General features: G+C 47.8%; 1 long non-coding RNA gene across 2 annotated transcripts; it reads left to right on the forward strand.

The window, feature by feature from the left end:
* The first annotated feature begins 2,600 nt into the window (after positions 1-2,600).
* Positions 2,601-6,357, forward strand: LOC113609629 (uncharacterized). Of its 2 annotated transcripts, none has more exons than XR_003428739.1 (3): positions 2,601-4,201; positions 5,068-5,245; positions 5,423-6,357. It is a non-coding gene; the product is annotated as an uncharacterized LOC113609629 (long non-coding RNA). The 2 variants fall into 2 exon arrangements; XR_003428740.1 differs by having other exon boundaries at positions 2,605-4,201; positions 5,852-6,357.
* Positions 6,358-71,749: the final 65,392 nt, after the last annotated feature.

Below are 71,749 nucleotides of genomic sequence, written 5' to 3' on the forward strand. Positions count from 1 at the left end.
AGTGGATGTGGATTCCAGGGACAGGCCACCTACGGAGCCACCAAACAGAAGTCAGTTCCTGTCGGGCACGGTGCTTCCCAAGCTTGTGTCACTCAAGGGCACCTTCACAGTCATTGCTCATTGTGGCATCCACGCTGTTATCTTATTTAATATTCACCTTTAAGCCAGACCAACTCCTAGTTTTCTTAAATAAATCCATTCTTATGGTGCGACCTACTTCAACCTCTTGACCAATTTTAATGGAATTACAGGTTTGATGAACAAGCTGGAATATTTTCTGCCCCTTCTGTGGTCTCCTAAGATCATCTCCTCTACCACCAGGGGCGTGAAAACCAGCCTTTTAGGAGAGCGCCCTTTCTGACACTGCTATGGGGGTGGGGATCTGCAGTCCTGTGAATCGTGGCTACAGGACCTCACTCAGCATGGGGAGCAGAGGCTGCCCACGATTCCACCAGCACCGATGGAACCCACACACATTTCCTGACGCCTGCTCTGTGCCTCGTGCGCATGGCGTCGACATTACCTGACATAGAGACAAGGCGAGTCATGCTCAGTATCCCGGGCTACTTCACAGCAAGACGCAGACCCACAGGGCTGAAGGAGAGGTCGACATAATTCGGTCCGACCTCTGTTTTAGAGACTGCTCACCTGGAGTCAAAAGCTGGGAAGGGACGGGTTTGAGGTTACACAGCTGTAAGTGATGGAACCAAAAGCCACTTCAATCCTCTGACTCGTTTCAGAGACCCCACCACACCCTCACTGGTCCTGTTCCCCTGCCTGTGAGCCCCCTTTTTAAGTAAATGGATACATGATCACCAAATCAAACACTGTTGAATCTGTCTGTTCCCCGCCCGTCTCTTTCCAGAGACAGCTACAGTATTCCTTTAGCCGTTTCTGCAAGTTTCTTCCAGGTCTTGTAAGAGTGAGCTATTGGTGGAGCTTTCAAGCTGTGCTGGTGTCTTTCAAATGTCTGCACCCTTGATGAGGGGTCAGAGTCCCTCCTCCACCCGCACCCCACCTCCCACCACCCTCCACAGGCTAATCATGATTTTAATTACGTCATAAGCAGCATTTATGTCACGTGACCAGGTAGATGTTATTCACTGCAGAGCCCTTTTTTTTTTAAAGATTTTTTTGATGTGGACCATATTTTTTTAAATTTTTGAATTTTATTTTATTTTTTTATACAGCAGGTTCTTATTAGTTATCCATTTTATACATATTAGTGTATACATGTCAATCCCAACCTCCCAGTTCATCCCACAACCAGCCCCCCCACCCCCACCCCGCCGCTTTCCCCCCTTGGTGTCCATACGTTTGTTCTCTACATCTGTGTCTCTATTTCTGCCCTGAAAACCGGTTCATCTGTAGATGTGGACCATTTTTAAAGTCTTTATTGAATTTGTTACAATATTGCTTCTGTTTTATGTTTTGGGTTATTGTTTTTTTGGCTGCGAGGCTTGTGGGATCTTAGCTCACTGACCAGGGATTGAAACTGCATCCCCTGCATTGGAAGGTGAAGTCTTAACCACTGGACTGCCAGGGAAGTCCCATGCAGAGCCCATTTTCTTTTTTATGCATCTTTTGCTCTCCCAGAATTAATAATTTCCTTGTTCTTTTTACTTGCAAAATTGCTTACATATACTTTGTTCTCTTCAAATTCTCCAACATTTTTCATCCAGTCCAGTGTTTTCCAAGCTGTTTTGACTGCAGCCGATCATAAGAAATCTATTTTACAACAAGGCCTGGCATATGCACACACACACAATATAGGAAGCCAAAACTTCACAAAACAATATTCACTTTCATGGTAAAGGATATCCTTTGATAGTTTCTACTTAATTCTGTTATTTCATGTTTTAAAATGCTGGTCGAGGCTCATGGAATTGATGTCAGGCCCTGCTAAGGTGGCTCGATCTGCCCTTTGGGAAGCTCCGCACTAGCCCAGCTCAGCCCCGCCCTCCCCGGGCCCCCAGCTCCTCTCTGGCAGGGGTGACTCTCCTGTGACCGACCAGCTCTCATCTGGAGACTTTTCTTTTTTCCTCTTCAGGGATGATCCACTTTTTGATAAACTCCATGTCTTGTTTTTCATTGATTTTCTGCTTTCTGTGACTCACTTCCAAATTATTTCTTTTTCACTGAGGAAAATAAAAGTGGGAAGGAGACAGTTACAATAGGAAGAAGCCAGAGAGCAAATAGGAGAATTGATTTATGCATGGTTTTGGTTCTGCACGAAGCCAACAATACTGAAAAGCCAGGCCTCCAGCCATGTATCATTTCTGCCGACACCCAGACGATGGAATGAAATGTTCACTGTGGCTGTAAATCAGTGTCTCACCCTCAGCAAGCTTGACTTTCTGGGCAGGATAAGTCTTTTTTTTTTTTTTTTTTGTGGTACGCGGGCCTTTCACTGCTGTGGCCTCTCCCGTTGCGGAGCACAGGAGACGTGCAGGCCCAGCGGTTCACGGGCCCAGCTGCTCCACGGCATGTGGGATCTTCCCGGACCGGGGCACGAACCCGTGTCCCCTGCATCGGCAGGTGGACTCTCAACCACTGCGCCACCAGGGAAGCCCAGGATAAGTCTTTGTGGTGGAGACTGTCCTGAGCGTCGTGGGATGTTTAGCAGCATCCCTGACCTCTACCCATGAGATCCCAGTAGCCTCCCTCCCTTAGTTCTGACAACCGAAAGGATTTCCAGAAACTGCCCGATACGCCCTGAGGGCAAAATCACCCCTGGCTGGAATCCCTGCTCTGAAGGTCTGGGCTCTGCCTGCGCCTGTGATTCCAGGAAGCATCATGGCCTATTGACGATGCATCAGGCGGAGCCTGAGTTGGTCGATCGCATCCTCCAGAAGCCGCAGCCCGTGTAATGAGCAGACGCCTGTCCTTTACCGCCTTGGTTGTGTGTGGGACGCCACGGGGACTCGTGCAAACCGGCAGCCCAGGGCCTGCTCCGGGCCAGCTCTCCACTGACTCAGCGCTCCTGAGGACTGATCTCGGCCTCCTCTGAGTTATTATAAAGTTATTAAAAACTAAAATCATTGATGGCCCGGAACTGACTCTGCCTCTTCTTAATAGGCTCACTAGCAAATTACAATAAAAATAACCTGGGGCTTATGAAGCTATTAGTAAAATGGGCCGTTTACTGTCACCTGGGGACATGTTACTGTACCGTTTCAGCATCAATATCTGAGATGAGGTCCATGGGAAAAGGTGACCAGAGCTGCCACTGAGACAGTTAATCGGCTAAGATGTGTCACTCACCGAGCTGAAACCAAAGCCACAGCTACGGGTCTAGCGCTGACCTAGGAATTCATTGCAAAAGAGGCAGGAGTGGTTTACTGCAGTGCTGACTGTCCCCTGGGTTCAGAGCAGGCCTGTCCCCGCCCAACAGGCTGAGGCGCGGGGAGAGTGGCCGGTCTCTCACCAAGACAGTGCTGCCGAGTCTGAGTCCGGAACACCAGCGGAGGGACCAAGTCACTCACTCTAATGACTGGAATTTCACCACCATAAACCAGCAGGAGGGCTGATCCGGTGCAGATCAGCGAAAGTGGCATAAAAACGTCGGGCAGCTGGTTAGCAGGGATGCACAGATGTTTGTTTCCTCCTCCCGAGAACTGCCTCTCAGCCTCCTCAAAACAGTATTCCTGCATTTCCTTTGTCAGCCCCGGGGGTGGGTCCCTGGGCTGGAGGCCAGCTTTGGGCCCCTCCACGTGTCACAGTCCCGCTGCCCCTGCTCGGTAATCCCGGGTAAATCCCGAGCCTTCCCCCGGTCAGGAAACACACCCGAGACCTGATTACACAAGATGCAGGAGGAGCTCTGAGCAGAGATGAAATGTGGGGATCGGCCACGTCGTCATTCGTCATCCTGTCTCAGCAAGTTCGTTTGCAGAGAGTAACTTGACAGTCCTTTCAGAATTTGGAACAGCCGCACATCATGTGCCCTAGAGGGAGGTATTAATGGATGAGGCGGCAGCCCTGTGGTTCACTTAATTAAAATCACTTGTTCCTGCAATACTTACGGGTTAAGCACTCATCCTGCAATTCCTGCGCCCAGGGCAGGGCTGGAGGGGGTCCTGGGCTCTCTCTGCAGGAGCTGTTTCACACTTGGGCTCCCCACATGCTCGGAACACGTGGTGCTTCAAGTCTCCGTGTTCACGCCTGCACGTGAGTGCGTTGTGCGCCGGGAGAGGCTTCACAGGTACGTGCTGGACGGGGGTGCTGGCAGGGGGCTGGGCGGCGGGCGGGCTGAGTTCACGTGGTTCTCAACTCTTAAGCCCTGAGGCTGGGAGATGATAATGTTCCTTCTCTGCCATCGAGCAGAGCTCAAAGCCAGGCCCACGGACCTGCTCATTCAGCTCTCCAGTCCTTCCCTGTCCGGATTGGCAGAGAGAATTCCGTTCATGGAGGCCGCACGAGGAAGTCCGTTTGTGGCCCCAGGTCAAGCTGCCTTGTCCAAAGCAGCCTCGGGAGAGACACCGTGTCCTCGGCCCCCATGCGATCCCCGCATCTCTCCTTCTGGCTTCTGGACCAGGAGCGGGGAGGCACGGGATTCATTAGCGTCCACAGATCCCAACACACATTTTAAAAGTTAAACGCGACTCCCAGGTTCTTCTTAGAAGAGTTATTTATGTGATCAGTCCGAGTGCAGTCTAGTGAGTGTCCATGGTTTTCACAGTGTGGGTGGTGGGGTCTGGGAGGAGAGGTGTCTTATAGAGACGGTCCTCGCTGGGGAGGAGGAGCCCCGGGGCGGCGGAGCCCAGCTCTGGGGAAGGAGGGCCTTTCTGGCGGGGCTGGGAGGAGCCACCGCTGCTGGCCGGCTCCGCTGCCTGTCCCGGGTGGGATGTGGGGTCCTTGGGGACGTCACTCAGGGGAGGGCAGCCCCCGAGCGAAAGGACAGAGGAACAGAGGCTGCACCACAGCTGAGCTTGACCCTCCCGTTTGTTCTCCGAGAGGCCCTTGCAGGCAGAGGTCTAAACACCCGCCTGCAGGCGAAGAGAGGGAGGCGCTCAGTGAAGAAAGAAACCCCTTGGAAATGTTGCCTGTGAAACTCAGCCTTTGTTGCAGAAATGCGTCCAGGCCTGAGCTAAACGTGGCCGCCCCTGGCCCCTGGGGGAGCCTGGCCCCGGCCCAGCGTCTGTCCTTCACTGAACACAGTGGGCCGTGCCCAGATCGCAGAATAAGAGGCCACAGGAGAGATGCAGGGCATCCGACTGGTCCAGCCACCTCCTTGCATGTGGGGCAGGTGAGGCTCAGGGGGCAGAGGGACCTCTCCAGGCCTGCGGGTGACGGGTACAGAGCCGAGGCCCGAGGTCCCAGCCCCAACTCCTCCCTCAGCGCTCTCTCTGCCGCCGGCATCACTCATCGCAGGCCAGGCCTGCGCTGAGCACTTTCTACCTCAGTGAGTTTCATCCTGACACAGGAGCCCGAGATGATCCCCATTCTACAGACGAGGAAGCCAGGCTCTGAGCGGGCCCGTGACTTGCTGAGATCCACAGCTGCTCGTGGCAGGGGTGGGACTGCGACCCAGGACTGTGTGACTCCACAGGGCCCCGCCTTCTTCTGCACCCTCCTCAGAGGGAGTATTCCACCCCGTGACAATCAGGTTTTCCTCACATTAAAGAAAGGAAAATGTAAATTGTCAGGAGAGTGATTCTCTAATGAGATGCTCAAGGGAATTTCTACAACTTTGAGCATTAACAGAAATGCTAATAGCTAATGTTAATAGCTAATATTAATAGCTAATGTTAACATCTGCAAAGTGTAAGCACTTTGCTGGGATTCACTGTTTAAACTTTAAACAAACTTATGTGAGATGATTTTATGTGACATCATTACCCCTGTTTTACAGATGTGGAAATTTCATCAGGGAGAAAAGAAATCACTTGCTCCAAAACCGCGCGTCCAGAATTCTGTTTCCCTGGAAATACGCCCAGGATGGGGATTTTCATGCCTATGGGAAGTTGCATTGTTGGGCCTCATTGTCCTAATTCTTCACCCTCCCTTCCCTGGATCCTTGCCCTTTGTCACGTGACTTTGTAGGTTTCCCGTCTAGATGTGGAGTCTCTTGTCTCGTTGAGGTTGGATTTGGTTATGTGATTTGCTCTGCCTGATGGCATGTGGGCAGAGGGTTGAATGTGCTTGCCCAGCTGGTCCTGACCTCCTGTGCTCCGCCTTCTCTATGAGAAGAATATGCCTCTGGTGTCACTGGTCCTGGGAAGATGAGAGACTCGTGGACAGACCCGGACTCAACCCTTAGCTTGAAGCCAAGTAAAGCCAGGCCCGGCCTGGATGTGATGAACCCCAGCAGACGTGTAGACGTGAGAATGAGAAATAAATGCTTATTGTTGTTTGCAACTGAGTTTGGGGGCGTTTTGTTATGCAGCTTAATTGGGACGATAGCTAACGGATACAAACCCCTGTGAGTGGACACACTGCAGCCCTCGGAGCATCCACACCACTTGCCCTCAGCACCAGGGAAGGAGCCCATCTTCTCCCCCCCACGCCACATGTCCCACTGCCCCCGAGCATCTTCACATTAGACGGCATGTCCCTGACTGCTGTCTTGTGTTGGCACGCATTCCAGGGGATAGGCACTGGCACCTTCTTGTCTGTGTTCATGAAGCTTTACCATCATGTGCCCCGTTTGTTTGTTTCATTTTTCTCTGATCAGATATTCAAGGGCTCATCAAATCCCACTAATGCTGAGAAAGCCTTTCAGACATCACGATGTCCGTTCGTTTTCTACTTTACCAACCATTTTCCACTAAGCCTTTGTCAGTCCTAGAGGCAGCCAGCGACCAGCCAACAGCAGGGGTGGTCCGCCCCTCCGCTCATACATCGCTCTCTTTTCTCATTCACCCTGAGGTCTTTGCTGGAGGGAATCCAGCTGTGACCCCTCCTGATGACTCTACTCGCCGTGGAGTTTATTATTAAGGAATCAGCAGCAGCAGCATCACTGCTCATCTTTGGGGGCAGAAGGCGGGGGGCAAAGCTCCTGCCTGTTAGGATCAGGAAAGACATGGCAGAAATTGCCCACGACCAAGTGCTTCCCCCAGTGGTGCTACGGGGTTGGCTTCTCAGTGTCATGAAACCAATGCATTTCTTAAAAACTTTTTTCCTTAAAGCTAAGCTGAGTTGTATTTCTACTGTTTGCAAAGATTCCTGACTCATACTCACCTGAACTTTCAGGAGTCATGGATTAAAGAAAATGGTGTCACGTCCAGTCAAAATGGCTCCTCCACCCAGGATCCACGACAAGGGGCCTAAGGACTATAAAGCCATGGGGAAACTTATTTTTTTTTTCCCAGAAGTAGAAATTGTGGCAAAGATGGTGCATTTTTCTCCTTAGATGCAGAGCCAGGGCCAGAGCAGCTTAGGAAAGAGGAAAAGACAACTTGTGAAAAGTCATTCACGGACAATTCCATAAAAGGGCCAATTCAGTATTAAGCTCTCAGGCTGAAAGTTCATGCTTTCATATTAAATCAAAATGAGCTTCAAAATATATATGAGCTGGTTGCATAGAACAAAGAGCCTTGCTGACATGTCAGTTTTAAACATTCTTCTGTCTGCTGCGCGTAAGTGGGAGAGAGAAGTGTCCCCGGTGAGGCCGACTCCCCACTAGCGGCTCTGAGGAGGCCCCTGTCCCCTCCATCCTCTCTCAGTGAGACACAAGAGCCAGAGGCTTGTTTCTGCCTCAGTGGAGCTTCTGTTCTTGGGTGGAGCTCAGAGCCCCGTTGGTCTGCCCCCGAACAGACACTCTCTTATACTGAACTAGAAAATAAGAAGAACACCCCGAGATGCTCCATTTTAAAATTATTTAGAGTTTCCCATGGCCCAGTGATTTGTGGACTGAAAGGTCAGGTCCAGCAGGCACCTGCCCCCTGTGCTGGGCTTGCACCTGAGAAGCAGCCCCGGATGATGTCCTGGGGAAGAACCCGGTGCCCAGGTGTGGCTCCTGGGTGGCCACAAGCATTTTCACACCCACCTTCCCCTCTGCTAACAGAGCCCTGAGAGTACCTGGGATTTATGTCCAGTGTGGGCTTCGGTTTTTCTTCTTCCCCATTTGGAACTTAAATTATCTCAAGAATGACTCAAGATTCCTAACTAAGGATGTTCACGGCCATGTTAGTTATACTAACCCCAAACAAAAAAGATAATGGAAATGCAAAAACCAACCTTACAGTCCAGCAATAGAGGAATCATTGTATATCTATGTGATGGAATGTTTCATAGCTATTAACATTGATGTCTCTAAAGATGATTTTATGGTGCAGAGAAATGTGTACAATATACTGTGAGGTAAGTCAAGGGAGGATCTGAAGACTGCATATTCACACTAAATTCTAAATGTATAAACCGAGTAGACTGTATGTGCAGAAAATACTGGAGTTGCGTTTTATTTTTTCTCTACTTTATAGGAGTATTTTATAAACTTTCTATTACCTTTTATATCAGAAAATAAAAGGACATCATCAAAAATAAAGGGATAATAAAGGCATAGAGCAGGCTTGAGTCACATGTCACTGTCTTTTCAGCTGGAACATTTTGAAATCGTGCTGTGACGATTAGTCAAATCCATTTCACCTGCCTTCACTAATCCAGGTCATTTTAAGACTGACATGTCCTCCAAGCAGCATGTATCCTAAATAATAAGATGTTTGCTTGAGTTGTTTTCCAGGAACTTGGAGTCAGCTCTGCATATTTTAAGCTGAGCTTGTTAAGACTGGATAGGACCACTGATCCACCAACTGGGCATGCGCCAATGTCCGTGCTCCGTGACCATTTTTTTAAAAAATAAATTCATTAATTTATTTTTGGCTGTGTTGGGTCTTCGTTGCGGTGCATGTGCTTTTCTCTAGCTGTGGCGAACGAGGGCTACTCTTTGTTGCAGTGCGAGGGCTTCTCATTGCGGTGGCTTCTCTTGCTGCGGAGCACGGTCAGTAGTTGTGGCGCACGGGCTCAGTAGTTGTGGCGCACAGTCTTAGTTGCTCCGCGGCATGTGGGATCTTCCCAGACCAGGGCTCGAACTTGTGTCCCCTGCATTGGCGGGCAGATTCTTAACCACTGCGCACCCGGGAAGTCCCTCCATGAGCTTTTGATGTCAGAGGGCTGAAAACTCCACCCTCGGGTGGTGCAGAGGCCGGTAGCTTAGTTACACCTGCACAGAATGATAATTGCTGCACCTTTTTCCAGTCACCTTTCCCCACGCTCCCCATGCTCAGACCGCCCTCCTGCTTTATTCATTACCCCATACCCTAGCCTTTGGGGAGGCAGATCTGAGATTTGTTCTCCCGTCTCTGTGCTTGCCTGCCTTGTGACTGAACTCTCTTCGCTGCAGACCTCAGTGTCTTAGCATTTTGGCTTGCTGTGCATCGCACAAAACAAACCTGTTTCGATAATCATTTCTTTTAGCCCCACAAACTGTCCCTTCCCCCTGGCAAGCCCCCGGGGCAGGGACCTGTCTCCTTTATGTCTTGATGGCCGCTGGGAACATAATCAGGGCTCAGTAAATAACTGATAATCACAAAGACCCCAAAAGGAGCCCATTCTCTTCCCCTGGGTGGTCTGCTAACCTTTCAAGGCATTCTCTTAAGTGCATTTCATTTCTTTTTAATTTTTCTCCACTTAAGTGGATGGAAATGAAAGTCAGGAGAGAGCGGCTGGCTTGCTGAGAGCCAGAAAAGGGAAGAATAAATGAATGAGAGCAATCACTGCGGGGCCCTGCGTGGAGCCTGAACCCCAGGCAACTGCAGGGCTGAATGTCCCTTCTCAGGTGGGGGAGGGGCCTTTCATACCCTTCCCCACACAAGGGAAGCCACCATCTAATTTCCTTTTTGAAAACGAGAGTTTTTTGCCCAGCAGTTTTCCGAGGCTCTATGATCTAAGAATCAATAAAGAAGTGGGTGATGTAGGAAACACCATTCAAAATCAACAGGAGAAAGAGCGACCTATGAAATTAGAGAGCAGGGCTCTGCCCTGAGTCACTTACTAATAGGTATTTACTGAGCACCCGTCCCTGCTGGGCACTGCTCTGGGTGCCATGACAGGGCAGGGAACCAAACAAAGTCCCCACTCTCACGGAGGTCACTTTCTAGTCTGGAGGACAAGCAATAGCCATTGGACCAACCATTGTCTGACATGTAGGGAGGTGAGAGTTGCTAGACAGGAAATAGAACTGATGGACAAAGTCGCATAAGTGGGCAGGGATGCCCTCTCGGAGGAGGCGAGCAAGCCCTGGGAAGAGCTCCCCAAGCAGAGGGAACAGCAGGTGCAAAGGGCCTGAGGCAGGAGGGGGTCCTGAGTGAGGCAGAGAGGGACTCATGACCCTGTCTCAGGTGGACAGGCTTAGTGGAGAGCTGTGGTTCTCGGGGTGTCATTCCAAGGTTAGCAGCATCAGCCTCCCGGGACCCTGTTAGAATTGCCAATCCTCACGCGTCACCCCAGACCCACTGAATCAGAACCTCTGAGCTGGGACCGGCATCTGAGTTTTAACAAGCCCTCCAGGGGGTCCAGAGTCTCACTAGAGTTTGAGAAGCCCCAGTAGTGCTGGACCCCTGGCTCCAGTCTTCCCCCAGGAGACCGGGGGAGTTAGTGCTGAACCGCAGGAGGGGCGGGGGGTCACCCATGAGCAGGATGGAAAACGGTCCCAGGAAAACAGTCAGGTGGAGGCTGTGCATTTGTTTGTCCTGAAATCTCCTTTGGGGTTTCTCGGGTGGGAAGTGATGCTCTGGGTGAGGGGGTGGCCTGGTCCTCTAGGAGGCAGGAGAATGGACAGAGGGAAAGAGGGTAGAAGGGCTTGATTAGAGCTTCTTAGTGACAGAAACTTGGAAAATCAACACACAGAGACCCCCTGCCCAGGGCTGAGGGGCAGAACGAACGAGGGGTTGGAGCCCAGTCACGTCGTGCGGGGCCCCTGTCATCACTCCCCTGGCACCCCTCCATCCTCGGTCCCTCAGCTTGGACCCGCCCGAGCCCTGCCATGTACCGGGTGTGGGCAACGCAGTGGGGAAGGGGCCCTGTCCCCTGGGCTTGTCCACAATGGAGTATGACTCAGGGTGATGGTCCAGAGCCCCCAGGACAGTGTCCCCAACCCTGAGGAGCCCGAGAAGGAGTCTCTGAGGAGGTGACATCTGAGCTGAGACCTGCTGGATGAGTAGCGATGAGCTGGGGACTTCAGGGGCTCTGGGACAGGAAATAAAGACCCAATCAAAGGAGCCATTGTCCTGGGTCAGAAGTTCCAAGGCAGGAGGTGCCGGCTTGGGTTTCTGGGCAGCTTGGGGCCCAGGACCGACTTCCCAGCCTCGCCTTCAGTTTCCACCTCCTGGTCACAGACAAAGCCTTAGCCTCAGGCACTGGGCGTCCTGTGGGACCCTCTCACCAGGAAGGGGGGCCTGCATGGGTGAACCAGTGGAAACCCACATATGCCATGACCCTGCAGTAGTGACAGCCACCACAGCTGTCCCCTCTGTGCTCCAGACACAGCTCTCAGCAGCTCTGGACATGCACTGTCTCACTACAAATTAGTCCAAGTGCCCAGTTATGGGAGATCAGGAAACCAAGGCACAGACTGTTTCTAGGTCCTTTGCATGTTCACAGGGGGCAGAGCCGGCTTTGTCCCGAGGGCTCTGAACCCAGCAGGAGTGCTCACCCCAAGATTCTCACACCAGGACCCCAGTCGCCTTGAGTGAACTTGCAGGAAATGAAGGCATTTCCCATCTTCGCCTGCGTCCAACGCTACCTCATCTCCTAATTAGCGCAAAGCCTTTATTAGAGGTGCCTAGTGGGTGCACTACTTTGCCGCATCGTCCCTACAGAGATCAGATCTGCGTGTGTCTCAGAGTCTACAGGATTCTCGATCTTCTAGCAGGAACTCGTCATGATTTGCCTCATTTCATGGAATCGCATTATATCTCTTTGCACACTTCGTCACACCTAACAGTGTTTTGCATAGACTAGCTGTTTAACAAATGCTTGCAGAATGACCACATGACCAATCCATTAGTTCCCTTTCAACTGAGCACTTACCTTTGTCCCTACAAATGCATAAAATAAAATGACTGCAAAAAAGCTTTGATTTCCATACAACCTTTATCCCAATTAAATGCTTCTCTAAGCTTCGGAGAGCAAGATAATTCGGTTCTTTTGATTTTAAGCTCAGATCTTTTCAGTTTTGATCAATGCAGGGCTGGAAACCTGTGAAATTTGTCATGGGGTGGCTGCAAAAACGTGATGCTGGTGGCCAATTTAAAAATTTCGTAAGGAGATCTGTACGCTTTAGAAATGATGGCAAGTTCTGGAATGGGACTCAACAGAGTCAGTTTTAGGGAATTTGTTTCAGGGAACTAACTGAAGAGCAGGCAGCCACGCAGCCAACTTGGATGTTACACCCAAGAGACAAGCTCGCCCCGATGAACGGTGCCAAGCTCGACGAGTGCAGAGTTCCCGTCCCAGAGGGGCCGCCTATTTTCTGGCAATCCGCAGCTCTATCCGTTAGCTCCCCATGTGCTGTGGGACAAGGAAGAAAATTGTCTTCAGCCCTCAGAGAATGTGGCAGTTGTCCTCCTGATTTCCACACAGTCCTGTTTCTAAGTGAGCTTTTGGGATTCATCAGTGGTGAGATTCTAATCACACGCTGATTTGTTCTGAAACGAGGACTCTATGGGAAATAGAGCTGAGGCAGGCGAATATGGGGGATCACTTCTTCCCCGAGCCCGTTCTCCAAAAACGATGCCTTTGTGACAGTGTTTTGAAGGTGATATGTTGATGCGAGTGCAGGTAAGGCAGTGATGCAAGGGCTTTAGAGAGGGCAGCGTGAAATAAGCATCCCTGGCACCGTGCTAGAGATGGAGGTGGTGGCTTTCTGTGTGCTCAGTCATTCACCAGCCTCCAAAGATGCAGGCATTACCCTGACGTCCCCCAGCTCACTCAGCCTCCGTTAGAATCAACCTGTGCCTCTGGATCTGATATAAACCAGAGCGAAAGACTGGGAGAATTCATGCCCCTTTCAGAGGAGGAAGATTTAGGGCTGTGAGAAACCCCTCCCCTCTGTCTTCAGTAATGGGTGTGGTTAACATCACAGCCCCTGTGGTGACTTTCAGAGCCCAAGCTCAGGACTCCATACGTCAGTCACTGGAGATGCTTCCGAGCCAGGGATTCGCCTCTCCTGCTGGGGGGCGGTGGGGGGCTGAGTGCGGGGTACGGCACACCTACGCTGTCCCTGGGCAGGGACCGAGAGGACCAGAAGAACTGCTCCTGCAAATCGTTCTGCAAAATCAACGACCAACACGTAGGTCTTTGAAATGGGACCAATGCCATTCCTGCATCACCGAGAAACTTTTTAGCTGTCGCACCTCTGCACCTGAGAGGTCAGCCAATGCTGATGAATGCTTGTGGCCGTCTCATTCCACACTAGGGGACAGCCGTGCTCTAAAGCCAGCCTCGCACTCATGTGGAAGGGGCAGATTTAGGTTTCAAAATCTCTCATTAAGGGGCTCAGGACTGTCCACCGATTGACGAATGAATGAACAAATGTGGAATATCCATTCGATATAATATTCAGCCATGAAAAGGAGTGAAGTGTTACAACATAAATTAAAATGATGAATTTTATGGTGTATGAATTCTACCTCGATTAAAAGAAATTACATGAGAAAAAGTAATCTAATGGCGCACAGTCAAGGCAGATATATTAAGTTAAAACAGAGGAAAAAAAGTCCCGGTTTCAGGCACTCATTGAAAAATGGTAATATTGTAGAATGCAGGCCCGGGTTCTTCCAGAGCAACAGTGGGCTGGAGCTGAGTGGCAAGTGCTCCTTTAGAGGGGGCCCGGGCCCCCCAGTTTGCCTCAGTCCCCTCCCCTCTCTGTATTCATTTGTTCATGTGGTCACCTGGTCCCTGAGGGCACTGCGTTTCGTGGGGTAACCATGTTGGAGGGCTCCAGCTGCACCACCGACATGGTACTCCATGGGAGCAGTGCCCATGGAGCTGTCCAAAAGGTGGTTACCCCTACTTTTTACCCTTCCTTGTCCCACCCCTAGAGTCTCTTACAACAGTGCACACAGGAGGTCCGAGGACGGCCAGGAAGACCCAGCGATGGGGCCAGCCCAGATCTGTGTCCAGCTGGGATCCTATTTGTACGTTCTTGTCTTCCTTCCCTGCTTCATTGTCCTTTCCCCTCCCTCCTGCATCCTGGGATCGCCCTCCCCTATGCTTTAGCACATAACGTTTTTCCTCATCTCTGTCTGTTTCCTGGGGAAGTTGGGCTAAGACAATCATTACTAAGACAGTTATTATTGTTGGTTATTATTGTTGTTACACGCGGACCTCAGAGATATTGTGGGTTTGGTTCCAGACCACCCTCGATAAAGTGAACGTTGCAATAAAGTGAGTCACATGAGTTTTTTGGTTTCCCAGTGCTTATAAAACTTGTGTTTACACTATATTGTAGTCTATTAAGTGTGCAATAGCATTATGTCTAAACATAAGTACGTACCTTAATTAAAAACTACTTTATTGCTAAAAAATGCCAACCATCATCTGAGCTTTCAGCAAGTCGTAATCTTTTCCCTGGTGGAGGGTTTGAAATATTGTGAGAATTACCAAAATGTGACACAGAGACAGGAAGTAGCAATGCTCTCAGAAAAAATGGTGCCAATAGACTTGCTCTACGCAGCGTTGCCACAAAACTTCAGTTAGTAAAAAAAAAAATGCAATATCTGAGACGCACAGTAAAAAGAGGTATGCCTGTATTAACCAGGACCTTCTGTCTACATTGAAGCGGCATGATTGAAGAGACTCTAGCCCTGAAGTTTGGTGCATAGCCACGGTTTATTGGAAACAGCCCTGGACTGAGATTCAAAGGATGGGCAAGAGGTTCCCGTTTCTCCACTTAGCGGCTGTCTGTTTTGAAGGACGCATAGAGGTGATCTCACCAAGTGGCTCTGACTCTGGGATGCAGCCGGAGCTCTGGGGTTTTCACACTCTGCACCTGCATCACGACTCCTCTGTGAACCCCACTCCCCAGACCTCAAGATTCCTTCAGCTGTTCTTTGATATAACCCAAGGGATGGATGGTAATCTACCCATTTGTTTGATAGGAAGACTGAGCTCCAGGGACAGGAGAAAGCTTGAGCCAACCTCAAGCGGGGGCTGAGCTGCAGGTCCTGAGCACTAGGACGTCTGCAATCATCCACTGCCTCTGTGCCCACCTGACCACTGACTGGGCCAGTCCTTGCCCCCATCTGTGGGGAGGACCCCTGACAGGCCGAGGAAGACCCCAGGCCCAGATTTCAGCAGGTCCCTGGAGCAGTCAGAGCCACACCAGGGCACCAAAGGTGGCTCACGTGAATCCCTCCGGAGCTGGGGCTCTGAGTCCCAGCACATCAGCCAGAGGAGAAATCAATACCCATCGCCTCCAGGACTTGAGTGACTAATATGTTTTTGAAGAGGCCCTGGGCTCGGCTGACTTTTGGGCCTCTCCCCGCTCCTCTCCACAGCACAATCATCTCTCCATAATCCAGTCAAGACTGGAGAAGATGGAGAGAGAAGCAGCGAGCATTTTTCTCTCTGATTGGGCTGCCTGGCCGTGACCCGCTTCAGAAAGGCAGCCTCTCCCCATTTCTGGAGCGTTGCCTTGAGAGAAATATCCACAGGTTGAGACATTTGCTCAGATGCCCCCAACTCTTAAATCACTTTCAGTTTGGACAGGATTGGATGATGACATCGGGCTGTGATCACAGTTCGCTCAGCCATGTGCCCCCTGAGTGTCCCGCCTGCATTTCTTTTCTGTCCGGTTTTCGAAGCTGCCTTTAGATATTTATTTTCACCATGATTAGAAGGAAGCAGTCAATGTGGACGTGGCAGGGGCTGACCCCATTGGTTACTTGGTCACATGTGTGGTGACGGTGAGCTGGGGGACGTGGCGGGGGGGGGACTCAGAGAACATGACCCGCAGTCCTTTTCCTCGAGCTCTCGATCCAGCTGGGGAGAGAAGACAGATGAAATAACTCCTCTATACCAAACAAACGTTTGCTGAGGCCCCACCACCACGTGACTAGCACTGTCCTGGGCAATGGACCAGGCGGCCACCGTCCTTTGCTATGGCAACAAAGAAAGTGACCAGCAGTGGCCCCTGGGTGGTCCTGTGTGTTTGGGGAGCAGGACGGGGAGACATCACCCAGTAAAGTCTTCCAGGGGGCGAGATGGCTGAGCTGGAACCTCTCCGGTGAGTAAAGGTTTCAGTCCGGTAAAAAGAGCGAGAGAAAGGAATTCCAGGCAGGGGGCACAGCACATGCAAAGGCCCAGAGGCCAAGACGGTACAGCAAGTTTAAGAAAGGGAATGAAGTTCACTGTGACTGAAGCAAAGGATTGGGGACGAGGATGGGGAGGGAAGATGGTGGGGGCTGGGGCTGGGGTGCAGACGGAGGCCAGGTCACGCAGGGCCTGGTGAGCCAGTGAGGGAGCTGGGAGGGTCTGGGGGAGCGGCGGGGAGGTCTCAGTGAGGGCTAAGCAGGGATGTTACCAGGCCCCTCTGTCCGTGGTGTGGGGGATGGGTGGCAGTGGGGGACAGGGGTGAGATGGTCCTGTGGGTGACAGAGGACAGTCCCCTGAGCTGGAGGGTGACGGCAGATATAGAGGGAATGCAGCAGAGTTGACGGCAGAGTTTGAGATGCGAGGAAGAAACAGGAGAGAGGAGACACAGCCAGGATCCTGCCAGGACCTGGGGGCTGGAGTCACCGCTCCCTGAGGTGGGGACGTCCAAGAGGCCGCGTTTGGCGTGAGCTCATTGAATTGGGTTGGAGGCCCCTGTGCGGCCCCCGTGTGGACATGTAGGTCCTCAGCAGGGGAGCCGTCTGGGCTGGGTGTGGGTAGGGTCCCCTGCGTGGATGGGGACCCTGAAGTCATAGGGGGCTGAGACACCCCCAACTAGAAGGGGAGCAGAGGAAGATGAGAAGACAGGTGAGACCTGCACTGTCCACTATGGCGGCTACAAGCCCCACGTCTGCGCGGGAGTGTGAGTGTGCATGTGCATGTGTCCTCTGCCGGGAAGAAGCCTGCAGCATGTGTGCAGTGACGGCTGGAAGAAACGAGGCCTGAGCCATCCAGGGTGAGCCCCAGACACGAGGGAATAACCAGAGCTTGGGTTACAGAGCTGGTCCTGACGCAGGCCCAGAACCGAGCACTGTGCCTGAAACACCTCAGTTAAGCCTCCCCGCCATGATACCCACGTTACAGAAGAGGAGACTGAGGCCACAGAGGGCAGTGATGGCCACACAGTCACACAGTGTGGGTGTCGAGCCCGAGCCCCTCACCACTACTCTCCAGATGGTTCAACTGCAGGAGCACAGTCCCGGGGCCGACCGTGGCTCTGGGTGTCCCAGGGCTTGGGGTGCACAGGGCCAAGGAGGCCCAGGGCTGGCACGTGGAGGCCACTTGGGGCGCTGCTGGCTTCTGCAGACTCGGGCTCCCGCCTCGTGCTGGGCCCCCTGGATCAGACAGGAGTCTCCGTGACTGACGGTCTCCAGGGCTCTGGTCCAACACTTTCTATCGGTCACGGCGCCTGCAGGAAAGAGAGGCTCGCTCTGGGGGGCTTCAAGCAGAATTAAGGGAACTCTTCAGGGATGGAGGCAACAGGGAACAGCAGGAGAGAGTAGCTGCTGGTGCCCCTGGGTCTGACGGGGCAGGAGGAGAGAGGAGAGGGCTTGGGGAGCCCAGGGAGAGCCGGGCCGGGGATGGGCTGCCCACAGGGGCTACAGCCACTCTGGGCACAGCAGGGAGCCTGTGGGCAAGGGACACGGGACCTCCCTCTCCTCCTGCCCTCACCTCCAGCGTGCCTCCCGCAGGCGGACCCTGATCAAACCCTAGAGGGCAGGGAGCTCAGGAGAGGGAGTTCTCACGGGCCAGTTGCCAGGATGCAGCATCATTGGGCCGGGAAGAGCAGAGGTGGGCCTGGGCAGAGGACAGGGAAGATGCAGAGTGACCCGCTCATAGGACCTGTGAGTCTTCCCACATCTTGTGTTTTGGTACCCCAACCCGCCGCCAGGAGTCCTGACAACAGTGTCCCTTCCAGGCCCAGCCGGACCTTGGGACCCACAGCGGGGAGGGCACCAGCAGGGGCGATGGGGGCAGGCTTTGGGGAGCTGGGAGAGCAGGTGGTGCTTTAAGAGGGAGACTTCAGGTGGTCTGGAGGTTAGTGAACAGGGCGGTGGGAAGAGGAGGGCAGTGATGTAGGCGTGTTGACTTGGACGCACACTCAGCACCGACCAAACATGCGTCATTCTACGGTTCTCCTTTTTCTGTATTAATTTTCTCGGTCCGCTTACATCCTCTTGCTGCCAGGTCTGTACGGTATAAATGAAGGAATTGGCAGCTGCCTGGTTTACCCATGCCCACTGCCCGACAGCTCTTCTGGCCTCAGAGCTTCCCTTTGGAGCCTGGAATTTCTGCTCAGATCAACTCAGGATGGAGACATGTCTAAGAGCCTGTGTGTGTGTGTGTGTGTGTGTGTGTGTGTGTGTGTGTGTGTGTGTAGGGCCTCCGAACGTTCATATTGAAAGATTACTCCACTTTTTCCTCTATTGGAGACTACAGATCATTTCAGACTGTTAGGGACGGGGCCTTTTCAAGTCCAGGCACAAACTGAGAGCCCGGCCCAGGTTTATATTCAGGTCACTCTTGGCTTCGATAGGAAACATACATCATATTTCACTCCTGGGTCTCATGCTTGAAAGTCGTGTCAGCTTCTGAGAAGATATAACCCCTGTGCAAGGGAACATTACGATTCCGCCTGAAATGAAGACTTCTCCTTTAAAACTCCTGCAGCCCACATGGAGGTCTGTCTTCTCGGGCTTTCTAGAATCGTTCATTAAGTTGTCGGTCAGAACTGACTGAGGACTTCTTATTCTTGGATTCAAGAGGCGGTAGTTGCTTCTAAGACCATCACACATTAGACCCTGAAGTCGTGGCATCTGTGGTCCAGCTGGGGAAGCAAGGATACTTCATTAAAACACAGTTCACAATGGAAGCACTTTTCTGGAGGTCAGGCTCCGGGAAGCTGCATTTTTATGTCACTCTGGCACAGGGACAACAGACGCACACACGTCCTTCTTGTAGGTTTTAAAATCTCATCTTCGTCTAAATCTTGTGGGTTCCCTGAAGAGAGAGGTTTCTCCTGTGTTTCTTTCATAACCCCTAAAATGTTCCCCGGACACTTATTAAATATTTCTTGACTCATTGAGATTCTGACAGGTGGCCAGAAAGACTCCCTTTCTCTGTCACCAGGAAAAGCTACAAAAGAAGAATCATTCTCAGAGAGCATCAGAGATTTGTCTGACCAGCAGGATTTGTTGTACTTCGTCTCTTAGGGGATATGCTGAAAGTTGCTTTTCTACTGGTTCCAGAGCCCATATCTCTGCCTGGAGAGCTGAAAATTGGGCCATTTCTATACCAGTGACTCAGCACTGAAAAAGTTATCAGTCTCAGGTTTAAAATTAAGTGCAAAATGCAAAAGAGGCACTTCCACAGAGGGGGAAGGTAAGCAGTAAGCACATTTTGCAACATAAAAAAAAAAAAAAAACATTTTGGAATGTCAATCTGGAAATCTGGAAATGGGAGGCAAAAGCTGCGAATCTGGGGGTAGAAAATATTTTATAGCTTAAAACCCTTTAGGAATATTTTATCAAAAGATCCGTTCCCTGTGATGTTATTTTGGGTAACTTTTCTAACCAGCTGACACGCTTCCATTTAACATTTTCCTTAGTTGAAAAATCACAGCAGTCTAATTACAGCCTCTCACAAAAAGTGAAGTGGGTCTGTGAACAGCACCTAATGGATACGTTCATTTCTACACCCATCTCTGTCTTGTCTCAGATGATCAGGGTGGAAATGTTCCTGAGTTCTTTATTTGGGGAGCAAAGAGCAAGAAGACGGGGATGGAGTGGGCTGGGGAACCTCCTCTCTCTCCTTGATCTTTTCCTTCTTGGGTCACCCAGTGGAGGGGGAGGTCCCTGGACACTGCCTGGCCCAAGGGAGAAGGTTTGTGAACCTGGCTGACCTGCTTTGAGGTAGAAGGGTCGAGAAAAACCAAGATGACCTGTAGCTTGTCCCACTGATGGCAAGAGCAAACCCTCCTGGGAAGGTGCACACCGCCCAGGGCTTTTGTTTATCTGTGGCGGGAGGGACCAGTTTGGAGCAAGCTTCCAGGAAGGGCAGATGAGGAAAGGCCCATTTTCCAAGTAAGAAGTTATATTAACCAGTTTTTACCACTTCAGTGATGTGTAATGCACCAGCTCAAAATTCAGTGACGTATAAACCTTTCTTTTCACACTCAAGGGTGTTTGGTGTTGACTGTGGTCTGGCTGACCCTGGCCAGCCTTGTCTGGTCATCTGTAGCTCAGGCTGCTGACCAGCTGGGCTTGGCTATAGGCAATGGGATGGTCTCAGTTCAGCCTCATCTGTCTGTTGCTCTGGGACTCTGGCTGTAAGAGGAGCAGCTGCCTGGACATGCTCATATGTGGGAGGGCAGAGTACAGGAGGCCATTGCAAGTCATGCAGATGTAGAACCTCTGCTCAGTCATGGGCTACACGAAGTCTGCCCACATGGGCCAAAGCAAGTTACACAGCCCAACTCAAAGCGAGTAGGTTGGGGATGTCTGCCCTGCTCACGTGGGAGACACTGCTGAGGTATTGGGTTGGCCAAAAAGTTCCTTCGGTTTTTAAGTAAAAATAAAAGACACATTTTAAAATTTTCACCAAGAACTTTATTGAACAACGTATTCACCCTTTTGTTCTACTACCTTCTGCCATTTTTCAAGCAACTTCATGATTCCATCTTCCAAAACTTTTTATCTTTTTGAGCAAAGAACTTTTCCAGGTGTCTTTTACAGTCTTCCAGGGAACTGACATTTTTTCCACTAAGAGAATTTTGTAAAGGCTGAAATAAATGGAAATCCAAAGGTGCAATGTCTGGTGACTACGGTGGATGAATCAGAACTTCCCAGCCAAGCTGTAATAGTGGTTGCCTGGTCATCAGAGATACATGCGGTCTTGTGGTATCTTCATGGAAGTTTATGCATTTTCTGTTGACTGATTCTGGTTGCTTTTTGTCGAGTGCCGCTTTCAGTTGGTCTAATTGGGAGCAGTGCTTGTTGGAATTAATTGTTTGGTTGTCCGGAAGGAGCTCATAATAGAGGACTCCCTTCCAATCCCACCATATACACAACGTCACCTTCTTTGGATGAAGACCGGCCTTTGGTGTGGTTGGTGGTTGTTCATTTCGCTTCCCCACGATCTCTTCCATTTCACATTGTTGTACAGTATCCACTTTTCATCACCCGTCACCATTTGTTTTAAAAAAGGAACATTTTCTGGACTCCCCTCGTGGTCCAGTGGTTAAGACTTCACCTTCCAATGCAAAGGGTGCGGGTTGGATCCTTGGTTGGGGAGCTAAGATCCCACATGCCTTGTGGCAAAACAGAACAGAAGCAATATTGTAACAAATTCAATAAAGACTTAAAAAATGGCCCACATCAAAAAAATCTTTAAAAAAAAAGATGTGAAAGAACTTTATAAAAAATAAAAATGAAACATTTTTGTTACCTTTAAGTAGAGAATCACGTGTGGAAATATGATCAAGAAGGTTTTTGGCACTTAACTTATGTGGAACCCAAACAACAAAGCGATTTCATGTATCCGAGCTGGTGCAAATGTTTTTCTACACTTGATTTGGGTAATTTGCGTATGTTGACTATCTCCCACGTGGTATAACATTGATTGCTCTCAGCTAATGTCTCAATTTGATCGCTATCAACTTCAACTGGTCTACCAGACCATGGGGCATCGTCCAGAGAGAAATCTCCAGCACGAAACTTTGGAACCCACTTTTGACATGTCTGATCGGTCACAGCACCTTCTCCATGCACTGCACAAATCTTTTTTTAGCATTTCATTTGCGTGTTTACCTTTCTTGAAATAATAAAGCATAATATGCTGAAAATGTTGATTTTTCTTCCATCTTCAATATTTAAATGTTACACAAAAATTCACCAGTTTTAATATTAAAATGTTACACAAAAATTCACCAGTTTTAATATTAAAATGTTACACAAAAATTCACCAGTTTTAAGGTTTTTTTTTTAATGCACGCTGATATGACAGCTGTCAAAATACAGTCTAACAAAATCGTTTCAGATGAAGTTAAAGACAACTAAGTGCTACTAGAGCCATCGTACGGAAAAAAAGAATGAACATTTTGGCCAACTCAATATATGGCAGAAGGTGTCTGTGTGTAACCCTATTACAGAGGTATGCAGGACTGGACCAATTATTGGATATATCACAGAACCACTCCCTCCCCCCACTTTAGTGTACCTTTAACTAGGAACCCAAATAACCTCATAACTGACTTCAGTGCTGACATCCCAGATGATTCTCATTGGATTGAGGCAGTAGGTTCTCCCAGACAGCAACTCCTGAGACACCCGTTAAAGGAGAATCGAACCTGGGAAGTGACTGTCATATTGGAATTTTAGGGCTCATCTGGGTTCAGGTGTTTCTAGCTAGTTGAGTTTCTAGAGTTAAGATTTTTAAGTGATTACTCAAGAATGACTCAACAGAGTTAAAATTATAATCAGATTTCCTAAGGAGTCAAATTAAAATACAAAATGAATATTTTGTCATAAAAATGTTTATGCCTGATAACCTTTTTGTTCAACCAGTGTTTCTTTATGGATATGACTTCTCTGCTGTGACTTGGGAGATACCTTTAGGTGTTATTTGGATAGGTTTGTTTAAAGGTATGTATTTATCCTCACAGTTACCTTCCATTTATAGCAAGGGATGGTCGGTTTTCCTTTTAGAGGTGTGACATCAAGTTTTCTGTTTGAATACATTTATTTATACAAAAAAAGTGAGTTGAAAGAAATAAGCAAATCATAGTGTAAGTGGGATGTGGATAAGTCAACAAGTCTGAGGAAGTTTTTGAAACACCTTCCTAACTCTACACAAATGCAGCGTGGGTTTAGATGACAAATACCCCCTCACCATGATACTGGTTATTGCTTTGTTTCTAGAAGTAGCCACACATTCAAGCAGTTCCTTCTGTCCCCTTGGTCTTGCTCCATCATCCTCTTTACAGGTCTCCATGGTGACCAGATGAGTCCCTCAGACCACGCCCTCGCTTTGTCCTAGGTCCTCTCTGGCAGCTAAGTGCTGGGCCATGTTCTCAGCACTGGAGAGTCAGTCATGTGTCTGCTTCCAACAGCTGCACCCCCTTCTTTCTGGCTGACAGAATCTAAGGTTGCTAGATAAAATTCGGGGCCATGAAGCATTTGGTACCTACTTAGAGGAAAACTATGCATTGTTTAACTGGGTGGGCATCCTGTACTTTTATTTACTAATTCTGGCTGCCCAAACAGAGCCCCTTCTGATGTGACCATGTAGGCAGTGGATTGTTAATGGTCTATATTCTGGAGTCAGTGTTCTGAGTTCAAGGTGAGGCAATACGACCCACCAGCTGGTCACACGGGTGCTCTGAGCTTCAGTTTTCTCCTGTTTGTGCTTGAAGTAGAAGATACTAGTATCTTCCTTGGAGGGTGTTGGAAGGAATAAGTGGGTTGATACCTCACATGCCCTTAGAAGAGTTTCTGGACACAGAGTCAATGCCAGAATGATGTTGTTTTTTTTGGTTGGGGAACATGTTTTTTTCCTAAATTGAAGTATAGTTGATTTACAACATTGTGTTATTTTCAGGTGTACAGCAAAGTGATTCAGTTATACATATATATATATATATATATATATTCTTTTTCAGATTCTTTTCCCTTATAGATTATTATAAGATATTGAGTGTAGTTCCCCGTGCTATACAGTAGGTCCTTGTTGGTTCTCTATTTTATATATATATATATATATATATATATATAGTGTGTGTGTGTGTATGTGTTAATCCTAAACTTCTAATTTATCCCTCCCCCTAACATGATGTTGTTGATTCAGGTTTCCTGATGTAGAGACCAGGCAGCATCCTCTCAACCTACAGTGCCGTTTGGTGGCTCTATGAGAACCCAATCCACACGAGGACACTCTGTCCTGTGCCTCACCTGTCCACCTGGTGAGCTTAGGGAGTCTTTGTGTCCTGGGTACCCTTATACTACCGCTAACTTACGACATAACCAAATGTTTTTTTGGCCGTGCTACGCGGCTTGCAGGATCTTAGTTCCCCGACCAGGGATTGAACCCGGGCCTCAGCAGTGAACGTGCTGAGTCCTAACCACTGGACCACCAGGGAATTCCCTCACATACCCATTTTGAAAAATAGTTTCCCCTAAGTAAGATCAAGGAAATCAATCAGAGGCTTTCTTTCAAATGACTTCTAAATCATTGAAGATTTTAAGCGTGCTTACACTGTTCTTCGGAGCTAAACATTTGCAGGTTACCTCTTTTGGGAAAGGGAGGGAAAGCAGAGGCTGAGATAACCCTGAGTAAATGGTGAATACTTTGACATAAACCAGCTCTGTGTTTGACCTCCAGTTTTGAACTGTACGTGTTCGATGTAGATGGCGGTAAAGTGAATCAACAGTAGAGAAAGCAAATTCTAACTCCCGGGGGACTTCTTTGTAAGGGGGCCACTCAGACGCAGTGCAGCTTGAGTCAAACCAGACCCTGCTGCATGGTGACGAAGCGAAATCAGGAAGAGGGAGCCAGTTTTTGCCTCCCTTGTACACATGCTGATGCATCAGAAAATTGCAAAAGAATTAAAAGATCATTAAAAAGCTCTTCCAAATGATGCGAGGTTCAGGGAATGCAGGCAGCCAGGAATGGGAGAGGTTTAAAAAGTGCAAGACAAAGTCGTCTTGTGGAAGAAAGCGGCGGATATGTGTAGGTGGAAATTTACTCCTGGGGGAGTTTGCTTTTCTCCCAAAGACGATCACACATCCTAACTGAAGCAAGTTCAATGTAAAACTCATGTCTATCTGAACTAAACTTCATCAGATAAGCCTGGAGGGCCCCTAGTTGCTTGAGGAATGAGGCTACAGATAGCATCTTCGCTTGGGTTTCTCCCATAAGCAGAGCTGGAGATGAAAGCTTGTAGGCAGGTAGGTTACTTAGGGAAGTGATTTGCGGACTGAAAAGAGTGAAGTAGGAAAAGAGGAAAAGCCAATCTTAGGATGCAAAGCTGATTGCCATGTGTGGTAGTTTTAAAACATGACTGAACGTTTTTGGATGCCCCTCTCATGAGAGGTGGGTCTACTGCCCCTAAACTTGAATCTGAGGGCTGGTTTTGCTATGTTACTTCCAAGGCTGGGTTATAAGAGGCCACGTGGGAACTGGTGATTCTCTCTTCTCCTTCCATCCCGCGGCACAGCTCTTAAACAGCAAAGCCTTAAGCCTTCAAAAGTTTAAGTCCGGATACTTTTTCTGCAGTAGAATGAACTTGAGCCATCAGAGTGTTCCATGCCCTGGGCCACAGAGATTGGATAAAGGATAAACACATGATTCAGTAAGACTCATTTCTGGAACTTCTGTTGAAACTGTGGGTAGAAAATCATTTTTCTCCCAGGGCTGCTGAGGGTGTGAATAGGTGCTAGGAAAGTAGAGCCTGCCAGAGAATGGGGCCTACAGAGGGACAAGCAGAGCCAAGAGGTGGAAGGGGATCACTTCCTGATACCATTATTTGAGTACCTGGACCTAGCCATGCCTGAAGCTGTTGCCTTTGTACTTTTAAATGACGTGAGCTAATAACCCCTCCTCCCTGTTTTGTTTTGGTTTTTTTTCATTTTTTTAGTAATTTTTATCTGGATTCTGTCAGCTGCAATCAGGATAGTCTGACTCTTTCAAGACCAACTTAGTGAAGATCTGAGAAGTGCTGAGAGATGCTGACCTATTGGTTGGACACTTCAACTACAAGACCCCTCAGAGGGCATCCTCTCTGGTCATCCCAAAGTGTTCCCTTTTAATGAGGGCTGATGTAGGCTCTCATCTTAATGTTGTTCTCACTGCAGCAAGATTCAGTTTGGGTCCTGGTGTGCTGGATGTGCCCCCGATGCCATGGAAATCCAGCAGAGGCTTCCTGCGAGAATGGAGACTTCACAGGCTGACCCAAGGCTAAAATTCATTGCTCTTTATCATTTATCTTTTCCTATAAGACAAAGAAACACAATATGTGTAATTAATGTTTGGCAGAAAAAGATACATAAAATTAAAATTAATTTTTTGGAAACTTAAAAGCAAGTATTGTTTTGTCTGGACTTCCTTTTTACAGTCCAAATGTTTTCTTCTCATTCATTATGGAATCAAAAATGAACTCTAGTTCGGTTTTTAAATTCCTTCCTAAATATTGCTGTTAATTCCCTGATGGTCCCAGTCTATTCAAGACATCTGAACATGATGCATTCAGGGTTTACAGCGATGCTTCAAATATCTTCTTAAAAAGTATTTTCATTTTGGCAAGATCCAGAATCCATAAACACACACTGCTCTGAATTCTCTTACTGTTTACATATTTCCTTAAAAACAGTGACTTTCCTTCTGTTTCAGAGTTATGTTCATGTCCTTTCTCATTTGCCCCATAGTTTGCAGCCATGAAACAAAACTGTGCTTTAAAAAAAGAATAATTCCTATCACCTTCCTCAACAACCTTTAACAAATCTATTATATTATGAAATCTCTTTTCTTCTCGAAGGAATAAAACGGGTCTTGAAAATGCATACTGTTATGTGCATATCAGAGGGGAGGAATGCCTTCCAGCATTTCTATCTTTCCATCCGGGGCTGTTAGGAAGCAGAGTTGTGAGACCCAGTGTTGCAACCTTCCTGAAAGAGAAAGATGTAAGGCAGGGTCTCAGAAGAGGGTAGAAAAATGACTTATTCACTGAAGCTGGGGCTCCGCTCAAAGCAAACAATGATGGTTCAGCGTTTTGTGTAAGTACACGTGTAATAATCAAGGAGTCCTACAGCATTCTCCATAATGCACTTTTTTGGTTGTAATTCCTTTTTGCCAGGAGGAGGCCTGAGGTTCTTAGACACAGGCTGACTTTGGCTCCTGGATGTCGGGATGCATCTTGAGGACCAGCTGCCTGTGGCTGTGAGGAAGGATGCACCGCCAGGAGCAGCGTCCATCATCCGCAGCTCTGACCCCGAGGCTGCAGGGCGGGCGGCTGCCTGGGGGCAGGGAGCGCGGCACCCGAGGGGCAGCATGGGTCTCACCTGCGGGACTCCGTCCAGAAGTTGGACTCAGCCAGGAAAGCCAGTCCCGCCCAACTTGCAAACCCTCTATTTATATCCAGGTCAGGTCCCCTGAAGGCCGAGGCCAACCAGGAATGAATCACTCGTTTGTCCAGAACATGACACAGCTGAGTCCCCAGGCCGCCTCTTCGGCGAGAGAGGGGCGGGTGGACGGGGAGGCGCTGGGTTCCCATCTGCTCCCCAGGCCACTGTCCGCCCGGGGAAGTCCTCCGCGTCTGGGCTTTCCTTCCCTACCGGGAGCAGGGCCGAGGGCAGCTCCTCTGTCATGGGTCCTGGCAGGGCCGCCCCGGCTCCAGGGGCCCAGCCCCGCACACAGCACAGAGCAGGGCTGCGCGGTCTGAGGTGAGCTTATGCTGGCGATCGTTATGACCAGAGGCGAGTTTCTGGTGCTGAGCTGAGGAGGTTACCAATGTCTCAGAAAGGAAAATGCGGGCAAAGTTTGGGTTCACAGGAGGATGTTTGTTTGCCCAAAACCCAACGCCAAGCAGCACTGATGTCTCAGAAATTTAAAGGAGCAGAACTGGCTGAACGTTTGGCGCCCGGCCAGCAGAGCATCCAACAGGCCTGAGGATCTTGGATTCTCGTCCTGATGTCGAGCAGCCTTTGCTCTTTTCTCATGTTTCTCTCCTTCCTCCCTCCCTCCCTCTTTTCCTCTTCCTTTCTTTCAAATTGCCCTGAAAACGTGCCTTATCGTATGAAATGAAGGCCCCACGTCTTCTGAGAAGCGGAAGAGCCGGACAAATGAGAAGTGAGTCCTTGATGAAGCCGAGCGTCTGAGATCTTGCCATTTTCCTGTGGCTAAATTCACGCCCAGTTTGTAGCACAGGCTCCTGGAGGAGGCTGGTTGAGGAAGCGGCCTCGTTCAAGTCCGGTGGCAGCCGTGAAGCGATCTGTCAGGACTGACCATCAAGGCTCCTCCGGCGCTCGTTTGGGGTCATGGAGGATGTGGGCGTGAGGCTCTTAGAAGGATCACGGGCCCCTCAGGGCTCCCTCTGTGAGTCCGGGCAGGGCTCGTTCCAGGCCGCCCTGGGCGCCGGGCTTCCTGCTGCCCCTATGTCTGGGCCGGGTCCGTCCTCAGGCCGAGGTCGGTGCTGGTGACCTGTGCAGGGGTCCCTGCAGCTCCCGGTGGCCCTGAGGGGCTCCCCCAACTGCTTGGGAGGCAGAGGCTCTCAGGCTCCCAGATCTGGCCAGTTCTCAGCGAAGCTCAGATGACCCAGTGCCCCCTCCTCAGTAAGTGACGCCCCCAAACGCCAGTACTCGGGCCGGTGACCACCCACGTGTCATCCTGGGGTTCCCCCTCTTTTTCCAGCCACAGTGAACGCACTAAATTCAAACATGCGCTGGTCTGTCTGCCCCTCTCCCCGCCCTGCTCTCACCTGAGTCGGCACCTCCCTCCTCCTGGGGTCATGGCAGTTGCCCCCCCAAGTCCTCCTGCCCCCTCCTCTCTCCGCCCCAAAATCTACTCTCTGCTCATACTCAAAGGGAGAATGAGCTTAGTAAACACAAAGGAGACCCTGAGTAAAGGTCGCAGTGACTTCCCACTGTGCCCGGGAGAAAGGGGACCCCACCCCTCACTGGTCCCACAAGGCCCAGCCCCATTCCTGCAGGTTCCCCTGAACTGTGTCCCTCACTGCCCCCCCTCACTCCCTCCATTCCAGCCCCACTGGCCTCCTACTCCTCCTCCAGATCCCAGAGCCTTCCTGCCTCAGGGCCTTTGCACTTCTGGAATGCTCCTCCCCAGCTGCTCCTCCTCAGCTCTCCCCACGACCCTCCATCCTCTGCTCAGGGAACAGCCCTGTGCACCGTCTAAAGAAGTGTCGGCACCCCTGCGTCACGTCGCATCCCCTGCACAGAACTTGTCACCGTCTGAACTAGATTTACTCGTTTTTATACCTTCTATGGTCATTTGCACCCAAGGAATGTCACCCACAGGAGAGAAGGAACATGGTCTGCTTGCTGTTGGATTCCTGCCCTAAGAACTGGCCCAACCACACAGCAAGTTCTTGATGTGCATTTGTTGAGTAACTGCATGAGTGAGAAGAATCAGAGAATGGATGCTTAAGAATTCTAAACTAAATATTTAAATCAGAGAACGTTCTAGTCAGACGGGGCCCTTGGAAATTGTTTAGTCAAACCCACTCGTTTTGCGGGAGGGTAAACGGAGGCTCAGGAGGAAAGGGGGTTTACTCACACCTGAGGCCGAGGCTCCTGCTGTGTTAGGAGAGGGACCCGCTTAGCGTGGTGTGTTTCGGGGTGACGGGGGGCTGTGGAAGCTTCTTCTACCCTTTGACGCATCACTGAGGAAAGCAGGGAGGAAGGCGCGGCCATGGCGGAGGCTAAGTGGCTCAGAGCAGCGGCTCAGAGGAGACAGAGCTGGCGGCGGGGCGGGCAGGGCCCCGGAAAGGCCCCCCCGAGAACGAGGAGGTCTGAAGGGCGTGAAGAGCAGGGGAACCCCCGAATTTGACGTCACCTCATGGGAGGGCCTGAGGCAAGCACTGGGTGAGGCAGATCCCTCAGGAATTGAACCTGGGGACAGAAACGTTACTGACTGCCTGTCACAGCCAGAAGGTCTTTAAAATGCTCATCAGATCAGGTGCTCCCTGCTGAGAACCTTCTGGAGGCTTCAGGATGAGTTTCTCAGGTCCGCCTTAATGAATTACCAGAGACTGCGTGGCTTCAAACAATGGTAACTGGTTCCTCCCAGTTTAGGAGCCGGAAATCTGGAATCAAGGTGTGGCTGTGTTGGCTCCTTCTGGAGGCTCCGGGGAGCATCCGGCCCGCCTCCCTCCCAGCTTCCGATGGCTCCCGGCGGCCCTGGCCTTCCTTGGCTGGAGCCGCATCCCTCCCGTCGCTGCCTCATGGTCGCGTGATGTTCTCCCTGTGCGTCTTCCCATGGCCTTCGTACAAGGATGCTCTCAGGGTATTTAGGGCCCATGCTAAGCCGGCGGGACCCCATCTTAACTGATTACACTTGCAAAGGCTGTCTTTCCAAGGAAGGTCACATTCCGAGGTTCCAGGGGCACGTGAATATTGGGGGCAGAGGTTATTCAACCCCAGTACAGCTCCCACATTAAAACCCCTCCCCTCCCCAGACTGAGAGCCCACGCAGGCTGCTGGTTCGAGTGAGGACGCGGAGCTGGGCGGCCCGGGAGCGCGCGGCTCGGTCGGTCGCCACCCCGACGTGCTCGTGCTCAGTGGGTCGTGGCTCCCAGCTCTTCAAAGGCCTCCCAACGATGCTGGGTGGCCAGGGCACCCGCTTTGGTCAATGGGGCCCTTGTGGGCTCGATGCAGTGAGAGGCTGTAAGTGCATTTGTGAGGTCTGGCTTGGTTCTTGGCTTCTGGAAGGTCCTGCCCCAGGGAACTGCCCTTCCTAGGCAGGTGAGGGCTTTGCAGGGCTGACTCGACCCTGGTCCCCAGCCCGAGGTCCAGCCCAGTAGCTCAGTGACGCTAAGCAGAGTCGCCCAAAGGAGCCCAGCTCGGATCAGCTGAACCCAGAGGACCTGCAGCCCTGTGAACTGAGATGTGGGGAGTCACTGAGTTTGGGGGTTTAGTTGTGGATCGTTATTGGGACAATGGCTGAGAAATACAGTTTTCTCTCTCAGTTCCGCCGTGTGTCAGAGGGGCTCATAGCAGTCAGGTGGCTGTGGAGAGTCAATGAGCTACTGTGTGTGAAGCGGCTCCTGGTGAATATCGATGGGCATCAGCTGCGATATCATCGCGAGGGCCCCTCCCAGCTCGTTCTGCCCCGCCCCCCACCCCGGGTGGCTGTGCTGGGAGGCAAGTCCTCCGCCCTGCTTCTGGAAAACTCTAAACCTTTGCCTCTTCCCCAGTCTACACATGACGGGTTTTTCTTCACGTGATGGGGTTCCCTCGGTTTCCAGAGCTCAGCTCAGAGGGGCCCTTCGCGGAGCGCTTTCCCGAGCGCTCCACTGCGGCTGATGCTGGGCCCCGCGGGCTGGCTTGTTCGGTCCCCGTCCAGGCGCTGGAGGTCAGGGCAGCCACGAGGCAGGGCTCTTTGTCTCTTGTTCTCTGGTGCATCCCAGGACCTGACCTGGCCCAGCGTATAGCGGGTGCTCTGTTAATACTGTGAACTTGTTCTAGAAAGCGTGGTCAGACCTTGCCCTTCGTGTGTGCATGCGTGCAGCCAGTCGTGTGGGACGCCTTCCCTGTGCGCAGCTCTCCTCTGGGCAGCGGGGAAGGACAGTAAGCCAGGCCCCTGTTCCTGCAGCTCACGTGTCGGCGGGAGACAATGATCATGAAAACGGCCGGCATGTGGGTTCTAGAGGTGACGATTGCTGAGCGGAAAGTGCTGCAGGACGAGGAGGGAGTGACGGGAGGGGTGCGGGTCAGACGGGCTGCTGGGGGGGCTCGCTGAGACGGTGACGAGGGACAAGGGTCCTGGAGACAGGAGCCGGGGCTCGTGGATCCCGGGGGAGGTGGCTCCAGGCCGAGCGCACGGCCAGGGCGGGGCCTGCGTGTGAGGGGCAGCGAGGGCCAGAGTGGCTGCGAGGCGGTAACAAGGGGGCCGGCGGGGCTGAGGTCAGGGAGCGGACGGGGCCACAGCTGTGTACGACCTTGTCGGCCCCTGCAGGGACGCTGTGTGTGACCGGAGCCTGGGCGGGCCTGAGCAGAGGAGGGCCGTGCTCTGAGTTTTACAAGGACCCTCAGGCCGTGTGGGGAGACAGACTCTGGGACCGAGGGCACGGCAGCTGGACCCGTGAGGAAGCCATGCTGAGGGGGACGGGAAGGTACAGGGCGGGCTCATCACGGCCCGGCTTTGGGATTCACCTGTGAAGGTCGGGCTGACGGGATTCGCTGATGGAGGGAACAGAGCAGGCGAGAGGAAAGCAAACCGAGGTCAACTCCAAGGATTTGGCCTGAGCAGCTGGGAGAACGGAGGTGCTATAGAGTAAGGCATGTGTGTCTCAGGAGGGGCAGGTGGGGGCCAAGGAGGGGCTGAGATGCAGAGAAACCTTCTGGAAAGGATGGAGGGGCCTGAGCCAACTTGCCCTGGGCTCCCACGCTTCCTCTGTGAGAGCTGCAAGGACGACCACCTGTGTCATTAGAGAGCTGGCGAAGCCAGACTCTGCCCTGTGTCTCCCCGGAGGGACAAAGGTCAATGTCACAGCAGTCTGCTCTGATGCTGGCTTCAAGCCAAGACCTTAATATTCAATGAGAAATCTGCATTGATGAAAATTTCATTAAAGAAACATTATCCCTTTCACTCCCCTCATTATTCTTGGCTTCGAGTATCGGGCTGATTTGGGTTTGATTACCTGATGATCTGAAGATTGGAGCATTATTAAAAATTTAGATGAGCAGTGATGCGTCTGGCCCCCCTCTCCTCTCTCAGCCGGAGCACGAGGGGCTCTGCTAATGATCACAAGGAAGTCGGGCAGACACGGCAATTAGAGAATTACCTGTAGTTTGAGGGAGCCTCGACCCCTTTGCCTTCAATGGAAATTAGCTGCTTGGCTTCCAGGGCACACAGGTTTAATCGATAAAATGCTCAAGAGGAAATTTCAGTCCTGGATCCCGTTTTAAGACTAACGAGCTGTATGTGTTCAGGTCCCCTCCCCTTTCTGTGCCCCAAACGTGCCCCCATCTGTAGAGCAAGGAGGTTGGATCAGGGCAGGTGCTTAAAAATCGTGCCTGTGGGCTGAAATCAGCTTAAAGAGGGAATCTGCAAATTATTTTGTTTATGTTTGTAGTTAACACTTTCTCAGACTTATGATCTTGGGTTCTACATGTTTCATGTATATTAACTTGTCTGATTCTCCCATTCACACCCCCCCCCCCCCCATTGAGAGCAATACTCTTTTCAGTCCCACATGATAAACAGGGAAATTCTGACCAAGAGGGGTGAAATAACTTACCCTGCGTCACCTGCTTGGCAGGAGCAAAGGCAGGGTTTGACCCCAGTGGTTTGATTTCCAAATCCATGCTTTAACACCTGTGCTACAATTTCTGAATTTTTAAATTATTGCATATGTTTTCCAAGCACAGTGTCTCAAAAGTAATTAGGCAGTAAAATTTAAATCATTTGTATTTTTTCTATAAAAATAGAACTTATATATTAAAAGAGTGGAAGCTCTGGCTAGATGTTCTTCGAGGGTGTCCATTTCTGGAATATCAGTTGTGCTTCCATGAGACACTAGTTACTGACATGATTTACCATGTTTCTGTTAGGAGAGATGGCAGTATTCAAAAAGAGAACCCCATCTTTCAAGAAATCCAAGAGAAAAGCTAGCTGTATACTAGGGGAAAAACCTATTTGAATACATCAGAGAGCAGCTTAGGCTGCCAGGACTTGAGGGGCCAACAGTGCAGACAGAAAGGAAATGCACTGAGGTGAGCCCTATTTTCTCCACCTCTTTTCCCTTTGAGGAATTTGCCAATTTGTAAGCAGAGAGGGGCCAAGAGTTACAGAAACGGATAGCTTTTCAACAAGCTCATGGTTCTGGGGACATATAGCTTGATATTTGGGGCTACCAAGCAAGCCAGGGTTTGAGGGCCCAAGATTTCAGAGAACCCCCTAGAAGTGGGTCTGCTTTTCTGAAGTACTTTCCCTCTTGAAGCATTTGCTGATTCCTGAGCTGTACCAAGAGGCTCAGAAGATAAGCAGAAAGTAAGCAGCTGAAAGGCTAAGAAACGAAGCTAAGTTTTCACCAATATCATGATGCCATAACAGCAGAACCTGGAGTTCAGTGATCACCAAATAGGTGGAGGCGTGGAAAGTAAACGGTGGTTTGTGCTGAGTCCCTCAAAGAACTTGTCCTGGGAAGTAAGGACAAGCCAAAATAAACTGGACCCATAAAGTAGAAAAATCAGTCTGGAATCATTACAATCACGATAATCTGTCCTCACTATAGTGGCTGCCGGGGAAAAAAAAAAAAGAAATGATAAATTAGAATCCTCTGGGGAAATAGAGGGTCACCCATAGACACTACAATGTTTCAAGCAAAAGGCCTCGCCAACGTTCAGAAAAATATTACCAGACATGTCAGAAAGGAGACCTAATAACCAAAAACCAAGAGAAAAAAAAATGATAAACAATAAGGAAAATACTTCACAGCTGATGGATTATCAGAGGCTATCAGAGATAAACTGCAAAATATTTATTATTAACATATTCAATAAAAAGATCAAACAATGGAGAAACTTATTAGAGAAATGGAATGTCTAAAAAGGGCTCATGTGAATATTTGCTAACTGGAAAAGATAAAAACTGAAATTAAAAATAGAATTAATTGGCATAAGAGGAGATCAGACAAAGGTTTAGATAGGTTTGTTGAAAAGATCCATGTTGAAGCCTGGAGACCAAAAAGGATTTGCATATACAGGCGTACCTAGTTTTATTGTGCTTTGCAGATATTATTGCATTTTGTACAAATTGAAGTTTGGTGACAGCCCTGCATCGAGCAAGTCTATTGGCACCATTTTTCTGACAGTATTGGCTCACTTCATGTCTCTGTGTCACATTTTGGTAATTCTTGCAATATTTCAAACTTTTTCGCTGTTAAATTTGTTGTGGTGGTCTGCAGTGATCTTTGGTGTTATACTGTAGTTGTGTTAGGACACCAAGAACTGTGCCCGTATAAGACGAGGAACTTGATAAATGTGTGTGTTCTGACTGCTCTACCGACTGGTGTTTCCCCTGATTCTCTCCCTCTCTTCGAGCCTTCCTCTTCCCTGAGACACTACAATATTGAAATTAGGCTGATTAATAAACCTACAACGGCCTCTAAGTGAAAAGAAGAGTTGCATGTCTCTCACTTTAAATGAAAAGCTAGAAATGCTTAGTGAGGAAGGTGTGTCGAAAGCCAAAACAGGCCAAAAGCTAGGCCTCTTGTGTCAAACGGTTATCTGAGTTGCGGATGCAAATGAAAAGTTCTTGAAGGAAGGAAATTAAAAATGCTACTTCAGTGAACACATGAATAATAAGAAAATGAAATAGTCTTATGGCTGACGTGGAGAGAGTTTTAGTGGTCTGGATAGAAGATCAGACCAACCACAACGTTCCCTTTTCTACGCACTGGGAAACCCAAAATTTGTGTGACTTGCTTTGTTGTGATATTCACTTCATTGTGGTGGTCTGGAACAAAAGCCATGACATCTCTCAGGTACGCCTATACGCAAAAGAGCGTTAAGCCATATGGAGCATGGTAATAGTTCTAACGTACACGTAACTAAGTCCTGAAAAGAGAGGAAAGAGAAAACCAGAAGTGCTATATGAAGACATACAACTGAGGATTCTTCAAAGTTAATTCACAGATTCAAGAACCCCTAGTATGCTAGACAGAAACACCTACCTGAAAGAAAACAGCTGCCAGTCTAGAACCTTATCTCATTAAAATTATCCTTTGAAAGTGAATATAAATCAATGTTTTCATAGAAGCAAAAGCAGATACTTCATTGTCAGCAGATCTTTCTCTTTTTGGCATTTTTGGAATTTTATCATTTTTAATTATACAACTAGCAGATAGATGTACTTTCTGGGCCCCTGGGGATTTGCTTTAAAATAAATATTAAATGGAGTTCTTTTTTCTTTTGAAGTGATTAATTTATCTTTCATATAGCAAATTCTTTTAGTTATCTATTTTATACATATTAGTGTATATATGTCAATCCCAATCTCCCAGTTCATCCCCCCCCCCCTCACTTTCCCCCCTTGGTGTCCATACGTTTGTTCTCTACATCTGTGTCTCTTAAATGGAGTTCTTTAGGAAGAAGGGAAATAATTTTAAATGAAGACTACAGGAAAAATAAAGAGCAATAGAAAGGGTAAATACATTGAAAACTTTATTTTAACCATGAGTATACAAAACAGCAATAATAATAACCTGTGGAGGTCTACGATATATGTAGAATTAAAGTACTTGCTGAGGATGACACAACAGCCAGGGGAGGTTAAATGGTTTTAAAGGGCTCTAAAGGTCTTCTGTTGCCCAAGTGGTAAAGACGTAATTTAATGTAGATTCTAATAAGTTGAGAATATATGTTGACATCTACGGGATATCCACTAAAGAACGATGGAAGTAAAACTGACAACCTAACGGAAGGTTGCAAAATAGACTAATAATAATTGTTATTGAGTAATACAAAATAATGCAGTAAAGAAGAGAAAAGGGGATGTAAATAGAAAACCAATACACGTATCCCCTGCTTTTAGAAAGTTTGCTTTATGCCACTTGGTTTTTACAAAAGACCTATATGAGTACCTGTTTTTGCTTTCTGAAAGAAATCCAAAGAGAATTTTCACATTTATAAGAAAGACGAACATTAAAATAAATGAAACGCTATTTTCTGCGGCAAACCTTTATAGAGGCAGTGCACACCCAGAGCAGCGAGAGAGAAGCTCCGGAACTACACTCAGCATCTCAGAATCGAGCCCCGTAGCCTTGACTGTGCCTGTGAGCATCTGTGCTTTATCTCAGTTTATTTTGTGCATCTGTTAGCAAGATGTGCTCTAAGGTAATTGCTTCTTTGCTTTGCACCATTTTGGCTTAGGGAAGGTCTCATAAGAAGGCTCTATTTTCGGAAAGCAGGGAAAACCTGTAGATCATAGGAATAATTGTGTCAAATGTAAACAGATTAAATTCTCAAAGAGAAGGACCAGCTTTATTTTTCATGGGCAGAAAAACACAGATCTGTTTCTCACCTACTGCAAAGTGTTTCAAAGGTAGGCGTGCTTGTGAATCACCAGAGGAACTCATGGAAATGTCTGATGCCCTGGGCCCGACTTCGATATGTAGGGGTGGGATTTGAGGAGCTGTGTTTTTAATAAGCCCCAGACCTGTCTTTGAGAGACCATAACCTATTGTGTGGAATGGAAGGGGACAGGAATGAGGATAAATTGGAAGCATATAGTTTAGTTCTTGCAGAGCCTGGAGCCGAGCAGGGGAATAGACAAGCGCACGATAACCACAGTGAAGAATCTATACAATGATTGTCTCAGTGAGGACCTTTGCCCCGTGCAAATGGCCCAGAGTCAGAGGTCTGCCCCCATCTTAACTATTCTGGTCTCAGCTACTCGGGATAGACCAGCTGTGAATAGGATCCAAAGCAGGCAGCCAGCCACATACTCGGATATTTATTTACGTGTGTAGCTCAACCAAAGAAACAACCCCGGGCTGGCTGCGTGGGGACCAGAGGCTGCATCTGGTCCAGGACGCCGGCTCCCCCCGGGGCTGTCTGTGCACTGGGCCAAAGCCCTGCTGGACACAGATCACAGATGGGGGAGGGGCTGTGCAAGGCCAACAGCAGCTGGCCTGTTCACTGGCTCCTGGTCTCCCCAAGGGTCCCAGCCCTTGGCAAGCAAAGGTAAAATGAGGATTTTATCCCAAGGCAGGAGGGGTCCCGCAAGCCCTATGGTGAAGCAGGCTCTTTCTGTGACAGCCCCCGAGTGCTGGCTGTGCCTGGGGAGTCACAAACGGGAACCTGAAAGGGGTCATTGAGGCAGAAGCCACGCAGGGTGGGGAGCGCAGGCCTGTCCTACCTCAGGCTGCCCAGGGGACATGCCCACAGCTGTGAGGACCTCCTGGCAAGTCCGATGGGGTTGGAGGGGCTGCTCCACAATCCCACCCAGGTTTCCCAGGTCTGACCCGGGGAGTTGATGGTGGTGGTGAATCCGGCCATGCTAACTTCACTTAACTCTACCAAAACAAAACAAAACTGATAGGATGTGACTTTCCCTTTATGTCATTTTTGGAATTTTACAATTGATTTTATTTACACAGCTAATTGATTCTTACTACTTGTTTTTCACATTAGAATGGTTTCTGTTTTCCTGCCTGGACTCTGATTTGCACAAAATAGTATGAGCATTCTTATTTTAATTTGACAGCTAAAGTGCCCATTCCTGTTTATTTAGACCAATAGGAATATCTGTTTACCCACAGCCTAGCAAGCTTGGCCTTGCCCATCTGTAAGTGAAAAAAAGGATATTTAATTGTCATTTTCCTTTGCCTAATCAAAGATCAAGTTCTAATCTTTTCATATGCTTATTAATCATTTGCATATCTCTTCTGTAAACTATCCATTCATATCCCTGTGTCAATTTTTCTAGCAAACTATGTTTTTCTTATTGCTTTATAGGAGCATATCAAATTAATCCTTTGCTACGTATAAGCCAGATACCTCCTCCTTGTCTTTGTTGAGGCAATCCTTTGTTACACAGAAGTTATAAATTTTGATGTATTAAATTGTGAGAGAAACCTAACCCTAACAAAACTAGCAAAAAGAAAATGTGTTGGCTCATATAATTAAACAACTCAAAGATAAAGCTTCAGGTGCAGTTGGATCCAGGGGCTCTAACAATGTCATTAGGATACTGCTCCAGCTTTATTCTTCTTCATAATAGTGTCGTTCCAGGTCTCAATAGGGGAGCAACATGGCTCCCAGCAGCAAGTTTTACAAGATTGAATGTAAGTAACAAAATCTTGTCTTAAAGAGGGTTAATTATAAAGTTCTTCTTTTTTCTTTTTCCACACCAGAAGCCTGAATGTAGTTAGCTGTAAGAGTAATTGAGTAACTCAAAATGTAAGGGCTCTGAGTACCTTTCTTTCTTTTTTTCTTTATTGTGAAAAATGGCTGTCATATTTCCAAGCATTGTGGACTGATACAACAACATCCAATAAAAGTAGGAAAGGAAACCTCTTGTCAAGCACAACTGTCTTTTTCCAGATCTGGCAAATCTTTCCCAGGAGCACTCTCCTTCCCCTGCAATAGATGCTCCCTGGGATCACTGGCTAGGACTGGGTCATGTGCCCACAACCCACTGCAAAGGAGGATGGGAAAGCAAGTAATGCATTCTCTGCCTCTAGACTGGGGGATGGGCTCTGCTGACAGGAATAAGGGTTGGGGGAGTTCTTGGGTGGACTTCCAGCAGTGCCTGCCCCAGAGAGCATCTCTCCTAGTCACTCGCCCTCCAGGGAGAGGATTCACTTTGCTTGGACCAACTCTTGTCAGGTGCTCGTCCTGAACCACTTCCGCGTGGGGGGGATATGCCAGCCTATTGGCCAGGCCAGGTCACTCCTTAGACTCAGACCCTTAGACTCAGACATGGCGCTCATCCTGAACCCCATGGATGGAGAGTGGGAGCATGAATGTTTATTTATCAAGGTACAGTTACCAGAAGATGGGGGGGGGGAATGTGTGCTTGAAACTCCAAATAGGAGGTTTACACTAAAGATACATGAACATGTAATAATCATTATCGGTGGTAATGTCTATTTCTGTTTGTGAATTTCTGGTTAAAGGCTGGACAAATGCTCACTTTCTTGCCATTCTTTCATCCCTCTGAGCAGTGAATGGTAAAAGGGACTTGTTAACGGGCTAGTTTTTTTTCTCTCTGGACTGCACATGCTTCCTCACCCCCGCCAAGCCTTATTATCACCCCTTTGGAAATGATTACCTTTCTCTCACTGTTACCAGGCCTCTCACTGTTGTGGCCTCTCCCATTGCGGAGCACAGGCTCGGGATGCGCAGGCTCAGCGGCCATGGTTCTCGGGCCCAGCCACTCCGCGGCATGTGGGATCTTCCCGGACCAGGGCACGAACCAGCGTCCCCTGCATCGGCAGGCGGACTCTCAACCACTGTTCCACCAGGAAAACCCGGAAATGATTACCTTTTAAGTGGGGATTCAGAGAACCCTAACCTTGACCAAGGCCACACTGACCAAGTTTAGTGTCCAACACAGATATCTTTAAAGAGTTTGCTGCCCAGCTTCTGGAGGTGTCATTAGGAAGGTTAATGATGATTCTTCAACTTCTGTTCAAATTTCCATTCCTGCCCTCCTAAATGAAAGCCATCCAATCTCGCCTTCACTCTCCCCATGTTCCCATTACCAGCTTATGCAGAATCAGCTGCACAAAGGCTCAAAATTGCTGTGTACCAGGGTAGACAGCTCAGAAGCAATTAGAATGTTCACGGCTTTAAAATGATTTGGCGGTCTGTCTATAACATGTCCTGTGGCCTGAAAGGGGATGAAAACACGTCCGCAAACATGAGCGATTAATTGATCTGCTGATGGAGCCCTGTTAACCTTTGTGAACAAATTGAGAGAACGGCTCAGACCTCAGCAATCAAACCAGCCATTAAGAATCCTGCCTGGTCCACAGGCCTGCTCCCTCTTGGGTTCCTGGGGAGAAAAATGAAAGGAAAGGGGTGTAGCCACAAACGCAGGGAACATGCAGACAGGCTAGACAAAAGTTGGCGAGGTTGGGGACTGTTCATTGCGCTGGTAGTTTGTGACTTTCCCTAACCCCCTCCTGGGTTAAATGCAGGGGAGCAAAATGCAAAGTGACACTGGGGCTCTGACACCCTGCAAGGTGATTGTCCTGCCATTTCCGGCAGCTGTGGATCTAAATGCAATGGAGGGGAGCGTGTTTGCTGTTAGGGCAAGTACAGGGTGGGGATGGGGACACTCGGGTTCTTCTCTCCTCAGTAAGGGGGTCTCGCCTCTGTGAGCTCCTTCAGGCCAGGTCTGAGGACTCTCCATCCCGGGCCAACAATTGTGCCGATTCAACAAAAATGTCGTGGGGAGAGTGGATGGCAGTTACCTGGAGCTCGTGTATTAAACTGAGAGGGATGGATTAGTAAGTGGTATCGGGTATTTAATCCCAGACATTTCAGAACTTTTCAATGACATTTTCTTTAGCAGTTCATTTTCTCTCTTAAAAAAGAAAATGATCTTGTAGAAGGCATCCATTGTTTAAAAATCTAAATTTGAGGAACACCCACATCAAAGAGATGTGGAGAAGGAGGTTTGTTGAAGCATTGCTTGTTTTACAAAATCATCAGGAGGCGTATCACTTTCCTATTACTGCTGTAACAAATTAACCCCAAACTTAGTGTCTTGAAGCACAAGTTTATTCTCTTACAGTTGTGGAGACCAGAAGTCTAAAGTGGGTTGGGACATATGTACACATACAGCTGATTCACTTCGTTGTACAGCAGAAACTAACACACCATTGTAAAGCAAATATATTCCAATAAAAAAATCAATAAATAAAGTGGGTTGGCTTGATGGGACAATCTGTTTCCTCTCCTTTTCTGGCTTCCAGAAGCCACCTGCCTTCCTTGGCTCATGGCCCATCCACCATCTTCACACCCAGCAGTGTAGCATCTTCCAATCTCTCTCTCCACCTCTGTGGTCACGTCGCCTGTTTTCTGACTCTGACCCTCCTTTCTCCCACTTGCAAGGACCCTTGAAATTACTTTGGGCCCATCTGAATAATCCAGGTTAATTTTCCTATTTCAAGACCCTTAACTTAATCACATCTGCAAAGACGCTTTTTCCATGGAAGGTAACATAGTCACAAGTTCTGGGACTTAGGATGTGAACGGCTTTTGGAGGGGTTCATTGTGGAAGTAAAGGTAGACACCTACTCCTGCTGTGTGGTTTCTTTAAAAAAAAATTGCAGTATATTGTTTATGCCAGATGGACACGTTGTCCCAAGGGGATTCCAAATTGTCACCTTTTATTTAAACCAACATGAAAAAGAGTATGAGATCTCTTTTCGCATCATCAGAATTTTTTCAGCTATTGGTTCCTGAAAAGAAAAAACCTGCAGTGCAGGAGAATCAGCTACAGTAATTTGTGAAAAGGGACATAAGTAGGCCAGGAATTAGTTTGCCTAATAGACTTCAACTTGAATTAGAGGGAAGAGAGATGAGTGGGTTTAGGCTGTTACAGAGCAAAAAGAATTGCAGCGTCAGACAGAGCAATAAAGAGGCAAACATTGAGCAGAAACACGTGTTCTGTAGATATTAGCTGTTAGGTATGTGCCTTTCTCTTGTTGAGGTTATTAGTATGAAATCCAGTATTATCCCGGGGAAAGGAAACACGGCCACTCACTGTCGGGTGGCGAGGTGTGTTCCAGTTCATCAAGTCCCCTTGGTAACCTGGCACGCAGCTTGTACTGCTTGGGTTGGCCAGAGAGACTGAACCTCTGCTTTCTCTCAAGTGACAAGTTTTGGAAAAGATGCCAGCATCGGTGTGCTGGCCGTTCAATACAGGCAGATCTTTGGCATGTGTTTTGTATCTTTCCCAAAACAAAAACTCCTTGCTGCCCTGGGGAGTGTCCTGTGGCAGGTACAGCAGGGTCAGCACCGTCTGTCCTCCTCCCTGAGTGTGACCAGTGATGCCAAGTGGGGCTACTTGATTTAGGGCCTCCTAGATGACTTTTTAATATAGATGGGTTTTTTTTTTTTTTTTTTTTTTGCAGTACGCGGGCCTCTCACTGTTGTGGCCTCTCCCGTTGCGGAGCACAGGCTCCGGACGCGCAGGCTCAGCGGCCATGGCTCACGGGCCCAGCCGCTCCGCGGCATGTGGGATCTTCCCGGACTGGGGCACGAACCCGTGTCCCCTGCATCGGCAGGCGGACTCTCAACCACTGCACCACCAGGGAAGCCCATATAGATGGTTTTGATCATGACAAATTAGATTGCGGTTCCATTTTTCTCTTCCCTTATGGCAAAAATCCAAAAGTTTGACAATATTCCGTGTTGATGAAGCTGCGGGGAAACAGGCATTCCCAAAAGTGGCTGGTGGGGGTGAAATGGTGCTGCCCCTCTGAGGACATGTTAGTGATATCTACAAAATTGACAAAGGCATTTACTCTTTGAGCCAGCCAATCCGAACCCTGGGGGTTTATGTTGCAACTATTTGTGTGCAAATACTTAATGATCAAGGTTACAAATCACAATATCGTTTGCAAGAACCAAACAGAGGCACCAAGAGACATTTGCTACTACAGGATACTCGTTAAAAACAAAAACTTAAACAAACAAAAATTATGAACTGTCCACACACTGAAACATGGAATGGTTAAACTAAAGATACAGGATTATGGTATAAATATTGTTGGATATAAGATCTTGTAAATGGTAAAAAGCAAGGTGCATAGCAATATATACAGAATGGTGTTTTTGTGTCTATAAGGAGAGAATGTGAGGCTATGTACGTTTATAATGCTTGTGTTCGCATGAAGAAGCACTGAAGGCTACGTTGGAAACCAGGACAGTAACTACCTTTGAGCAAAGTGGGGTACTCAGAGTGGGGTGAACCCATTAAATGCGTGCCCTTTTATGTTATTTTGATGGTTAAGCCTTCTGAATATATTGCCTGGAAACAACATAGGTTGATGGTTTATAAAAGGGTCCTTACTATTTTGCAGTCAAGGGTGGTATTAGGACCAAAAATGTAGCGGGGGTCAGTGGAGGGCAGGACACAGGAAGCCCTTGTGTGTCTGTAAATCAGGAAGCAAAGGATGACGTGACCATCCTGACACCCCCGGTGATGCCCACTGCTGACCTCTTGGCCAGCCCTGCAGCCTGGTCCGGACAGCCTGGGGATCATGTGGAGATGACTTAACAATAGGTAACAGGTTTGACTGTGTGGATAAGAAATCCCACCAAATTTCATTGAAGGCTCTGCAGAGGAAAGTCACGATAATGTTTCAATTTCAGAAGAAAAGTCGATGAGCATGGGAGGGTGACCCACCCCAATAATCTAAAAAAAAAAAAAAAAGGTTCTGATGAACCTAGGGGCAGGACAGGAATAAAGTCGCAGACGTAGAGGATGGACTTGAGGACAAGGGGAGGGGGAAGGGTAAACTGGGACGAAGTGAATGAATAGCATTGACATATCTACACTACCAAATGTAAAATAGATAGCTAGTGGGAAGCAGCCGCATAGCACAGGGAGATCAGCTCGGTGCTTTGTGACCACCTGGAGGGATGGGATAGGGACGGTGGGAGGGAGACGCAAGAGGGAGGGGATATGGGGATATATGTATACATATAGTTGATTCACTTTGTTATACAACAGAAACTAACACAACATTTTATAAGAATTATACTCCAATAAAGATGTTTAAAAAAAGAAAAAGATCACACAGCTAGTGAGTGTCCAAGCAGAAATGAAAAAAAAAAAAAAAAAAGAGCAGATCTGATCCACAGTGGACGTGATGGGAAGAGTGGAGAGGGAGGCTGAGCCTTTTCTTTGTTCCATCCCCACTGTCTTCCTGACCCAAGGATGACGGGTTTCCATCTCTAAGCCTCCTGAGCTGAAATTCTCATCGTAGAGGGACAGAAAGGAGCTCAAATATTAAACCACAGATGGCCCCCCATTTTTATTTGAAGTGCTGGAATTTTTCAGGAAATGCCAGAGGAAGGGAGGAGGTCCAGTCAGCTGTGCTCAGCAATCCGTCATCGCCAGGTTTTACTGAACAAGAGCAAACACGGAAAACGTGATCACAATTCAAAGGGGCAGCTGAGCAGATAGGTTTCACCTGTGGTCCCTCCTGCAGCATCTGCTGCTGCCATCGTGGTTTTAGGTGTTTATGTCTCTTACTAACACAGTGAGCGCCTCTAGGAAGGCACCTGTGCCTTCCTGTCTTTTTCATCCTGGAATCCGCTGTGCCCAGCTTGGGGCCCAACACTCAGGATGCTCGGTACTGAGGGTGAGCATATGTCCTGGTCTGAGTGGGGAAGTCCCCGTGCAGGCCTGTTTGCCTCCTTAATTTATTAATAACAGCCTCTTTCACTCTCCAAAGTGACCCAATTTGAATAAAATATTCTTTTGTCATCCTATCAATAAGGCACAGAACCACTCTCTGGCTGACTTAAACAGAAGACATTATTGTGGGATTGTAGAGTAGCTTTATCAAGCACAGGATTGCTCGTCTCGTGTGACTGAGAAGTCAGTCCAGAGTTTGCCCAGGACAGCCCTGATTTATGCCTGCTAATTCTCATTGTAATAATTACAAATAGTGCTCCCATTTATTTCCACAAGTCTCTTGGGTTGGACAGTAAGGTACATGGTCATTTTAGGCAGGTGTCAGTTACAGCTGGATTCTGCACTCAAATCATCAGGACATGTTGGTATTGGTTCAGGGACCTGCTGCGGGCAAGAGGTCCCCAGTGCCTGCATCCTTGCATCCACTGAGATTCTCAGACAAAAGGGGGCTTGTTTTCCAGTAGCTTCCACAAAAGACCTGGGATTAATTCTGACTGGATCACCTTCGGTTATACCCATAGCTGATGCAAACTAAATAAGTGGGAGGAATGGAATCTCAGAGATGCTTGGATCAGAAAGATTTAGGTAGAGGAGCAGGAAGCTCATCCCCACCCCAGGGAAAATTCTGGTATATCTATAGTTTTTTCTTGTATCAAACTAGGCTCTGGTGTGCCTTGACACCTGACAACTTCTATAAACTTTATCCCTACTACCTAAGCAAATCTCAACTTTAATTAAAGTTCCTTCCAGCTCTTGATTTCCTGATTCTATGATGCCTCTTAACAAATGCCTAGGAAGGTTATCTGAAGGCTGACTTGTATCAATCTCAGAAAAATAACAGTGAAACCTCCAGGGTTTAGCACAGATGCCAACAGGCATCCCAGCAGGGGTAGCAAATTAAAATATATATCTATTCAAAAATTTGATGATCAGGAAATTACTTCTTGGATGAGCTCTTTAGTTACTGACTTCGACAAAGGATTTGTTAGTATGGTGAAATGAAAATTATACGTTATCATTTGACATTTTCCATGCCAATGGAAAAAGTAGCAGAAAAATCTGTCATTTCAGTTCAAAAAAGAGTTCACCTGGAAAGAGGAGAAGTACACACACTGTCACCTTAGTGGGTGGTTTGTTATGGGTGGTTGAAAAATAGAGATAAAGTTTCTTGAGGTTTACTTTGGATACAAGTTACAGAGACCCTTCTTCCCAAGGCCCGTAATTTGGGGGGTTACTTTTCCTCATGTCAAACAACTCTAGAGGTAGGCAGTCCTCTGCCATGATAACACCAGGAGCCAGGCTCCTTTTGGCTTTCTACTCCTCTATCTTTTTTTTTTTTAACATCTTTATTGGGGTCTAATTGCTTTACAATGGTGTGTTAGTTTCTGCTTTATAACAAAGTGAATCAGTTATACATATTACTCCTCTATCTTTAGTGTGAGTCCTGTCCTCATGGTCTCAAGATGGCTGCCAGAGCTCCAGCCAGCAAGACCAAATTTCAGAAGACAAACAATGGCAAAGGGCACTCGTCTGCTGACTTAGCTCCCTTTCAAGAATTTTCCTAGAGTTACCACCCTGTAGCTTATGTTTAGTAACCATTGTCTAGATCTGTATACCCAGGATGAAAGGGAACCTGGTAAATGTTTTTAGCTGGGAATACTGCTTCTTGAAATAAAAATAAGTCTTAAGTTAAAAAGAAAGAAGGAAAGAAGGAATATTGGACAGACAAGCAAGCTCTGACACAAACCTAATCAATCGTGTCTCTGCTCAGTTTTCTCTAATCAGCACTTTTGATTTTTCCTTCCCTCTTCCTCTTTTCTTTATTTTTTTTTTGGTAATGTCCTATCTTCCAGTAAAAGCAAACAAGCAGCTGAATATGTCCCTGCCTTACTTCTCTTATTCTTCCTTCTCTCCTTTAAATGTATAAAATGGGATCTGCATTACAGAGACCTGTGGTCTTGTACCTAAGAAACACCGTGGAACCATCATAAATACTGCAGGAGAACAAACCACCAGAGCTCTGCAATGGAAAACCCTGTATTATAAATCACAACCTCCATCTTTCCACCCCAAATTTTATTTTCCAAAAATTTTGAAATGTGACTCCTTAGCATATATATTTAATTCTATGAATAAATATTTTTAGTCACCTGAATTAAACCGAACATCTAAATGAACTGTGCTAATTAACTAGACTGTCAATCACAGATTCAAAGCTAAATGTCAAACTTTATTTCTTTTAAACCTCCCCCGCCAAACCTCAGCACCCAGCTCATTAAAGAATTGAATATGTATATTTTCTTTAAAGATTCAACTTTAACATGACAAGATCCATTCAAATATTCCTGAAAGATATAGTTGGTCCAGATATATTTCTGAGTCCAGTAGCCCAATTGAAACCAAATAAATCTTAAAATGTAAGCCACTGTTAATTCATGGTGCTTTAAAAAATGAATGACACAGCTGACGAAGTACCTGAGGCTGAAAAGTCTCATGGCGCCCAGCTGTCCAGCCTGCAGCCATTCCCATCTTGAGGTGTGCAGACGACTTGACTGGTTTGGAGTCCTGAGCCAGGGAAACCTGATAATAGACCAGCTGTGCCATGGTCGGTCCCTGGGCAGCAACAAGATGCATCAAAACTCCCAACCGGTGACCACCTGGGAATCCAGAGGAGGCGTTTGTATCTTGGAGATGGGGTGTGAATCTTAGGATCTGGGGCAGCAGAGGTTGGCATAATGGACTAAGGAATAGAGTCTGGACACAGTAGGTCCAGTGAAAAGGATATGGTGAAGCCTCTTAGGGAGACCCATGGTTCATCCCATGACTCTGCTAGCGATAGAGGCATTACATCTTAGAACTATAGGGTGTTGTGTACAGATGCATGGCTGATGGAATTACGGTTGCTGAAGAATGGATAGATGAGTGAATGGAAGGATGGATGGATAGACAGGTGAGTGCACCTTCCCTGTCTTGTTCTATGCTTGGCACGTGGGAGAGACTCAATAAATACTACTGAAGGAATGAACGTTCATTCTTATCTTTCCTATTATCTTACCTTTCCTATTCTGAGAAAGCAAAATAGTGAGATAGGGCGACTTGAGCTCTTAAACGAGATGGCCTGTGTTTGAATCCTGGATCTGTCAGGATTTGTTGTGTGACCTTAATCACTTAGGTCCTGGACATCTCTGAGCCTCAGTTGTCATCTGTGATGGAGAATATGCATTGTCGTATCTGTCATCATCACCATCATTATCCTCTTCAACATCATAAAGATTTGAGAATGAATACGGTAATGCATGCTAGTGGCTTAGCAGAGTTCCAGGCACCTACAACAAAGTCAATCGATAAAGGTTACTGTTAGTTTGAACCAGGTGAAATTGTCATCATACTTATGATAATACTGTGATTAATTCTGTTTTCGTAAGAGGAAGGAAAATTCTATTAGTACAACTAATTTTAATAGTAATATCAATACCTATTGAATGATAAGTATGCGATAGAAACTCTTTTGAGCACTTTATTAACCCACTTAATCCTCCAAATAATGCAGCGAGGTGGGCGCTATTATCATCCGGATTTTACAAATAAGGAAACTGGGGGATGGAAAGTTGAAGTCACTTGCCCGGGTCACATGGCTGGGAAGTAGAGGAGCTTCGATTGCAACCCCAGAACTCTGGCTCCAGAGTTTGTGATTTTAGCCACGTCCCATTACGTGAGGGTGATGGATCCATTATACAGATAAGGAGGCTCAGAGACAGGTGAAGCCACTTGCCCAGGATCTCACAGCCTGGGAGAGGGTCAGACCCTAGCAGGCTAGCCCTAATGGGTGCTTCCCTAACCCTTGTGTTGCAGAAGGCCTGGCCCTGAAGGATCTTGGCTAAGAGTGGTCAATTGGACCAGCTTCATTTACATGTAAGATGTTCTGAGGGATGGAAACAGGATCAATAACAGTTTCCAAGTCCTTTCCGTTTGTAGGTATGGCTCAGCTGTCTGATTCACATCTATACATCAATTAATAGTGTCAACAAGAGGACAAGAGGACTGTGTGTTTTAGTGACTGTGCATGTCTGGAAGGAATAGAAGCTCATTTCATTTCGTAAGTCTTTGATTCAGTAAGTCCTTTAATTCAGGGTGGCCTTGGCCTCAGGCTGAATTTTCTGATGTTCACGCTCACAGCTCAAAGTCAGTGCCCAAATACCACTTTGGAAGCAAGAAGGGCTTGTATCCTACGATTTTATCCTCACCTCTGTTGTCATCCGTCATTGATCTTTCACCAACTAAGGTTTCCCTTAGAGAGTCTCTTCTGAAAGAGATTAACATGTGTGCCAGTGAGGCCAGGAACCATGAGGCCTGCTGAGAGTCTGGTCGGCATCCCCTGCATTGCAAATAACGTGAAAACCCAACTCAACAGAAAAGGAAGGTCATTGCTCTTGTTGCTAAGTGCTTCAGAGCTGAGTGGGTGCAGTAGATTGGATTAGTGTCCCCAGTCCCTTCCCTCTACCATGTGGCCTCTTGGAGAGTGGGCAGAGCCCCGTCCTCATCTTAGGGACTTTGGTCTTGGTTATGTGACTTGACCAATGGGATATGAGTGGATGTGACGTGAGAAGACCCCTTAAATATGTTTGTGTGAGATGTTGGGCTGTTGTCCTTAAGGTAGGGCCATGAGAAGGACAGGCTCTGAGCATCCTAGGAGCCCAGGATGAAGACATGGAGCTGAACCTGACCTGAAGTCTGAAGCAAAGATGCATCAGTTAACCTGCAGATTCACGAGTGAGAAAAATATACATTAGCTTTTAATGAGCCTGCAGGATTCTAGGACTATTCGTTACAGGGCTCTGTTGGGTTTCTGTTCCTCTCTGAACTGAACACGAGGCCGGGCAGAATGAAATAGGTTTCTGAACTAAGCCCATAACAATTCATTCCTGGAGCTGAGGGTAGAATCAATGCTTTGCAGTGTGGGCTGGGGATAGACCCCCAAGAAAGTAAAAGGGGTCATGATTTTATTAAAAGTCATGTGAATGAATGCTGGGGAGCAAAAACAACATTGATCTACTACGCTGAGTTGATGCTTATAGTTTTAATGCTTCATACTCATAATTTTGGAAACTTGTAGCATTTATTCACAGCCTACTTATTATGGGAACAAAAGCAATCTACACTCCTTTGATTTCTGAGGCTGTGGTTAATGATCAATTGTCCAGTCTCTTGGGTAGAATGTATTTTTTCTTACCTTCTCCTTCCTATTTCTTAAAAGATCCAAATAAAAACTATGCACCATAAGATATGGTGGCAATTCCCAAATGACAGCGAGCACCTTAGCCCCACAGGTTCATTCCTCCTGTTGCTCCATTTGAAATACAGACCTTGAAAGCTGTACGTTTGGCTCTTTTCAACTTTGGATCTCCATTGACAGAACCATTAAAGTGTCTGTGCTCAGTGACAGAGCGTTTCAATGCTCCTTTCCTTTTCGTTGTGTTCAAGTTTGGGGGCAGCGTTTCCCGTTGGCTGAAGTTAGCTGCTGTCTTGTCTGTAACCATTCTCTGTTTTTGTTTGGAGGAACTTGAGAACCAGTCTTAATTTGAGTCTAAGTTTAGGGGAAGTCGTGAGCTTTTAATGTCTCTGTAACAGGAGATTGGGGTGCAGGATGGAGTCACGAGTCAGGATAGGCAAGGTGATGTTGCAATAACAACAGCAACATCATCTTGACTTCGCACGACAAAACTCATTCTCTATGTTTAACAGGGTTGGTAGAGGGGCTCTGTTTATTATAAACTCTCAGGGACCTAGGCTGACAGAGGCTCCACCACATTATGATGTCACCATATCAGTATGTGTTCCCACGATCCCATGGCATGGCCAGAGACTAGAGAGAATCATACACCAGATCTTTAATGATTCTACCTGCAAACAATGTCACTTCCTCTCAGATTTCATTGCCCATGCAAGATCATGTCTACACATAACTCCAAGATTTGAGAAAGTGTGACCCTCCTGTGGGGCTGGAAGGGGAGGGGAAGCCAGAAGGTGGATGAGGGCTGGTGCTGTCTACCCTAGTGGAGTATTAGTCGCAGAAAGGAAAGAATTAACTTAAAAACAACTTCACTAATGTGATGGGTTTCTCTTTGACACGTTGGATCTCAGCAAACAATTGGGTTTCTGAGTGGATGGATTAAACAGAAGTACCATTTGAGGTTGGGCTTTTTCTGCACTCAATCTCTTATAATCTTATTTTTGTCTGCATGAAGGCATTAGCATGCATTTTCTGGGCTCTGAGCCAGGATGAGTCATTTTCTTTGCCTATTTAATCATCTCCATGGTGCCCTGGTCTTTGACAGAACGAAACAGCGGCCCCAGTCAGGAACTGCTGCAGGCATCCTGAATCCCCCAAGCCTGGTGCCCGGTCACCCCTCCTGCTCATTGGGTGAAGCCCACCCTTAACAAGCACCTCGGCCCCCCTCCCCCGAAAGGGTGAGGCGCCAGGGACAATGCCACTTGGAAACTGAGAAGTAACAGTTGGGGCCATGCCCAGATCAACTTTTCATCACCTTAGAAAAGGGATGGGCTTGGGACATTTCAATCTCCACCGGAACCCTCAGGCATGTCTTTGTTATTACTGGGTGGGATTATTGTAACTCTGCTGGAGGGGCGGACCGCTCCCCCAACCTTGGGCTGTGTGAGGATTAGAGAGGGTGAAAAAGCGAAATGAAAATGTCAGATTTCTATTGGGGATTAAGAGGCACTCAACTCTAGCCAAGTTTTTTCCCCTTAAAGAAGGGGAAAAAAAGAAAACCCAATCCAATTTTCCCATCCGCTTCGACATTCCATAAAGCATGAGTTAGGGGGAAAAAGACATAATTCAGCTAACAAGTGAGGAACGCTTTGCCTGAAATCTCACATTTTCCTATAAGTTTGAGGCCAGCAAAGCAAAAGGATTTCTGTTCGTAACCATTGTGTGAACAAGGGCTATTTCCAGGAGAGAGAGCGCTCCTCAGATTGGGAAACAGAAGAAAATGCAATCTGTTAATTATTCACAACTGAGTCTAACAGCTCTCCAAAATTTCGTCAGACGTGGTGTGTCGGGCAGCTTCTAAAATGACTACCATCCTGGTATTATGTCCTTGTGTGAGTTCCTCCTTGAGTGTGGGCTGGACCTGATTACTTGTTTCCAACAAGTAGAATACAGTGAAAGTAATGAATGTCACTCCTGAAATCGGGGTTGAACAAATTCAGCCCCATGGGGTTCAGCCTTTCTCACACCTTTTGCCCCTTCAGCTGCTCACGCTGAGGAAGCCAGCCGCCATGTTGTAAGCTCCCTCTGGGGAGGCCCATGGGGTAAAGAAGCAAGCCAGCAGCCAGCAAAGAGCAGAGGCCCTCAGATCAACAACCTGTGAGGAAAAAATCCTACCAACAACCACTAGAGTCAGCTTGGAAGCAGATCCCCAGTCTCAGGCGAACCTTTGGATGAGACCACAGCCCCAGCGGACACCTTGATTGTAGCCTGTGAGAAGCCCAGAGTCAGAGGACAGAGCTAAGCCACACACAGATTCCTGACCCACAGAACTGTAGATAATAATGTGTGTTACCTTAAGTTGCTAAAATTTGGGATAACTTGTTCTATGGCAATAGACAACCAATACACAGGGGCCAACTTTAGTGGGCGTGTGACCCTGACTAGAACAATATTGGACTGAATTGTTCTGCTGAAAATGACTGTTTTTAAAATGAAATGATCCCAATTTAGACTGAAGCAGCTATTATCAAAATTGTTAGGTGTGAAGACTTTCTTCAAATGAAACCCTACAGAAAAATCCATTTGTTAAACAGAGCTGCTCTGGCTGAACCGGGGGTGGGTTTCCATTTAACACCCCTGCCCCACGTTATGCCCTCGGAGGACCCTCCTGTCAACCTTAAAGTCGCCAAAAGAACCATAGGTCAGCCAGTTGGGGCAGCCCCTCTGCAAGAATACTCGGTGACAGGAGGTGACAGTAGCTATAGACTTTGAGATAAAGCAGTTCTCCCCCCGTTCCCCCTACCCCTCCCAGCATAGACTTGCGTAAGCCCCCAGGAAAGCCAGGAAGAGGGAAATCTCGTGTGGGATCGTGAATGTACAGGCCTTTCTCCTTCCTCCCAACTCGCCCCACTCTGCCCTCTGTTGCACCCCCAGAGATAGACCCACATCGCCCTCCAGAAGCCCCTGCTACAGTGTAGGCCCACATCACTCCACCTGCCATCCTGCCAAGGAGGAGGGACTGGTAGAAAGCCAAAAGAGAAGAAATCTCTGATGACGGAATTCCAGGCTCACAGCAGGCTCTGGGGAAGGAGGGTCGGAGATGGGTCCCCACCCACCTCAGTGAGGAAGATTTAGGGTTCTGCCAGTCCTAAATGGAGATGGAGATGGAGACAGGGTGGGGCACCAAGTCCCCAGCTTCATCTCTGAATGTCAGACCTCCCCCCTCCCCACCGGCCTACTGCTGCCCAGACCTGCGGCTCCATGTAGATCCCAGCATGGACCAGACCTGACCATGATCTCCTGGTTCTGTGCAGCTGGACGATGTCCAAGTCCCTGTGGGGAGATGGCCACGCCTGCAGTTCCTTCCTGAATCCTGATTGATGATCAATAGAGAAATTACAATGAGACAAGCGCTGTGGGCAGGAGGGCATCTTCACTCCCCAACAACACCGCAAAAAACTCCAAAGCGTTCCTGAAAGTGGAGCAGGGATGAGCTGCCGCTAAGTGGGATCAGCGAGACTGCCCACACCTCTGAGGTCGTCTAAGAAGATGTGCAGATTCACGGGGACAGAGATCATTTCAGGGCAGAGCAGACGAGACCCTGGGCATGGGTTGCGTGCCTGTGGCTTCATTCTTTGTTGTTGTTGTTGTGCCGTGCGGCTTGGGGGAATCTTAGTTCCCCCACCAGGGATTGAACCCACGCCCCGGCCAGCAGTGAAAGTGCCAAGTCCTAACCACTGAACCGCCAGGGAATTCCCTCTTTTTTTTTTTTTTTTTTTTAAGTATTTTAGGCATGTAGAAAAGCGTTAGGCAACAAACCACTTCACAAAAGACATCAAGCTTTACACGTACAGCTGAAGCTTCTCATGTAACCATCCATCGTCACATTTCCCTCCCTCCCTCCCTCCGAGAACCACCCCCTGAATTTGGTATTTGCTGTGCTCATGCGTATCTTTTCTACTTCATGGCATTTGCATGCACGCCTGCATTTCCTGTTTATCTTAACCTCTTAGTATTTCATGCCGTTGCCTCCCGCTGATGGACATCCACTGTCAGATAAAGCTTCAGTGAATGTTCTGGAGCCTGGGTCCTTGTGCACGTGCTCAGGACTGGCTCTAAGGTGTATGTGGATAACAGGAAGGGAGTCACTTTTTCAGGCTATGTCTGTGCAAACCAAGAAGAGATGGAGAATAGAGGTGGGAAGCGAAAGGGGTCAATGGTCAATCGTGGTTTACGTCTAAAATATTTTCTTCCTTTCCTTTCCCTTTCCTCCCCTCCCCTCCCTTTCCTTTCCTCCCTCCCTCCCTTTCTTCCTTCCTTCTTTCCTTCGTTCCTTTCTTTTTCTTTTTCCCTTTTGTTCTCAGGCCAGAATCTATGCCCTGAATCCCCTACCTTTTTTTTTTTTGGATAACAGTACCTTGATTTTGTTTGAGAGAATTACTCTCTCCACCAACTGGATGGCACCTTGGTGGGTCTGCGGATCAGGATTGCCCTCCCCTCTCCCACGCTGGCTACAGCCAGAAAAATCAAGCACTCTCTCACATGGGAACTGGATCTGAGGAGAAGAGACACACATTCCACTATTGGCTGGAACACATTGTGGTGCCCCGAAAAGACTGCCCACCAGTTAATTTCCCCTAGAACTCCAGAGCTGACTCGTTTTTTATCCTTCTTGAAAATGTTTCTTCAGATTCTCCTTCCAGTCTGTGAACCTTCCATAACTTTGTTTCACTTAGGTTGGCCAGAGCTGGTTTCTGTTGCTTGTAACCAAAGGTCTCTGACTATACATGGAAGATGTACCGAGGGGGCAGGTGGAGAAAAGGTGAAATTTCCTCACACGGGAGGCTGGGTGCTGTGGACATTACCTCTGCCTCATCGTGGGGAGATCACCTCTATACATTATCATTTGGAAAATCCATACTCCATTCTTAATCTTGGTTAGTACACCATGTTAAGACCTTTTTGTTCCTTTCCACAGGCCAAACTCTCCTTCTCTGTGTCCCAACACTAAGGGGATGTCTCTTTCCAAGGTCACAGGTACGTAACTGGAGAAGTCAACCCAGGTAAATAGGTTCAGAAGGATAGTGAAACTTTGTTTCTGTGCATCCCACTTCAGTTTATAAATCTGTTCAATTCATACGATTTTTGTAATGAACATTTTGGAGGCTACCCAGAATCCATTGCACCACCTTTTGGTAAACAAACCCCAATTTCCCTGGGAAACTGTCCCGCAACTCTCACCCAAACGGCTTGGCCAACCCTTGGTGTCAGGTGGACTAAGATGGCAGGGCTTTCCTTTCCTGACGACTCTGATTGGTTCAGGGATGGACATGTAACAAACTGAGGACCAATGAGATGCAAAGAGACTGTTGTCATGGCTTCTGGGACTGAGGCAGGGACCCTTTCCCACTGGACTTAGTCTGTCCTGCAGCCATGACAGGAGGTTCTCTAAGAATGGACCTAAGAGGGAAAGGAGGAAGTAAAAGACCAGGAGACATTCGTCAGGACTTGATGACATCATTTGAGCATCTGGATCCAGCTGTGCCTGAAACTAACAAACTACTCCTTGCACTTCTTAGTTATCTGATGTCATAAATTCCTTTAATTTAAAGTTATTTAACTCGGGTTTTCTGTTGCATGCAACCAAGTGTCCTGACTGATACAATCTTTCAGTTATATGGTTACATTTTAAAAGGGGTGTCCAGTATCTCAGCCCAGAAGGAGTAGTGACAATAAGATTGCAGACACATGGCAATGGGTTGTAGAGGGTCTCTGATGACATATCGAATAGCTGGTCACTACTAGGTCTCTAGATTCAAGCTGGTTCTGCAAAAAGGATCCACAAGTTATCAATTCTTTCCCTTCATTCCTCCAGAAGGTGTCCTTCTGTCCCTTTAAGATAGAGGAATAAAGTAGCTTTGTGTGGTTTCAATTAGGTCTACAGTTAAGAAATTGAGAGGAAAAATTAAAGCCAGAACCACTGGAATGTGATGATACATACCCTTAAGAATATTCCAGGAGAAGCTGACCTTTGATGAAGCAGGACTCTGATGCTGGATTAGGTGCTCTGGTACCACTCAGAGTTCAAGAATGCTGGATCCCCGATCTGCTAAGCCCTCAGACAAATGCGGAGGCAATTCCATGCATAGAGAGAAAAGTATCTTTCTAGTCACAAAGAGATTTTTCATTGTTCTGCAACGGATGATTTATCTAAATTGGAGTTTGGGTATTTTTGTTGTTGTTGTCGTCTTAAAGGAGTGAAGGTTCCCACCAGCCTTCAGGATTCACTAATCACCAGGTGGATGAACACATGCAGGATGGCATCTGGGTCTGTCACGGCTTCATTGGATTACAGGTCGTGCCCTTTGGTCTGGTTCACCAATTTTCCTGAGTTTCCAGGGCTGATGAATCTTGTTCACTGGTCTCCATTAGCTGCACATGACATTTCTATTGAAAAGACCTTCCTGTTTACATTCTTATTTAAATCAAATTTTGATGGACACCGGCTGGCTTATTGACCAGTGTCTCTGACCCTGGGTCAAAGCAGAAAATGGAATTGCCGAGAAATGTTACAGGGGTCCCGGCCTTCAGGATTAGTACCCTGAGCACAGACCCCCATGGTCAAAGGGCTTTGGCCGGCAGCAGAATAAATCATGGTGGTAACTCCTGGGTCCTTTCTGAAGTCGTATACCAAGGAGAGAGTACAAGCTTGGCAGTTTTCAGAATTTGTTCCAAAAGGCAGATTTAAAATGCAGATCATGCAAAGGACCGGGGTTCTACAGGTGAAAAAAAAGCACAGTCACCAAAATAAAATGCGCACAGTTGAACTCTTCAAATGAAGCTTTAACTAGTAAATGACTGTGTATTAGTCAGAATGGCCTAGCTTATGCTGCAGTAACAAAAGATCCCCAAACCTTAGTGGTTTAAAATAAGAAACAGTTAATTCTCATAAATGCTGCATTTCCACCTGTTACAGCAGGGATTTCTGCACATTGTTTTCATTCAGGGACCCAGGCTTCATCTCGACAGGTGTTTCTATTAAACCACCATGGCTGGTGGATGATAATGTGGCTTAAGGGAATGACTCAAGAATAGCACACACGACTTCTACTCACACGTCACAGGCAAAGCCAGTCACATGGCTGCACCAAACTTCAAACATGGCGGCGAAGTGCAATGCTATCCAGGGGAAGGATGCCTTTGTGTGTTTAGCAAATAGCTCTGATGACCATCACACCCCATCATAAGCAGCAATGTGTAGCTTTGCTGGGGCATGAATTTGACTGTCCTACAGCAAAGCTGGTGGGTGAGACAAGACCCCTTAGCTGGTGAATAAGGCTGACCCACCACTCAGCATTTGGAACCTGGAAAGGGCTGAACTTTTCTCCCATCTATGTTGTGTTCAAGTAAATAATAACTGATTAAAATTCAGATTCCCGGTGAACGTTGATCTCTGAACAGAAGTCCAACCTCCAGTCTGTTGCAACTTTGTTAAATTAACATTTGTTAAATAGAGTCCCCGGTGTTGGATGAAACAGATTCGACGAAAGACTGCCAGGGAAAGTGAAATACACAAGTTGATTACTCACAGGTCCTGGAGGTGGTACAGGGTACGTGGCACACCTGGAGGGGCCACCTGGGGAGGTCAAGGCAGGATGCAGACAGAGCGGGTACAGCAGAACCTGGGGCACGTGCCTTTATCAGGGTCTGCAGGTGGAGCGCTGTGGGGTTCCTAGACTAAGGCCAGATCGGTCAGTTTAAACAAAAAGAGTAGGGTTTTGGTAAGCTTCGGGGCTGTGAGAGGGTGGGGGGATTTGATCTAAACGGCGCATAAGGGGAAGGCTCTAGGCTGTGTTTATCATAAGGGTCGTTGGGGGCGTCGTATCGGGAACTTACATTTATTTGTGATTCTGCAGGCTAACATATAGGGCATGGGGGAGGGGCCAGTGTCCATCCAAGGCCCCCAAGGGCTGCTTGGCCTCACAAAATGGATGCGGAGGCAGCAATATTATGGAGCAGTTGATTTCTTATTTATTTTTCTACCGTTATAGTCTATAGCTGTGTTCATCAGATAGTTTCCCATATTTAGATGAATATTTGTTAGGATGTTTTTATTTTTCCATGATAAGACCTGGATCCTGGCTATTGTTTGGAAGAGGGACTATTTTATAGAGGTGCTGGTGACCACGTAAAATACTATATACACTTAGTAGATCTACTTAACAGAATAGTGTTAAACAATACCAGACGCATGAACTTGAGTGTGAGGGCTAAAAAGGGCTTCTGCGGTATTTGTGTATAGTGTAGTCTTTCAGGGGATGTTCAGTATTGTGGAGTAGTTTAGCTAAAGTCTCAGCACAGCCTTTGAAGTTGGAGAAGTCTAAACGATGAATGGTCTTAGCCAGGAAACGGCTCTTTTGGAAAAAATGAAACAGTGAGATGCAAATGCAACCAAGATGAATTAAATGCATGAGGCCGCGTTACAGGCCGAATGGAAACAGAAAACAATTCATGAAACTGTTTCAGTGGGAAGGCAGCCTGTGACTAGCTGCATTTTAAGGGGACCTAATCTAGGCCACAGAACTATTTGCAGATAGGGGAGTTCCCAGTGGTCTCTGGAAGCTGGGAATTCATCTGCATGTTGAGAGATGAGTCTGTACTCAAAGTGGCCTGGGCACTTTGGGGCAGCTCAGGTAAACCAGATCTCTGTCCCTGTGGTCTTCCAATACATATGTAAATTTTAAAGTTTGCTGTGAACAGAAGTTCCTAAGGGTTTAAAAATGTATTTTGGATTGAATTATCAGTAGTACTCAACTCATGAAAATAGTATAAATGAAGAGAACATGTGATGATTTTGAAACATTAAAAGAATATTTATATTGGAAATGCATCTCTTCAAAAGATGAATAGAGAGCATGGTGGAGTGTTGATGAGAGGGGCCCTGGCCCACATGCCAGCGTGCTTAATTGTCCCTTTTTAATTTTTTTTTGCGGTACGCGGGCCCCTCACTGTTGTGGTCTCTCCCGTTGCGGAGCACAGGCTTCGGACGCGCAGACTCAGCGGCCATGGCTCACGGGCCCAGCCGCTCCGCGGCATGTGGGATCTTCCCGGACCAGGGCACGAACCCGTGTCCCCTGCATCGGCAGGCGGACTCTCAACCACTGCGCCACCAGGAAAGCCCAATTGTCCCTTTTTTGATGCCTAGGAGGTAAGTACACCTAGAGGTAAAGCACCATGGGAAGGGTTTTCATGGCTGGAAACCATGCCTTTCTTTTGCAAAATTCGAGAAGGAGTATTGTGAAGGGGGGTTGGGAGAAGGGAACAGACTTGCTGACAACACAGCAAGAGTGTTCTCAGGCAGATCAGTTTAGGCAACAAGAATAGTTAGAAGCTTTTGAACCATCCCTGCCTATATATGTATACCCCTTGGAAAGCATGGTGGAGCCCTAGGTATGCCTTCCTCTGTCAGGTAATCTTTGCTCCACTCACAAAATTATTGTTCTGGCTTCTTCTCTCTCTGCTCAAACTGTAAGTGTCGAAATTCTGTGAGTTGTATTTGACCCTTTCAGGATCATTGTCTTGCTTGTGTCCTCATGGCAGTGCTGTGAGGCGCCCAGGGAAGGAACTGTGTGTTGCAGAGAAACTCTAGTTTACTACGCCCCTGGCACTGAACTGTTCCTTCTTTCCTGCCTCCCTTCTATCCATGACCCCATCTCTCCTCCACTTCCCTCTTCCTTCCCCTCCATCTTTCTATTTATCTGCCACCTTGGTCATGTTCTCTCTGTCTTCTTTCTCCCTAAACGTTTCCCCAGAATTAAGTCATGAAAGCTATTTGCATAAAACCATTACAAAGGAGGCGAGAGTGACATTTCTTTATGGGCCTGGGTCGATAGCTTTGACAAATGAGGCTGATATCAGGGAAAACAAATTGTTAGTGTTCTATGGAAATTTCACTGTGGGTATTAAATATTTGCATGAGGTAACCAAGCACTCTAGGGGTTAGGCAGATGAATTCCATTCCAAAACCACTAAAATGAAAAGCCAACTGCAAATTAGGTTTGAAATGGACCTGCCTGTCCTCAGAGATTTCTCAGTGACGAATGGATTAGTCCCCAAGTGGAACACAAACCTACTTTGCTTTCATAGAAGCAAAGAAGACTAATAAAGGCTGTGTCTCTATGCAGCTCTGAGTCAACCGGGGCTCAGTCAACCTCTGTTTAATAGCCTGATGCTTCTCAGCTGAGCTTCTTAATTAAGTCGCAGTAAGAGTTGGCCCTTAAGAAATCCCCAAACACCTGAGTTCTTGGCGTAATATCCTTTACTAGTGGTAGTGCCAACAAAGGCGTGGAAAGAGCCTTCACCAGCCCCTGCGATCTCCACTAGGGCCCCACCAAGAAAAGATACGAAGTAAGAATAAAATAATCATTATAAAACTTTCATCTTAATTGTATTGATCTGAGACATACACTCCAAATAGAACCAGGATGCTCTGCTGAGGCATCTTCAAGACAAGTACCCTCCACCCATCCTTATAGCCCCTTATTAAACATATAGGGCTGGGCTTACTCTATAGTAACAATTACCCCCAAATCTCAGTGGTAATCAATTCAAAAGTTTGTTTGTTGTGTATTAACTTCGATGCTTATTTTTTTTTCTCATGTGAGGTTCACTGAAGGTCCAGGTGGCCCTCGAGGGCAGTGTCACTGAGTAGACTCAGCCATCCGGGGCTCCACCTTGCAGCACCGGCTGCCCACATCATCGTGCAAGGCAGAGAGCCTCGGAGCTCCTGCGGCTGCCGTGAAACGCTTCGGTGAAGTGACACACGATGCCTCTTCCATCCACACCGACCATCTCGAGTGTGTCCCATGGCCCCACTTAGCTTCAAGGGCGCGGGGAAGCATCATGCCTCTGTTTCTGGAAGTGGAACTGTGGGTAATCATTAGTCAAATCCATTTCACCTGCCTTCACTAATCAAGGACTTGCAGGTCCTCCAAGCGGCAAGTGGCCTAAACAATAAGACGTTTGCTCAGGGTGTTTTCCAGGAACTTGGAGTCAGCTGTGCTTAGTTTCAGCTGAGCTGGTTAAGATTGGATAGGACCACTGACCCTCCAACTGGGCATGCGCCAGTGTCCCCTTGACGACCTTATGACGTCAGAGGGCTGAAAGCTCCACCCTCTGATTATGCTGAGTGCCTTCATTTGTGAACCAGGCCCAAGAAGAGGCCCGTGGCTTAGTGACGCCCGCGCAGAAGGACATGATGCGCCTTTTTCCAATCACCTTTCCCCATGTTCCTCGCACTCCCCAGGCTCAGCCCGCCCTGCTGCTTTATTCCCTGACCCATAAATACCCCAGCCCTTGGCCTCCAGGAGGTTGGTTCTTTCGTCGTCGTGCTTGGCTGTCTTGCAGATAAGTCATCTGCTGCAAACCTCGGCGTCTCAGGGTTTGGGGTTGCTGCACATCAGGCATAAGTGAACCTGGTGCGGCAGCGGGAGGGGGAAATGCTCATCGACAATGGAAGCTTCTCTCAAATCCTTTTCAAACCAAATAGTCATAGTCGTCTGCTATAGAATTCCAGAGCCACTAATAGGGAGCTGAACTTTTTTTCTTTCAAAAGAAAACAATTTTTTGACGTTTTTTCTAAAAGCGGTGCCAGGAGGGGAGTGGACCCCTGGGTCAGTCTGTAACCCCAGAGGCAGCCTGGGGTGTCCTGGAAGAGGCTGCCCCATGGTACCTCCACTGCTGTCTGGAGTGAGGAGACCAGAGTTGCTGACCCAGCTGCCCTGGGAAGCCCAGCTCAAGGCCCCGCCCCCTCACCAAGCTGAGTGACTTGGGCCGCAAAATCGTCTCTCTGTTGACACCTCGATTGTTGCCTGGCTCCTCCACTAGGGCTTGTCTTCATCTCTTTTGCCGTACCCTCCATACGTATCTTTTAAATGAGTGAGTTCCCCAAGCCTCAGTTTCCCTATCTACCCTGTGTACATGCTATTAAGAAAAGTTGCCTCGACGGGAATTTAAAATTTTTTTAAAACGCTTTGCAAACTTAAGTCCTGTGCAGGGGTGCGTTGGGATCACTCTTGTGCGTGAGAGTCTGTGCAGACAAGTGATCTTGATTAGAAACCAGCTCGTGTTTTCCTGCCCTCACATAATTTTGCTCAGGAAACATTCTTTTCAAGCTCTGCAGCTTTTAGAATCAACATTCCGTTTAATACCGAACCCAGCCCTTCTCCTTTCTGACTGTGGGAGAGTTCAACTTGTTACTGGGCTCAAATCCCAGGAATTTTTCTGCTTCTCTGTTCTTTGCCCAACACCTCGTCCCTCACACCCATTGCTTATACCCTGCTCCCCGCTGGTCCCCATCACGGTAGTACCAGTGGCTGTCCCTGTCACTAGGTCCACATGGCGCTCCATCCAAAGGAGAGCTCTTTTTGCCCCAACATTCCTAGCAATAAACCCCAAGTAGCTTTTCTAGGGGGATGGGCAGGTCACAGGCCCACTGCAAACTGAGCACTGTGGCCTGGGGTGAAACGCTTAAATTGACCTAGCTATGTGATCTACCCATGTATTGACCAAGTGTGTACTAAGGAGGTAGTAAGTTCTAGGCAGTGTTGTAAGTGTTGGCAAAACAGTGGTGGAAAAGAGTTAGAAATCCCGGTCCTTGTGAAATGGATGTTATAGTTGGTTGTTAGTTTTCTATGGCTGATTTAACAACTCATTATAAGCTTAGTAGTTAAGACATCACAGAGGCAGCCTGGGGTGTCCTGGAAGATCTCTTACAGTTCTGGGGGTCAGAAGTCCAGAATGAGTCTTCCCATAAAATCAAGGTGTCAGTGGGGCTGTGCTCCTTTGCGAAGGTTCTAGGGGAGAAGCTGTTTCCTGGTCTTTTCTGGCTCCTGCATTTCTTGGCCCCGGGTCCCTCCTCCATCCTCAAAGCCAGCAGTGTGGGTTGGGTCCTCCCATTGCATCTCTGACCATGCTTTCGTCATCACGTGTTCTCTGACACTCTTCTGCTTCCTTCCTCTGCTCTCAAGGACCCTGCGCTTCCATTGGGTCCACCTGGAAAATCCAGGACAATCTGCCCACTCCCGAAGTCAGTTGATTAGCAATTTCAGTTCCCCCTTGCCATGGAAGGTCACACACTCGCAGGTTCTGGGGATTAGATCGTGACATCTTTGGGGGGCATTATCTGCCCACCTCACTCCAGCACACTCACTCTGTGAGTCCTCAACCCCTTCCACGTATCGACTTCAATCCTGCCAACAAGACTAGTCTCATTGGACAAATCAGGCAGGCGGAGGTGTATTTTGCCCGAGGTGACGCAGTAGTCAGTAGCCTCCGCCCCAGAAGCCACAGGCTCCAGCTTGCCTGGTGCTGCCTTTGACTGAAGTAAACAAAACCTGCTTCCCATCACAGCAGCAGCTGGAATTTCAGCAACTGTTTCAAGTTAAAGGGGTAAATCAGGGGGAATAATCTCCATTTGGAGGTTGTTCAGGAGGGAAAAAACAACTTGTCCAGCTCTGGTCCTGTCTCTAGTACAAACCGGGGAGGGTACTTTGAATCCACCCGTGTATTTGTTCATGTGACACATACTTATGGAGCACTTATGTGGCAAGCACTGCCCTAAGCATAATGTGTCCTAACTTAAGTAACTTTCACCTCAGCGCTGGAGGCGGGTGTCCTGAGAACGGTCCCTCCCCTTTTACAGAAGAGGAAACTGAGGCACAGAGAGGCGAACTCACTGCTTCTCTCCCCTCACCCACTCTGTGCTGGCTACACCTCCTCCCCGCCAATCACAGTACAAAGTCACGCCTGCCTCAGGGCCTTTGCACAGGCAATTTCCCCCTGGCTGGAATGTGCTTCCCCTGGGTCTTGGCCTGGCTCTCTATTTCTCATCAACTATGTATTTGTGACAGGGCTGCTCAGAGAAACATTTCCCAATGCCTTTCTGAAATAACTCACCATACTCCTATCACAGTCCTATTACTGTTTTTTATTTTTCTTTGGAAACACATAAAACCAGCTGACAGTAGACTCTGTGTTTGCCTTTATATGTTCTGTCTCCCCCATGGACTGTGAGCCCCATGATGAGGGCTGAGTAGGTTCTACTTAGGTTCTTCTCTATGTGTCTGGCACATAGTAGCTGCTCAGTGCATACCTGCAGCGGACAAAGGAAGGAGTGAGGGAAGGCAGGAAAGAAGGAAGGCCTAACCCCCGATGTGATTGCATTTGGAGATGGGGCCTGGAAGGAGGTCGTTAGGGTGAGGCCCTCATCCCATAGGACTGGTGTCCTTATGAGAGGAGGAGATGCCAGAGCTCTCTTCCCCCTCATGCACAGAGGAAAGACCATGTTCCTTCTGGAAGGAATGCCCTGTTCCTGAGACAGGCAGGCTCCCTTGAAGGGGCAGTTCAAGACCTCCCTCTGCTTTTTGTCATGTAGCAGAGAAAAAGCAGAACATTCCTCAAACAGCAGAAGAGAGGGGGCATATGGTAGAAATGCAGACCTCCACGTTTCTGCCATCTCAGATGAAGAGGCAGAATTATCCCTCCTTGGAGAGGAAGAAAACCTTTTCTTTGTTCTCATCTGTTTTGGGGTGTGGAATAGTGGCTGCTCTTTCTTCCTGACCAGCTGGGGAGTTAGTGAGAGTGGGGATCTCTTAAGAGGGAAAAGTATTTCTCTCCATTCCTGGGAATCTCAGTCAAAAGGAAACTCCCCACTCCGAGGCCTGTTTCATACCTTCTCTTGTCCACACTCCAGGCCCTGGGCAGGCTTGGTCTCAGCACGGGTACCATCTGAGGGGCAGCCCCAGAGCCATACCTACCAGAGTGACAGCACTGCCTCCATCTGTGACTACGGACCTTCCAAAGTCTCAGTTTCCTCATCAGTAAAGAGAGACCGCTAATTCCTTGTCTCCCGAGGTTGCCGGGAGGGTCAGTGGGACCTAGCAGGCCCCGGGGCCCAGCAGATGGTTCCCAACAGGAGTGAGGCCCCGTGCAGCCAAATCTCCTTCTTTCTTGAAAAACAGCTTAGAAATCTGGGTGTGAGATTTGGAGTCTGCCAACTAATTTAAAAATTCAATAGCCTGTGGTCTGGGTTCAGCCTGGGGCTATCAGTTTTCTGAACTGAGCGCAGGAGGAAAGAACTGTGAACTAGGAGTTAAGATGCTTATATCAGAGGCCCAGCTCTGCCGCCTTCCAGCAGGGTAACTTTGCCTGTCACTTTGCCAAGACTTGGTTCTTTCCTGTGACTTGGGGATACTAATGACACATTTGTTCAACGGTCAATGGATTGCTGTGACATTCAAATGAAAGAATGTAAATGAAAGGACTTTGTAAAGTGAAATTCATTCATTCACTCAGCAAGTAATTATTGAGGAGCTCTTCTAGATCCCTGGGTGCCGAACAACGGAGTAATAATTGAAGGTGGGGACTCTGTACCCTACACGTTTCCATGGACCAAATCCTGGCTTCCTCACCCACCAACTCTGGGAGAGTTAATTAATAATAATACTTAAAGGGTTATTGCCAAATTTTAATGAGTTCATATTTGCACAGCATTTACATGCCCGGCATAGAAAAGTTGCTATAGAAGCCTTTGGTAACAAAAGATTTCTTTGACATGAGCAAACTAAGAAGTTGAATTGCCCTTTAAGGAGGCAGCTGAATATCTTACCTTAAAATATATCAGAAGAGGTAAAAGAACAGAGCAGTACACACCAGTATAACCAAATTCTTTAAATATAAAATGAAGTTTTAGTCATTAATTATTAGCCATTGAAAAGGCATATCTAGAATACCTTAATGTACTAGGGTTACAGAGTAAAGGTTAATTCTACTGCCATCAGAGCATCTGAGGTTTTGTCTTATTAACTAATTACACAAGTGATATGTGCATATATTCCTTTATTAAAAAATAATGAAGGGCTTCCCTGGTGGCGCAGTGGTTGAGAGTCCGCCTGCCGTTACAGGGGACACGGGTTCGTGCCCCAGTCCGGGAAGATCCCACATGCCGCGGAGCGGCTGGGCGCGTGAGCCATGGCCGCTGAGCCTGCGCGTCTGGAGCCTGTGCTCCGCAACGGGAGAGGCCACAGCAGTGAGAGGCCGGCGTACAGCAAAAAATATATATATAATAATAATGAAAACATTTAGATGAGGCTAAAATTCCCGTTGATATCTGATGTAATTCTGCCATAACATGTAAGGAAAAAACCCAAATCGCAGTAGCTTAAAGCAACGTTTATTATCTCTGCTCAAATCCACATCCACGGCAAGGCAGTGGGCATCGCCGCTCCGCGAGACCCTCACTTACAGACCCGAGATGGCAGTTTCTCACTATCTAGACTGTGTCACCACGGCAAGAAAGCAAAGCACATCCTGGATCACGGTGACATCCTCCCCAGAGTGACACACACTTCCCGCCACATTCCACGGGCCAGAGCCAGGCACACGGCCACCCCCAATTCACAGGGTGATGAAGGTCAATCCTATCATGTACTTGACCCACCACTTACCTTGGGAAAGTTGCTTAATTTCTCTGCACCTCAGTTTCCACATTTGTAAAATGAGAACAGAGATACACAGGTAATGTAATGTGATATAATACTTATAATATGAAAATATACACACAGACCACACGTTTCTGTTTCCATGAAAACTCTGAGACACAGTTTTATTGCTTTTGGCCTGAGGCTTCAGCACAATTTATAGAGCAACCAGTGGGTGGATACTAGGTATTTCCTCCTGCGAGCAAAAGAGGGTCTATTTGCAATGGGCAGTTCTGTCCCTTGTGCCCACTGACCCTGTCAATCTGGTGTCACAGGCGACATGAACCAGGGCGCTCAGATGCTTGAATGGTGACACGTCTGGAAACCCGGAGTCTTTCTTGGCCCATCTGGAATAAGCGCTGTTGGCGTCTCAAAAATTGCAGTTTACTTTCGTTCACTCTAAGAAACCGAGTATTAATTCATCCTTGACGAGCACGTGTCTTCCGAATAGCCTCCCCAGCCACTAATATTCACTTCCCTTTTGATAACTTGTCTCTGTATTATTAACATGCAGCTCCACGCTCATCCAGCCCACCCCAAATCCCCATGACACTCAATCATCATCTGGTTGATTTGATTTTTTGTGTGTTTAAATCAGCTTTAACTGAACCCCTAAAATGTGTTTACTCTGAATGCATTAAGGTTATACTTATCAAATCGGAACTATATTACCTCCTTAAATTACCTTGAAAACAAAGTCAATAGTTTATTTAACCAGAGTCAAGAAAAGACAAAGAAAAGGAAAAAAAAATGCCCTAAGGAATTTATTTAATAAGTTTTACTTGGAAAGAAACAATGTGGATAAACTTGGGGAAAGAATTTCAGTGTAAAGCAAAGAATAGGGGTAGCTTGGAGGAATAAATGGGCACCTAATTTAATATTGTTCATTCCTGTGCAGTTTCTTACAAATAGCTCACCAGGGTTTGTCAAGTACAGGTTGCTTTCTGAGCAAGCCTTAGGAATAAGCAACCTTGGGACATTTTTTAACAGTCACAGCAGTTGGATTTAACAGGTATTTATAGCATTTCTTTAACCAAATATGAGATCTTTAAAACACTGGGCTTCTTATTAATGCCTCCAAATTGAACTCAGGGGGGAAATTTTGATGTAATTCAGATACCTCTACCTGAGCTCCCTGTGTGTTTTACATTTACAGTTTCTCAGGGTTTTCTGTCCCAGGTCACAGCTCCTCTGTATTGAGGGAAAATGACAGTTCCCCGTGGAGTGACAGCCAGTATCGTCGAAGACCTGAGCCTTCCCATCAACTAATCTGCTGGCACTTTGAAAACATCCCCTGGCAAAAGCAGGAGGCACCTTCTTCCAGAAAAGCGGATCAGCATCTCCTGGGGGATGGACGGTTGGATTGAGTCTAAACACACGAGGAAACCAGAGGGATGGTTATTTCGCCAGCTTCCAAATGTCTCCAACTTCATTCCCTTTTGGATCTACATGTACTGGTCCTGCAAGTCCTAGAATTCTAGAGTTAGATGAGAATTGGGACTCCTGGAGCTCAACTCATCTGCATTTGCTCATTTGTATACTTTCTCATCAATCGTTTCCTGAGCGCTCCCCGGTGCCTGGCCTTGATCCGGGCTCTACGCTGGCAGCGGAGACAGTGAACAGAGTAGCTCTGCCCAGCCTGAGAGACAGAAAAGAAAACAAAGGGCCCACAAACAGGTAATTTCAGGTGGTGATAAGTGCCACGAAGCAAGCGTATTGTGCTGCAGTCCCTAATATCCACAGTCCCGAAACTTCCAGGGCTCCCCTCGTTCCAAAAACTAGATTCAGACTTGTTTCACCTGATGACCTTCCCATATCTTTCCAATATAGCTCCTTCTTTTTTTTTTTTTTTTTTGCTTACGTTAACTAGACCCAGTTTCTCCTGTTTGTGACCAAAGCGCCCAATGGATACAGAGATGGAGAGTGTTCGAGAAATAATCAGGAGTTCTTCCTGACAAGACTGTCCTCAGAAGAACTGCAAGTACAGTTGAAATCAGAACACTGCGCGAGAGAAGGGTCACTCCTTTCCTGTTCAGAGGAGACATTTGGCAGGGTTCTGGCTGCCCTGCATGTCAACTGAAAAAAAAAGCACAACTTGAGAGCTGTGAATTGTTTTACCTGGGGCAAAATGAGGACTATAGCCCTGGGGACAGCATCTCAGACAGCTCTGAGAAACTGCACTGAAGGAGGTCAGCATATATGTGATTTGGGGAAGGGGGATGCACACAGTCAAGCACACATTTTTTTTTTTTTTTTTTTTTTTTTTTGCGGTATGTGGGCCTCTCACTGCTGTGGCCTCTCCCGTTGCGGAGCACAGGCTCCGGACGCGCAGGCTCAGCGGCCATGGCTCATGGGCCCAGCCGCTCCGCGGCATGTGGGATCTTCCCGGACCGGGGCACGAACCCGCATCCCCTGCATCGTCAGGCGGACCCCCAACCACTGCGCCACCAGGGAAGCCCCAAGCACACATTTTGTCAGAGGCTTGCTGCTAGTCACAAGGAGCCGATGTCTCAATGATTTTAGACCTTTTCTAGATACGAGAAGTTGAAAGAATCTGGGCTCATAAAATCTTCTTTTGAAAATATCGAATTATTTAGATATTAAGTCCTGTTCTGCCAGTTTTGCCCAGGGTACAGGGTGCCTCATCCCTGATCTCCATCCTGAATTCCTTTCAGCGACTGCAGTGGCTTGTGACTTAGTCCCCCCAGAGGCAGATGGAACTTGACACGCATATCTAAACACACTGCCTGTGTCTGGGGGAACTTCCCATCCTAGCCGCCATCCCATCGCGAAGGTGGAAGCTGGAAACCTGCAACCTCTCCTGCAGGTAGAGCAGTCACATGCGCACCCACGTGGAGACCCCCCCCACCCCCAGAAGCTCCTGATGTAGGGAGCAGGGTTTGTGATGACTCTGTTCTGGTGATGGGAGCACCGTGACATTTCCAGAGGCAGCTGGGACCAAAGTGCTGGACTCCAGCTCTCGAATACAGCGCTCGGGGTCCACACTGCAGAGCTCCACAGTGTGAGACATTATTGCCAGCTGCATAGACTCCGAGAAACCTGATTTGCTGTCCTTCCTAGAGAGTCAGGGAGCCACTTATTAAATTCCTTTCCTGCTTAAATAGAGTGGACCCCAGCGACCAAGCCCCCTGACAGACACGTGGTTAGGACCTTCTGCTCTACATGCCCATCCTTTCCAAGTCGGAACAGCTGGTGGCCCTCAGAGCCACCAGCCAAGTGTCCGATGGGGAAGAGCCTTTCCTTGTCACCTGCCAGCAGCAGCTGACAGACTAACAGAGCAGAAAACATTTTTTGCTTCACAATATGAAAATTGGATTGTAAATCAACAGCGAGCCATCTGTGAACACGTTCCCACAAATGCTAAGTGTTCCAAGTTGGTGGACAACAAGTCCCTGGAGAGTTCTCAGTATCGATATTAATAACAACGAAGATGGATTCTCCCGGGGGGTGGGGTGGCGAGGAGCGCGATGATGAAGCCTCTGCTTACAGGGATTAGGTTGAGTGGGATGTATACATACAGATAAATAGACATTGCCTAACCCAGTGCCTGGAAAATAGAAGTGCCCGATAAATATAGGATTGTAACATTACTGTTTTGCTGTTGCTAATTGCAAAAGAGAGGATCTCAGGGTCTTTAAGCCAATTTCCTCTTTCTGGGAAGTCTTTCCCCCGACCTATTCAAATCCCACCCTGGTTTTGAGCTCTGGAAGTCTCTAGGAAATCTGTTCTGACCCCAGCGATCTTCTCTTCTGACATCACATTATTCCTTGAATTCAGGGTCTTCAAGAGGGCTGTCCTGGACATCTTCTAGATCCTTATTTTTTTTCCATCCCCTGGATTTCCCAGCCACATGAAGGGCCCACGTCAACATCTGACCCCTGGTGAATCCTCCGAATTCATCCCTTCCATTTCCTTTTGCATTTAAAAATCCGCGTACCCCCTCTTACATTTTTAACACCTAATTTTTAAACATACATGTAAATCATTGCATCAGTAATATTTAATGTTCCTATACGGAAAGAAAACTGTTAGATCACTTTTCAAGTATGTCCGGTGGAAACTCAGGACCATAGTGATTTGATATCCACCATCCCGGATTTGAAAAGTACATGAGAAACTCGGCTCTACCTGGTGGAAATTTTACATTATTCTGTTTTCTTTCGAACTTGCCCTCGCCTTGCAGGATTGGATGGGGATGTGTCACATTTTTATGCTTGGAAATTTTTCATTGATCATCACTAACACAAAAAAAATTTACAAATGTCTGTGACCATCACACTTCAGATGTTTAATACATGACTCTATTATAATTGTGAGTAGTGCACAATTGACTAAAACAATAACTATTGTGGGTGGGGCTGTTTTTCAATTAATTCACGTATTCATGAATGAATACTGTTTTGTAAAGAGACAAGTTTCAGCATCAATGCTATCCTTTAAAAAATCTTTTTTTAGTTTGATTGATGTAAGCATGGTGAACCTTGATCATAGAAATAGATGGGAATTGACGAGCTTCTGTTATGTCAACCAACCCTTTGAACGCCTTGCACGGAAATAGGCTGCCTTGCTTTCTGGCTTTTGAATGAGTTTGTCAGTGGGTGGGGAGAACCAGTGGGAGATGAGGAAGTGGCGGGGGGCGGGGGGGGGCGGGGGGAGGTCTTCATTCCAGTGGTTCCCCCGGTGATGTAGCCCCAGCTGCCTTCATCCACACTAGGTTACAGCTCCTGGCTGGAGGCCCCACCCTAGAGAGCCCTCCTGTCTTCAAATCCCAGACACCTCCCTCCCCGCACCTTGCCTAGGGCTCCACTCGTACCAGCCAGGGCCCTGCATTAGCCTTTGTAATTCCCCTCCATCCTGCTCACAAGTTTTAAACAGTACCTACGAGAAACTCCCCTCCAATTAGCCAATGTGAGTGCCATCTGCTTCCTGCTGGAATCCTGACCTACCAATCTTTCTTTTATAAAGTGAGAGAAGGGTATTTGTAAAAGAGAATGTGGAAAAGAAGAACCCACGGGGAACACACGTCAGTCGAGGGTCTGGAAATTGATTCTCTTAAAACTGTCTGTGCCTGTAAACCCTTGCAAAGTCACCATGTGCCCCCGAGGGTCTGAGTACGCCGATTTGATGATCGCTGATCTAATTTCTGACCATCCGCCCCCTCTCCTCGGCCCCATAATTGCAAGAACCATGTTGA

Source organism: Aethalodelphis obliquidens, unplaced genomic scaffold (genome assembly GCF_003676395.1).
Source record: "Aethalodelphis obliquidens isolate GAN/ISIS:26980383/991018 unplaced genomic scaffold, ASM367639v1 scaffold57, whole genome shotgun sequence".
Lineage (NCBI taxonomy): Eukaryota > Metazoa > Chordata > Mammalia > Artiodactyla > Delphinidae > Aethalodelphis > Aethalodelphis obliquidens.